The sequence below is a fragment of the Saccoglossus kowalevskii genome, chromosome 7 (genome assembly GCF_978046115.1).
Source record: "Saccoglossus kowalevskii chromosome 7, keSacKowa6.1, whole genome shotgun sequence".
Classification (NCBI taxonomy): Eukaryota; Metazoa; Hemichordata; class Enteropneusta; family Harrimaniidae; genus Saccoglossus; species Saccoglossus kowalevskii.
The window spans coordinates 13,341,362-13,413,450 of NC_140647.1; the positions used below are offsets into that span (position 1 = coordinate 13,341,362).

The 72,089-nt window shown below is 36.7% G+C and overlaps 1 protein-coding gene across 5 annotated transcripts; it reads right to left on the reverse strand.

Moving 5' to 3' along the window:
* Window positions 1-16,213: 16,213 nt before the first annotated feature.
* Window positions 16,214-54,805, reverse strand: LOC102809077 (transient receptor potential cation channel subfamily M member 3-like). 5 transcript variants are annotated; one of them, XM_085501122.1, is made up of 22 exons: window positions 54,702-54,805; window positions 36,718-36,897; window positions 34,816-34,856; window positions 34,345-34,431; window positions 33,449-33,532; window positions 31,979-32,089; window positions 31,106-31,207; window positions 30,701-30,814; window positions 30,077-30,193; window positions 29,173-29,232; window positions 28,666-28,885; window positions 28,169-28,262; window positions 27,259-27,490; window positions 26,397-26,570; window positions 26,153-26,296; window positions 23,384-23,635; window positions 22,392-22,566; window positions 22,074-22,227; window positions 20,367-20,521; window positions 20,094-20,159; window positions 19,732-19,861; window positions 16,214-16,987 (listed from the first exon to the last, which is right to left on the reverse strand). In XM_085501122.1, exons 2-22 carry the CDS (start codon window positions 36,746-36,748, stop codon window positions 16,933-16,935), a joined length of 2,598 nt encoding a protein of 865 aa, XP_085357248.1. In that variant the 5' UTR covers window positions 36,749-36,897; window positions 54,702-54,805; the 3' UTR covers window positions 16,214-16,932. The 5 variants fall into 5 exon arrangements, with proteins under 5 accessions (XP_085357248.1, XP_085357251.1, XP_085357247.1 ...); XM_085501125.1 differs by having other exon boundaries at window positions 23,384-23,404; window positions 28,169-28,268; XM_085501121.1 differs by having other exon boundaries at window positions 28,169-28,268.
* Window positions 54,806-72,089: the final 17,284 nt, after the last annotated feature.

Consider the following 72,089-nt stretch of genomic DNA (forward strand, 5'->3'; position numbering starts at 1 on the left):
AAGCCTCATCAGGTACAGGCAATCAACGCAGTTTTGTATGGGGAGGACAGAGGATGTCTTCATAGCGACTAAAACAGGAAGTGAAATTTTGTTTTATTATTTGGTACATCCAAGCTTATTGGGCACCTTGTTTCGAGGCGCGCCCAATCAGATCTCACTGCTTAAGATACACAATTAGTCTATGCGATCCCGCACGGTATTGTGTAGAGGCCTATAGGTCGAAGACACGGGATTGTGCGATTCGGACGATGTATGCTTCCAAAACACGTGTCATCATCAAAAGTCATCATATCAAGATAGTTGCTGTCTTACCCTTGTTTAATTTCACCGAAGCGATTAAGGTTAAATATATATAGGAAAGTTATGATAGTTTTAGCAGAAAGTAGCGACAGTTAAAAAGCTCTCACTGGTTAACTGGAATGGTCAAAGAGCCATAACCAAATTTTGCTTTTACTATGATACACTGGCCCTAAGTCTATAATCTACCAGAGAGAGTGACCGTAAGATCGACTACTTGGCCATTATGAAACAATCAGTTCGAGTTACTGTTTGAACTCGCATCCTAGGTAGCAAAGAGTCTCATAAAATGTACAGTAACGTATCGTATCGTGTGCTAACATCTACGCCTATCATGTATGGTTCCTATCACACAAATTGGTCACCTTATACACTACGAATAAAGGTGTCTACCCAAGCGAGTGATGGGGCCAACCTCGTACTGATCAAAACTGGGACTCATTATGAGCGTGGGCAATACTTACTTGGTCTGGGGGTATTTCTGTCCAATATAATATTAATATTACAATGCAATTCTAACTATGCTAGATCTTTTGTGAATGGGAATTTACTCGTAATTTACACTTGTGTCATCGAACTCAATATAATGTGAAATTCAGTGATCATATTGACATTATGCAAATGAGCCATCTAAAAACAAAAACAACAGTGTTTAGACCATGCTATTATTAAATATATATAGTGGGATTTTTACTCAAATCATAGATTTGACATGACATTACAAAATGACAGAGGCATGGACTCAAGGGCTAATGCAATGCCTACGTCAAATGTGCACTGTTACAGAATCAGTGATAGTCTGCAAAAATATTTTGACGAACTGTAATTTCTTTCAGTACTAAGTAACATACCGAAGACTGTCCTGAACGGGAACTGTAGAAAACCTGCAAAACATTGCACAATCGATTATTAACACACAGTACCTATATTTGGGAGCAAAGCGGAGAAAACAGACGAAGGCAGCTGGAGTACGCGATCGGCAAAACAATGCATTTTGTTTTATGACCAGTTGTCACATGTTTCGCCAACTCTGATTGGGCGCGTCCTTTACAAGTCCCTCCAATCAGATTGACGCATTTTGCCGACGCCAAATACGCGACTTCTTGGTAGAATCCTACACGGGTGCCGGGGAGTATGTTTACATTGAGCTCGCAAAACCGTGCGGTCTATAATTGATTTTAACCGGTTTTCATAAATCTGTTTCTTTCAATTGTAATTGTCCATGAATTTTAGTAATCGTATAACAGTGAGAATGTTATCTTCTTCATTGCTTCACACTATGAACAAGCTATACGTTTGTTTAACAAACAGTTAACATGGTATTAACAAACAGTTCAACTCATTTGTTGAGCTCACTACCTAAGGCGCGGTATTTGTTCTATTGTGGAATTTTTTGTGATTCTAACTTATAGTTCATGCGCGTTCTTACGTTCCTATGTTCTACCTGTACGTTATCACACTTGCTTCTATGCTATCGATAAAGAGCCATTGCTCGAAACGTCTAGCTATTTTTAATAGTTATTTAGGACTACGATTACCAAATATTATCTTCAATATATCATACTTATCAGTCCGAGCAGCGTTTATTTATTTATAAACTACTATACGTTTGTTTAGGCTGTTATGCATGTTTTCGAAACGCTGGTTTTGCAGCAATTTTTGAAATGTCATGTACGGATTCTGTTTTAGATTGAATTAAAAAAATGACGTATTTGAATAGATTGTTGAGTCTTTAACGTTATCCACTTCACTTGTCCTATTTTTAAAAACAAAAAAACGTACAATTAGCGGTTTAGTCGTCAACATGCCCGTCATTTAAACATGAACTGAGAAGTCGCAACGTAGCTCGAAAACTGAACAGTATCTTTGCATTGTGATCTACATTGAAATAATCAGCGTCATAACCACATTGTAATCTTGGATTAGGGCCGGAGTTATTGCTAATAATAAACGATAACTCATATCCTGTTCTGGAGTTTACCAACAATTATTAATTCACATATCAGGACCTGCAATAGAAGAAACTTCAGCTTTCAACAATTCAGAGTGTTGAGATGGAGTTTAAAGAGTTTTAGTGTTAAACACCGTGCTATTAAACAACAGGAATTCAGAGTTGTACAGTTTTGAAGTAAAACAATGGCTTTATTGGGAAGTCATTCAATCGTGTGTTTGTAGCCCCGCCACACTCATCAGTAACCATTCGTGAACACTTTTTCATATGATTTTGGAACATAACTAGTGATTAATGTTACTGTACTCACGTGATTAGTGATGATGCGATTAACTTTTGATCCTAATTATTTTATTAGTTATTGAAGTTGACAATTGAGTTAAATCAACAAAAAAATATATGGAAATTATCGTTTGAATTTGGTGTTCTGAAGAAATGAATTTCTTTAAGCATTAACAAATTTATTTCACCTGCGTCTTCTTCTGTTTTCCTGTTATAAGATTAAAGAATACCTAATGCACGATATTGTATGGAGTTAAGGAATCATGTCATGTAATGTCTCGTCACTTTACACTGAAGCTCGCAGAACGCGTAATTCTGCAGCCGAGTTACAAATATGCGAATGAAATATTTATCAGTAAACTGTGCAGAATTTATCTCTTTCGGTGTTATTTGTCTCATAAATCACATAACTTAATGATTATACCGACTGTTCCATGGGTCATGGTGTCGTAAACACTTTACTGTCAAACAAACGATACACTCAGTTCACGTCTCTCAGATATTCCGTGGTTATTTCTTTAGTTGGAAAGGATAACTAATATTGTAGTGCTAAATAAATATTTTTCGTTTATAATTTTTCGTATATTATTTTGAGTAGAAGTGGGAATACCACATTACAGAAAGTAGATTATATTAATCGGCATCGAGGTGGTTGACATGTTCCACAGTCTGAAGTAGTGTATAGTTGTATGTTATTCCATTTAACGCTAGACGCATCGTTGTAATTTTGATACAATATTATTTGGTCGTTTATTGTTTTTTTTAATCACTGACTGTAGAAAATCAATAATGGTATGTTACCAATATATTTTATAACTCCATATACGGGTTCATTTAACGCTCATTTGTTTATTTGTAATGGGGTAATGCTCAGCGATGATTAATTGCTAACCAGTTCTTTAGGTTATAAATAGTTCTGTATTTTTCTTACCCTTTGTGCTGTTTTGAAAAGAGTACTGCGGCGATATTTTGTCAGGTTTTATTTGTATGTATGTATTACGTAAACATGATTAAGAAATTAGAATGAACGGCAGCACTAATAACATGTACATTGTTCACAATACAAGTGTCATATCGTGCTTCAAAAAACATAAAATTTAAGGGAGTGCAATTAATGTCACGTCACACTGGACAGGTATCTCAGATGCACGACATGGTCATTTCAAGTTTGTATAAGGTTGTGAAGGAATTATGATTGTTAACAAGCAGATTGTTGAAAACTATTTTAAAACAGGGTGCACTCAAGTGAGCAAAGTAAGCTAAGACGACAAATAACAATGTATATTTGATTCAGTTCCGTTATTTCAATTAGAAAGTTTACAACAAAACAACAAAAAAACATAAAATTTAAGGGAGTGCAATTAATGTCACGTCACACTGGACAGGTATCTCAGATGCACGACATGGTCATTTTAAGTTTGTATAAGGTTGTGAAGGAATTAGGATTGTTAACAAGCAGATAGTTGAAAACTATTTTAAAACAGGGTGCACTCAAGTGAGCAAAGTAAGCTAAGACGACAAATAACAATGTATATTTGATTCAGTTCCGTTATTTCATTTAGAAAGTTTACAAATCAAGTTATCATACCATATATTTAATGATTGTTCAATCTATATTTTTGGGTCGGTAAGTACATTTTAACACATTTAATATGCACAACATACACTGCAAAATAAATCCACATTCTAGTACAATGCTAATAATGTGTGGATCGATTCATTTTCAATGGATTATTTCACAAAGGTGAACGACATACTAACTCTAGTAGTCATTGTTTTGTGGTTCCGTCTGTTGTTGGTGGTGCTATTTCACTCACTACTGTATAATAACTTACAATAGATGGGAGTAACACAACAAACAACATTAATGTCATTAATGCCATAGCATAATTATACCACTGTGCATTATAGGCGTAACGCTTACTGCAGCAACATGGACATATACCAATGCGTCCGTCAAGATCCTCGGAACCGTGTGTCATATCCATGTAGAATACGACAGAGCTGAGATAAATGAATCCGATGTCGATAACGATGCCCACAGAGAGAAGTACTGCCGATATGATGCGAAGTGCATCGTTATCCTTGGAGTTGACAATGTTGAGCAGTAACACTGTACGGATTAATAACAGCGAAAGTGCGAGGATAATGATCGTGCTCGTCTTCACTAAAGGATAAGTTTTCAAAGAAGATTGCTATAAATAAATAAACAAACAAATAAACCAACAAACAAACAAATATAACAAATAAATAAATAAATAAATAAATAAATAAATAATTTATTTACTCATAAATCACGAGATTAACACAAGATACATCTGAAATTTTCCGAATTTGCGTTCATTTTCAGAAACAACAAAAACAAACATACCGCTTTATTTGGTTCACCTTCGCATGTCCATTCCTTACTCGGATTAAGTCGTCTGAGTGGGAATATTCCACCACTCACTGGTCCTATCATAGTGTTGTCAGCATAGCATTTGATGTAAACCGTCTTCGGCTCCAAACCAAATAATTTACCAAGGGTTTTACGATTCAATTGACTTTCGTGCAGTCTAACCCTTCCCTCCATACGATACGGTCCACCAGCGCTCCACACTCCGTGTATTTCACGATATTGATTGTCATGATTCTGTTCAGTTGATCTGATTGTGTTATGGACCTCATCGGGAGCAGGACGGACAGTTACTCTAGTCATGTGCTGTACTGTTGGTTCGGCCACCGTGTCCGCGCTCATCGTGACTGGTTTAAAGTGAAGGAAAGAAAAAAACAGAGTCCAACTGCACAATAGCGAACGACAATACAGTACAATGAGTCGTCATATAGACGTAAAGTGAAATTATAAAGATTAATATATCCATAAATCACTGAGACTGGTACATACGCACAATACAATAGTGCTATATATCAAGCTTAATATGGAAGACCAATCGCAATTATTATATTTGTTGTTACATATAACAAATGATCGGTAGATCAGAGTTCAAATCCCAGGTTGGTTAAATACCACAAAGTGTGTGCGTTTCTTAATATCAATGGAAAGGCCAGCTCACTGATATAGACTCAAAATTAGATTTCAATAGATGGCGCACTCTGTAGATCTGCTCGCAACACTGTGGAGTGACAACGTCGATTAATGCCATGTATGCTTTGTTTTTAGTGTCCACATTTTGCCGACGGCTCTTACAAATTGATACTAATGACTCAGAAAATGTGCTACATTGATAATAAAAATCGGAGAATAATATTTAAACTCACAGATGCGTGTGGTCAACCGGACCCGGTTGACGCCATAAAAACGCATTAAATTACCATTATGTCATTATGAATGGTAATTTAGTCTTGTCGTGTAATCCTGAAAAGGAAATGAGCATTTTCTGAGCAAATGCACCATATGCCAGCATTCGCAGGAGAGACAACAGTGGCATTCAAAGAATTCTAAATTAACTGTATATACATACACCACATTGTCGCATTATCAAGGCACACTAAACACAATCGTCATAAATTAGCTTTGCAGAGTGGGCTCTCACATATAACATTGCGCACAATACCGAATATTGATGAATAAATATTCGTAAATGTACTGTATTATAATGTTGGGTTGACTTATTGTTATGACAATTATTACAATCCCAACAAACAAAATATCAACTTCAGATACACAACAATCACCGTGAAACTGTGTAGTTAGTAGGTTCACATTTTGAAAGAAAGAATCGAATGCAACACCACAAGCCACAAAGCGTGCCTGCTCGTGCAACCTGACAAAAATATTCCGGGATGTATTATAATTTGGGATTGATTACACTCTACGAATATGGTATTCACACCTTAAACACGTGTATACAGGTTATTCACGGCTAATACTGGATATAACTTGTGGTTTCAAAAAAAACAGTATTGATTGATTTCAGAGCGCGTAGCGGGAAAAAATCATTACTGCTTCCAGTTATGTAAAGTATCATATGTGCAACAATTTTCACAGCACCATCAAGATAGTCTTCAAACTGACCAGGAGCAAGTGGATGAGAGTAAACATATATGACACATCGTTATGTTTACCAGTGTTCACGTGACGATGTAGTGAAATATATACACATGACGCCATGTTGTGTTGTGTTGCGTTGTGTTGTGTTGTCGGGCACTCGAAAACAAAGAATGAGGCCCTGGGGCCAAGGTCTGCGGTATTGACATAGCAATTTACATGCGGTGGTAGCGTGAGCAAGGGTAAAATCGACAATATGGTATATTTCTCGCAAGCGCTTGCATTTCATGTTTGACTCACGGAGTGTTTGTTGTTTAAACGATTCGTAAATATGCGGAGAAACATATTTGTTATGACTGAGTCAGTTGTTGCAGATACTGTCTGATAAAAGGGGTGTACGTGATACCGTTCATGTAATGAGAACGCCGCGTTCGGTATTATATTATTAGGTAATGCCATTCCAAAATAAATGATTTGTCATATACAATTATTAGTATGAATTTTTTATTGTTAAAACATTTTTAGTAATTGACATTTTATTTAGTCATTTTCGAGTGTGATCTGGGAATTTCTATTAGTTAGTAATAGGTTAATTTAAACTCATTTGATCATTGGATGGCTATTCTATAATGGTGATGCAGCGGCCGCATAAATGAACTCATGACATTGAACTCAGTATTGTAATCTGCCACAGAAATTGTAAGCGATTGCAACAAATACACATTCATAAATCACGCCCCCCAGTGACGAAAATCTACTTTGACGAAAACGGGTTACAGAAAACCGACCGTACAAACCGTTTCAAATGTAGTCTTTCATCAATTAAGATTATGGTTTGCCCAACTACACAACCAATCACAGTAGTCGATTTGAACGACATATCGTGCACTCATCCATGACGTCATTTTGACATCACAGAAGCGTCCCATCATTAGAGGACTCAATTTATAGAATTTGCATATCGTCCAGACTAAATGTGTTAGTGTGTTATCATGTGAAACAGCTTTGACCATGTCAAAGGCCTAAGGGGGAACATCATGTTAATGCGCGAGCAAGATTATATTATGGTTTACTCGTGATGTCAATATTTGTCCATTTGTTAGGCCATTTGAAACACGGGATCGAGAACCTTTGAGTAAGGGATGGACCACTAGAAACTCTGGGTCGATAGCTGAATTGGAAAAGAAATGCACAGGGAAGAATCATGAAAAATGTCAATAACAGAAAAATAAATCTGCAAGCCAATTTATTAGGGTAGAAATGGTAATCACAGAGAAAATACGGCGAATTCATCATTGAATAAAATAGCACAAACATATTTTGTACAGTTTTTGTGCCATCGCCCCAAAGTTTCTAATGGTTCACCCCTAACTGTACGTAACGCCATGTTTGATTTCTGCAATAATTACCTACCTTCAAATTTAAGGTGTCGACCGTAACACCACATACTGTCATTGTGTTTGTAAATAATGAACGATATGATGCATATGGTACATACCTTATGGATATCATTACAATGCGTAGCCGTCTTTGACATATTGTCATTTACACGGAAATCGAATGGCCAGATTTCATTTACATAGATGTACATTCTTAGATGTGTTTTTTTGAAGCCAGATTCAACTTGAATAGCGTTGAATAGCCAAGATTGATTAACAGTTGAACAAAAGAAGTACATATGAACATGTGCTGGATGGTCCCATGCATGTCTTTGAACAGAGGCTTGTGAAACTAAAAAGCATGTCCAGATTGTACGACTAACAATTAAAATCTTGCTTTGTTACACGATGTGTTATTGTTTCAGAGAACGCTTTCTAGAATAAAGCAAAACACTATGTAGCAGCCTGCTGTCTGCAAGAGACAATGAAGTAGACATAGGATGATATTCTTCTATCTGTACCTACCTGTAAACAGAAGGGGAAATAAAAAAAATGACCGACAAATCGTTGTCCCTAAATACCTAAATCTCACAATGTTATCATGAAAATAACCTTTTCTCAATCTACTATTAATAAATTATATTAAAACACGGTAAGAATATCATCCGTAAGTTCTTTCATGTAGAGATTGGACAATATAATATCTGTAGTTACTGTGAGTTCTTCCATGCACATATTGGACAGAGAAGATATGACAATATAACATCTGTACTTAATGTGAGTTCATCCATAGTAGTATTGCATTTTTCCAAATTAAGACAAACTATAGCAGATATTTAGTGGTTGTCTGAGGTTCGAATGCATTTTTATTCCATACAAGTTCAATTATTACTTGTTGAATATCATTGGCAATGCAACAAGGCTTAGATGACTCATTGGGAGAAATCTTCCCTTGTATTATTCTGAACTAGACCTGATGATGTTGACAAGCCTGTTTTGATAATACCACCGACCTCATCTCCCCAATCATCTTTCATCTCGAATTATGGCAATATATTTCGGGAATAATAACCAGTAACTCGAAATTTCTCAGGCATGTGCACTTTGAACGATGAACGATGAACCCCCTAGTCAGCTTTGTTTGCGTTTATCGATTATCGCCATTTCCGGTAGCCAATTTCATTGTTATCGGTATTTCATAAATACATCAAATCGGTAAGTATCTATAGATTATATTATTAAGTATCATATATAATCTCCGTCCATTAACCAATCAACTCGAAATTATGCATGTAGTATCCATGCCCAAATCATCTTACGAGAACATAAGGGATTGGTCAGTTACTTCGGCCTAGGGGGGGTCGGTGGATCAGTAGGGGGGTTACCCTGTTTTTGATTGTGCGAATAGGGGGGTCACCCTGTTTTTGATATCATGTTTTCCAGAATTCACAAACGTGCTCATGCATATATTTTTACAAATTTTATTTCAGAACAAACGATAAAAAAGTTAATCGTACAAATGTGTTCTTAATAATAAATATTACCTATATTGCCTATAAATTTGTTGATGCAAAAAATGTTATAGGCTCAATATCTTGAGGTTAAAGTTGCCAAATAACTAACAGATTATGCAATGCGGCTAGAACCCCAATTATACAGTTAAGTTTTAAACACATCCCAAGTCCATGTGCTGCTGATATCAGATTATTTTATTTAAAGTCTGAAGTCACCATTGTATAAGATATTTACTGGATTTATCCAATTATAACAGGAGAGGGAAAGACAAAACAGCAATTAGTACAACGAGCAGTGACAGTTTTTGTTCAGCAAATCAAAAAAGTTAAATTTGTGAAAATGCTGATATATAAATTAAAATAAATGATGAAAAAATAAATAAATAGTTTTTTTTGTTTTTTTAACTTTTAAATATGCATATTTTGCTCTGTAAAATACCAAAATCCAACACAAATTTATGCAAAAATCAAAGTTCCCATTGTTTTCATAAGCACATAATAATATAATGATGGGGGGGGGGGGGGGTCACCCACTTTTTTTATTTGATAGGGGGTGGGTCAACTGAGATTTACAGCTGGCAAAATGGAATCTGCCGACCCCCCCTAGGCCGAAGTAATTGACCAATCCCTAAACTAATTTTGATCAGTCCCGTGATTTGGTCGCCATCTGTTTGTGTGAAAGCATGTTGCTCATTGCGAGCTATTTGTGATCACCTCTAGCATGTATTTGAGCTGATGCACCTAACTCTGAGACTTTTGATTGGTTAACTGGTTCGGCAGACATATTTGATTGAAGTTGACTGAGTAGTTGCATTTTGAACCTCTTCTGAGGGTCTCATTTATTTTTGTCAAATTTATTGATCTTATTAAATCTTTATTAAATCTTATTTCACTAATAAAACCGTCAGCGACCGCGTGCTTTTTGCCGCCATATTGGACATTAAAAATGAAATAGGGAAATATTTTGTTTAATAATTACATATGTATACACAGTAGTTTGACTAATCCAGAACGTTGTGGTCACAATAAACGTTTTCATTGAAGGATAACGAAAAACGAACACAGGAATCAACAACTGGAATCAAACTTAAGATGATCTTTGGATAAATCCGAATGCAGTACGTTTTGTTGATGTAAGAGGCGAGAGCACATGTGACAAGATCTAAATCGGACACTTTACTATCTGTTGATAAATATTACTTGTACCAAGTCATATTGCTCGTACGGACTCCCATCATGGGCGTTGTCAGAATTCCCACGGATAACGCTGGTATTAAAACAATATCAAGCGTGCCTTCACATTGCTACCAATAAGCATGGTTTATAAACCAATATCCGTGTCGCTTTTAGCAAGTTTGTGGTATATGGGCAGCTGACAGTTTATGGAACCACGTGTACTAATACAATTCGTAAAACATTATCACCTGCGAAAAATCAGCCTGTAAAGCATTTGTCCACGATCACTTTTGTATTTTTATTGTGGCAGCATCAACTAATACCAAACACAGGCGATCACATTTCTTGACTGATGTGGCATAGCTCTTTAATTTCATTTACAACTTACATATACCAACACCGTACAATCTAGCAATTAACAAAAACACAACAAATCACTAAATCACTAATATAAGTAAGGTATAAAATATATAGTATACTAAACATTTCTCTAAATGCAACAGTTCAGTGTTTCTCTATTTCACCACAGATGGCGCCATCATCCAAGGCTATAATTCTAAATTTACGCCAAATTACAATGTACTTTGATTCAGTTGAGTAATTCTGTGCATTCGCATACAATAGATACAAATAGTCTACTAGAAAACTGATATATAGCAACCAGAATATATATATATATATATATATATATATATATATATATATATATATATATATATATATATATATATATATATATATATATATATATATTGTTCGTGCTACAATTTACAATAACAGTTACATTATTGGTGTTCATTAAATGGATAAATTTGTCTATTGTGGAGAAAATAATAAGAACATTCTCTGGGATATAGTTTATTCTCAAGGCATTATAGAATGGGCAAATCAAACAAAAGTGAAACTTGGTTAATGTTACAATAAACACAAATTCTTTCATTATGTAATGGTCTATCAGCTTCAAAGCGCAAATTGTGTGCAGTTATACGAAGTTTATAGTGATATATTGTCAAAACTATTTTTAGACCAAATACAGTTTTAAATTTGTTATATGTTGAAAGTTTAGGCGATTGATGTAATTTAGTATGCCACTCTTGAATGTCAATATCCCAAGATCTGTATTTAAATATTGCAATAAAATTGCAATCAATATTGTTAACATCTTGGTTATGCCAAACATCACTAAAGCCATACAAAATATGCAGTTGTTTCACGTTCCATGCCCAACATAAACGGACATTATTATAGCACTGATAAGGTAGACGAAATGTGGGCATGTCTAAAAGATGAAGCCAATATTTGCAATTCGTACTAGCCTACAATAACGCAGGGTTTGGGGAGTTTGGATACACTTTAAAAACGGAACGACATAACTTATTTTCGACTGCTTCTATGCCATCGCCATTGGTACAATTTTACAATCGTGAATAGTGAACGCATTTCTCACGTCAAGATTGCCAAAACGTGCTTTGATTTGATTGTCTGCCAAACACTTCTGAGCCAGGTACTATTTGCCTGTACTTGAAAAAAGAATACCAAGGTAATTGTAGCTGGAAACAACTTCTAAGTTCTGGCCCTGGAAAAAACAGCAGTTGTACAATTAAACCATTAACCCACTGTTTCAGAAAAACTCCAGATGACATTATTTTGTTGAATAGTAAAAGAATTAGCTGTTTGAGTGATAATGATGCATTTTTAAATATTTCTGGGGAAATACCATTAAGACCTGCAGCGTTATTCGGTTTCAGTCGGACTAGACTATTATCAAGCTAAGATATGGTTATGTCACAATCTAATATAGATTCAATATTAATATCGTTGCTAGCCTCCTCATTTGCCATTCTTATATTTTCACCAAAAATGCTCTACCTGTACAATGAAAACAATGAATGTACCAGCAAGACACATCCGTGAAAAATAATTGTACCAATCACCTAGATCAATATCACGTGACACACTAACATTACTCGATTTTAAAAGTAACCAGTAAGTTTTAAATATTTATTTTTGGCCGCCTGAATTAATTTGTGTTTTGTTTTGCATTTTTTTCTTTTTTAGAAGTGAGTGACACGCATTCCTGTGAATGTGGTACAAGTTCCAATGTTCACGTGTATTACAATTCCTGTATATCCTCAATGACTTCTTTGCTACTTTTTTCATATATCTACATTCATTATCCTGCCAGCATTTAAGTTTAACATTCGGAGAACATTGATTAATTTTCATATTTTTAATCAACGTGTAAACCATGTCAGTCAAAATAGTCGATGACTCGCCATCATTCAACATAGCAATGAAGTCATTATAAGCTGGATTCAAAGCAATATTCGACCAAAACTGTGTCAAAGATTCTTTAAAATTGTTGTCCTATTTATAATTAACTACACGATTACCAAAAACCAATTGTTTCAGATTCTAATCGATCAGCTATATCAAAATCACTGATTAAGTGAAAATTATAATCTGTCAATTATATATTGACTTGAGTAGTTGTTGTAAACTACGCTAATGATAGAACGTCTCCTTGGACTTATCGTTGTTTAGAATATAATGATACGAAAATCTGATTGAGTAAAGTTAAGAAAATGAACAAAAATATACCAAATCTAAATAAAAAAGTAACAATTACATTTTATAATAATATAGAAATAACAACCAAAAGGATGTTTTAATGGAAATTGCTTGTAATTAAACGTGATGTTTGTAATGAATCTGAACACTTATTCACATATATTGCTTAATAACAATACATCTTTAAACAGTAATAACCATCGATAAGCGAGCACAAAAAATCAAAAATAGCATTAAAGAATTTGAAAAACAAACAACCATTATGCAGATCTCAGCAACACAACAGCATTTCTTGTACCACGCTGATGATTCATCCACTTGTAAATTATTCACTTCACGGTCTTTAACATTCTCAGTCTTGAATTCTTTCAGCAATGAGTCGTCATATAGACGTAAAGTGAAATTATAAAGATTAATATATCCATAAATCACTGAGACTGGTACATACGCACAATACAATAGTGCTATATATCAAGCTTAATATGGAAGACCAATCGCAATTAATATATTTGTTGTTACATATAACAAATGATCGGTAGATCAGAGTTCTAATCCCAGGTTGGTTAAGTACCACAAAGTGTGTGCGTTTCTTAATATCAATGGAAAGGCTAGCTCACTGATATAGACTCAAAATTAGATTTCAATAGATGGCGCACACTATAGATCTGCTCGCAACACTGTGGAGTGACAACGTCGATTAATGCCATGTATGCTTTGTTTTTAGTGTCCACATTTTGACGACGGCTGTTACAAATTGATACTAATGACTCAGAAAATGTGCTACATTGATAATAAAAATCGGAGAAAAATATTTAAACTCACAGATGCGTGTGGTCAACCGGACCCGGTTGACGCCATAAAAACGCATTAAATTACCATTATGTCATTATGAATGGTAATTTAGTCTTGTCGTGTAATCCTGAAAAGGAAATGAGCATTTTCTGAGCAAATGCACCATATGCCAGCATTCGCAGGAGAGACAACAGTGGCATTCAAATAATTCTAAATTAACTGTATATACATACACCACGTTGTCGCATTATCAAGGCACACTAAACACAATCGTCATAAATTAGCTTTGCAGAGTGGGCTCTCACATATAACATTGCACACAATACCGAATATTGATGAATAAATATTCGTAAATGTACTGTATTATAATGTTGGGTTGACTTATTGTTATGACAATTATTACAATCCCAACAAACAAAATATCAACTTCAGATACACAGCAATCACCGTGAAACTGTGTAGTTAGTAGGTTCACATTTTGAAAGAAAGAATCGAATGCAACACCGCAAGCCACAAAGCGTGCCTGCTCGTGCAACCTGACAAAAATATTCCGGGATGTATTATAATTTGGGATTGATTACACTCTACGAATATGGTATTCACACCTTAAACACGTGTATACAGGTTATTCACGGCTAATACTGGATATAACTTGTGGTTTCAAAAAAACAGTATTTATTGATTTCAGAGCGCGTAGCGGGAAAAAATCATTACTGCTTCCAGTTATGTAAAGTATCATATGTGCAACAATTTTCACAGCACCATCAAGATAGTCTTCAAACTGACCAGGAGCAAGTGGATGAGAGTAAACATATATGACACATCGTTATGTTTACCAGTGTTCCCGTGACGATGTAGTGAAATATATACACATGACGCCATGTTGTGTTGTGTTGCGTTGTGTTGTGTTGTCGGGCACTCGAAAACAAAGAATGATAGCAATTTACCTGCGGTGGTAGCGTGAGCAAGGTTAAAATCGACAATATGGCATATTTCTCGCAAGCGCTTGCATTTCATGCTTGACTCACGGAGTGTTTGTTGTTTAAACGATTCGTAAATATGCGGAGAAACATATTTGTTATGACTGAGTCAGTTGTTGCAGATACTGTCTGATAAAAGGGGTGTACGTGATACCGTTCATGTAATGAGAACGCCGCGTTCGGTATTATATTATTAGGTAATGCCATTCCAAAATAAATGATTTGTCATATACAATTATTAGTATGAATTTTTTATTGTTAAAACATTTTTAGTAATTGACATTTTATTTAGTCATTTTCGAGTGTGATCTGGGAATTTCTATTAGTTAGTAATAGGTTAATTTAAACTCATTTGATCATTGGATGGCTATTCTATAATGGTGATGCAGCGGCCGCATAAATGAACTCATGACATTGAACTCAGAATTGTAATCTGCCATAGAAATTGTAAGCGATTGCAACAAATACACATTCATAAATCGCGCACTGCAGTGAATAGTGAACGCATTTCTCACGTCAAGATTGACAAAACGTGCTTTGATTTGATTGTCTGCCAAACACTTCTGAGCCAGGTACTATTTGCCTGTACTTGAAAAAAGAATACCAAGGTAATTGTAGCTGGAAACAACTTCTAAATTCTGGCCCTGGAAAAAACAGCAGTTGTACAATTAAACCATTAACCCACCGTTTCAGAAAAACTCCAGATGACATTATTTTGTTGAATAGTAAAAGAATTAGCTGTTTGAGTGATAATGATGCATTTTTAAATATTTCCGGGGAAATACCATTAAGACCTGCAGCGTTATTCGGTTTCAGTCGGACTAGACTATTATCAAGCTAAGATATGGTTATGTCACAATCTAATATAGATTCAATATTATTATCGTTGCTAGCCTCCTCATTTGCCATTCTTATATTTTCACCAAAAATGCTCTACCTGTACAATGTAAACAATGAATGTACCAGCAAGATACATCCGTGAAAAATAATTGTACCAATCACCTAGATCAATATCACGTGACACACTAACATTACTCGATTTTAAAAGTAACCAGTAAGTTTTAAATATTTATTTTTGGCCGCCTGAATTAATTTGTGTTTTGTTTTGCATTTTTTTCTTTTTTAGAAGTGAGTGACACGCATTCCTGTGAATGTGGTACAAGTTCAAATGTTCACGTGTATTACAATTCCTGTATATCTTCAATGACTTCTTTGCTACTTTTTTCATATATCTACATTCATTATCCTGCCAGCATTTAAGTTTAACATTCGGAGAATATTGATTAATTTTCATATTTTTAATCAACGTGTAAACCATGTCAGTCAAAATAGTCGATGACTCGCCATCATTCAACATAGCAATGTAGTCATTATAAGCTGGATTCAAAGCAATATTCGACCAAAACTGTGTCAAAGATTCTTTAAAATTGTTGTCCTATTTATAATTAACTATACGATTACCAAAAACCAATTGTTTCAGATTCTAATCGATCAGCTATATCAAAAGCACTGATTAAGTGAAAATTATAATCTGTCAATTATATATTGACTTGAGTAGTTGTTGTAAACTAAGCTAATGATAGAACGTCTCCTTGACTTATCGTTGTCATAACACGGTTTAGAATATAATGATACGAAAATCTGATTGAGTAAAGTTAAGAAAATGAACAAAAATATACTAAATCTAAATAAAAAAGTAACACTTACATTTTATAATAATATAGAAATAACAACCAAAGAGATGTTTTAATGGAAATTGCTTGTAATTAAACGTGATGTTTGTAATGAATCTGAACACTTATTCACATATATTGCTTAATAACAATAAATCTTTGAACAGTAATAACCATCGATAAGCGAGCACAAAAAAATCAAAAATAGCATTAAATAATTTGAAAAACAAACAACCATTATGCAGATCTCAGTAAAACAACAGCATTTCTTGTACCACGCTGATGATTCATCCACTTGTAAATTATTCACTTCACGGTCTTTAACATTCTCAGTCTTGAATTCTTTCAGCAATATTACGCAACATCTTCTCAATATTGTTCAATCTGAATAAAGAGTAATACGAATTAGGGAGGAACCCATTAACTACAACATAATGCATTTAGTAAGATTGTAACATTGTTCCAGACCATACTGATGACCCATGAAATAAAAGCAATAATAAGAATACATTATTTGTTCCAGTACTCATTCATTTGTTCAAACAGTAACTGAAACCAACAAGTTCAACCATGGTTCAGTGACAAAAACTAAATAATTAGTGTTTACTTCCTTGACTATATAATATATTACACTCTCTCTGCATTCAATAACACTTAGATAAAAAAACTCAATTAATCATTAAAATAACTTATTTGAGACTCCCTGCTCACACTCCGTTGCCCAAGGCGCTGGAGGTTGTAATGTTCGCTCGCCAGATAGGATAATGCTTCATAACATTCTTGTCTGCTATCCGAACTGAGTCCCGCCCACTTACTAATTAAGTGCATGCGACTTTTGCACTTTGAACGATAGCCAATCACACGCGACTCTTGACGTAGCTGTTAATAAACAACTGAATATATTAACTAACCATATATGGGAGATTGCGGGTAAAATCAACGTTGATCATGTTGGTGTTTTTATCCCAGTTTCTCCAGCGCTGTCGTCGATAGTAAGTGGTTGAGTTCATTTGAGAGTTATTTTTGTCGGAGTTCGTGTCCTACGGTTTTCTAACACGATCTGGATCTAGTTCATCGACAAACTTGTTCGAAATTTCTTGTGTCAGACTGGAGTTATTTTTTGGACCAGCGTAATTAATCGCGTGCATTGGATATTATTTTGCTTTTATCATTATTAATTTGCTCTTGTGATAAACTTGAATAAACAAGAAATCACGGTTTCGGCAGATCGTCGGCTATTTTGTCAAAGGAAATTGATAAGATGTTGCAGAACAGAATAAACATGATTACGTCAAATCGCGCTAACAAGTCGGCAAAAACGCAACAGTGTCACGGCGGTTTACAATCCTTCAATTGCCGTAAACTTTTCATCTTTGAGAGATGGCACGCCAGGAATGTCTTCTAAAATAGTCTTTGAGGTTAATTTTTGAGGCCAAATGTTCACGTTAATTGAACAGTTACAAACAACAGTCTAAACCGAGACGCACGCTGACACCGAGAACTGAAAATGGCGCCAGTCAAGTGATTTTGTTTACGACATTTGCTATAAATAGAGTGGGCGTTTCATTGACACTCGCGTCACCCAATCAGCACTACATCTATTTTATAACGGCGCACTCAGTTCCAATAGCAGTCAGACTGGAGTGTTGTTTGTGTAGTATTATCCTACCGAGCGGGCGGAACGTTACAACCTCCAACGCCTGGGTAACACCCCGTGATCACAATATGCACAATTATATTATAGCATTATCAATACCACAGGATTTATGACGTAATTGCTGTAGATTATTCAAGATAATTTATTCCATTGTGGAGCATCAAGGCCCCATACTATGGATATGAGTACACGTTTTTTTCGGAAAGGAATAAACTATGTAATAAGAAGAGCAATTGTGGGCTATAAATGATTTAATACTAAAATCAGCACCAAATAAAATGGTCCATTGCCAATAACGGATTTCAAGACTATTTTGTGAGGATATCTATGCCTACTCTATAAGCTAAATCACGTTCATTCCCGGCGTCCCATCAAGTATGCGCGCTACTTGGTAACACTGCCGATGCCGCTGTCCTGGTGACCACCCGACTCGTGTGATGAACCACGGTTAGGCGAGGGGGGGGGGGGGTTCAAAGCAAATTCGACAAAGCCTTTAAAAAAACTATTAAACAGGCTGGACAGTTGTCAATAACATCTACCTTGATGGGATGGGGCGGAGTAAAGAAACGTACCCGGACGTGCACCCTTTCTCACTTTTGCAGAGACAGTCGATTACATTGGCGATCAAGGAGCGTAGCATAGTACGTGAGCGAGGTGGGTATCGATAGCATAGTACGTGAGCGAGGTGGGTATCGAGCTGGCGTACCAATACCAGTTTAAAATTATGCAGATTCAGGGGCCAGGGACTAAAACTGTTCCGTTCACTGTGGACTTTCTCTTCATTTAGTGGCACTAAATCCACTGCTATTGACAACGCTAGACAATATTTACAATAATGAACTTTCTGCTAACCCAAAACTCACTATTTACGACCACATTAGATAACAAAATTATCCCTATTGCCATGCAAGGTATGATGTATAGTTGATCTGATAGTGAAAGTTTGCAAATGATTATTGTGCATCCGTTGAAAAAAGAAACAATCATTGTATGTTTTGAGTGAAGCATTGATTTTTCAGTTCCCTCATAACAATTTTTCAATAAATCAGTTCGTAGTGTCGATGTAGTTTTGATTTACAGTCGTATAATAATTAATATTATGTTTCAGCGAAAATTCACCAAACCGAACGACTCCACAACCTAACACATTCCTCTATTAGAACAACATTGTCGTCAATTTTATACGCCATATTACATCACAGACATATTCTGTCACGTGGGGGCGCGATTCACAGGATTTATTCATTATGAGTGACAGGAGTACTCATCAAGTGAATACACATCCTAGCATGTCAATAACCTTATTAAAGGAATGATCGACTAATAACATAATTTCCCATATGCAGTCAAGTTGCAATACGTAAAAACAATATCCAAGGCAATTTATTCTACTCGTACTGTGACCAATAGTTGTTAGTTTCACACATCGAACAACTGCATGCATTATATTTAAGTAAAACAGTAATATTACCTTTCATCAATATTCCTATGATACGCATTAGAAGAATGATCTTTCTGTTTCTTACTTTCCAGATACTTCTTGGTACTTGACATTTCCATTTCATTGAGAGAATCGTGTTCTTCTTGTTTTATTTTAAGTCCTGCAATTGTTGTAAATTTGTAATTGTTGTAAATGTGCATATATAGACGAACAATTAAACATTAATAATTACTTTTACAAAGGAATCTCAAATTTGCAGCAACTTATTGAAGGATGACCCAAGTTTATATAACAATTTTGAAGTTAATGGTCATCATTTCATCCATTTAGATTACTATAGAACGTAACGTATAGTATATGTATATATAGTCGATATTGTTATGCAAACTCACGTAGAGAGGTGCCACAAAACATTTGAATGTCTTTCTCGTTTTTCAGGTCATCATCATCATCTATACCTAGGGTACGAAATAGCAAAAATAGTATTAAAATAACAGTAGAGGGATTAAACATTGTAAGTTACCAAGCTATTTGGTCTAAGTAATCGCCTATCTGCAAATATAAACACCTGTTACCGGTAGCAAGTCTTTAATAACTTGATCTTTGATAAAAAAAATACTGATCGTCTTGTCTTCAGTAGTTTCAACCAGAACTAATGTACTCACATTTACAGCAAAGGTAACCAAGTATTCTCCATATATGATTGATAATTATTAGGGGTGGAGCAAAAGTTGGTCTATCGACATATTCACTAATTATTTCATATCGATAAAATCGCCAAACTGTTGCAGACATTTCCTGAACAGAATCAATAGTGTAACTACAAAATAAAAGCGATAATCATTGTGAAAATATTAATATTGATAATGTAAGTATGGAAAATGACTAAATAACTTTTGTCATTAAATTTAAATTACAATGGTTATTGTATGTAGTTGTACTAAAGATAATAAAGATTACACTACCAATACCTTTGCGGTATATATTTCCCACCAATAACAATCGATATACGTTTATATATTTGTTTTTTAAGTTACATGGTTATACTGTGTGATGCATGTGTATGCTATTGACCGGCGTCCAAACAGAAACTATGTTTTCCATTATAAATTACAAACTAGAACAGCATTTGCATAGTACTGAACTCTGACAAGCTGCCCAAACATCCCGGCCAACATTTAATGAATTAATCATGTCACTCCCAGACTTGTCTGATTTTTATTACACATCAATTTGTTTGTGCTTGTAAGAGCAACTCCATCCAGAAATTAAAAAAAAAATATAAAAATCTACCAATAACCAATAAACATATCATTTTCGAAAATATTGATGCCATGGTAAACAACCATATATGTACCAACATTCAATAGGTTCGTGCTTGTTTTAAGTATGTTTGCCACAACTGGGAAGCCGGTAACAATACGATAAGAAACACATGTCAAAGCGGTTTTGTTATGTGAAATATTTGTACAGTTCAGTGAAAATATATTAATATACGACTAAGAAAATTATACCTAGAAACAAGTGGTCGACCCTTGTCGTAGAACATGCGGACGCAACAAAACACAATAAGCTGTATCATATGGTGCACGGGTATTGAAACCTTGGGATATGAGCCATCTGTCGGAATGAATTCTTAGACTACTTTCATGCGAAAAATGATGTGTAGGGGAATGGAAGACACGACTAGACGACAACAATCTGTCTCTAGTCCGACTATAAAAATACATGCCAGTAGCCATATATTTCAAAAACATAGCATATATCATTTATACGACATATCATGCACAGGTATAATCAAAATAAACAAGCTCCGCAAGAAAAAAGAATTTTGGAATGTACGTTACATACAATTTATAATACATAATCAATAAAATCTTCATAACCATTGAACATCATTTTTTATTCTTTGATATATGGCATGTATTACCAGTGTTTTTTCTGGGATAATTTGTATCAAACAAGTAATGCTGTCGCCATCATTTGTCGAATCGTCCAACATGTTTACCATTTTTATCTTGAGTTTAAAAACTATCAACTTGATGTTTGTTGCTTGTATGATCAAAAAACATCTTGAATTTGTCGCCATCTTGAATTTGTCACATAACAGGCTACAAATTCTGTAATTCTGTAATGCTACATTTATTATCAATGGTCAAATTTTCTTATGAGAAAAACACAGTCATTTATTCGACATCTTGGGATATGGAAAAGCGACTGCAATATCGTAGAACGAGGTGCAACATGTAATAACTTAATTGTTATTTTCAGACAATAATATGATTTAATTAATTTTTTATCAATACTATTTTACTCTTAGATGCACTGTGAACTAAATTTGTTTCATATTACAATGCTAATTGTGATCTTACCTGAAAACCGCAATCAGAAGATTGATTAGCAATATGCTGGAAATCAACATGTAAATAGCTGTAAGTACTGGAGCAACCCATCGATGACCTTCAACACTTGGACATTGGTTTAAATATCTTGGGTCTTCATGGCAAGTATCATTATCTACCAAACCTACAAATCAAAGTATCAGGCAAGAAAAATTGAGAAGGAATATGTTACTTAGGATCAACAATAAATAAATAAATAAATAAATAAATAAATAAATAAATAAATAAATAAATAAATAAATAAATAAATAAATAAATAAATAAATAAATAAATAAATAATCAATCACCTTCTATCTCTTCAAGAAACAACTCGCCATAAAGCTGCCAGTATGGTTTGTATAGTGATTTAAAAATAATACGTATGTCAGGTTCCATGTTAGGGTACAAAATAGCTTCAATTGCCACACCAAAGCTCATGGCAAACACAGCGATTATCATCACAAAGTAAAATAGGTCTTTCATCTTCAACAAACAAATGAAAATAAATAAATATAATGTGGGAAATCACAAAGAGATATTATACGCCATCATTGCAATATATATTGTATAAGACGCTTTAAGGTCATGGGCCCCAAGCAACAACACCTGAAGTACTTTTACTAGAAACGAAAAATAAACCATTATGAATTTGATAGTAAAATATATGGAAACTTAATAAAGGAATACATTTATTTATTTTTTTGATTTTTCAAAAGATTGAATAGCGTTTGTTTTCAGCAATTTATACTAACGTATAACTGTACATATTTTACAAATGTTAAGATTTGAATAACGAAAATAAATGATTATGCTTTAATTTGCATTTGTGTGTTCGACATAAGTATATGTCTATACTATACATTCGACAAACACTATTTGTTATACCTATTAGGAATGACATTCATTTGAACATATACTGCTTGGTATTCAACTCCCAAACATCATAAAACCTATTGTCTTCCGGATTACTATAAACTGGTGAACCGTCACAGAACTGCATGAAGTATATTCATAGCAGAACATCAAACCAGTACAATGAACAGGTAGTTTCAAAATAATGGCCAATACAAACCTGACACTACGAAGGATGTATATTAATACGTACACATTTATTAGCGAGATAATTTGACAGTGAGATATAAACTGCTTTTTATGATAGCGACTAAACAGTCTTTTTTAGAAAATCCAAAAAATAGTATTATGAAAATATACCATACTTTTTGAAATCCCAGTTCATTACGCGACAAGCCACCTATCAACTTACTTAGTATGTTTGTTTGTGAATAGAATATATACTTACCATTTTGAAGATCATAATAATCTTTGGTCCAATTTGTTTATTGATTATAAAGCATTGTAGAGAGCGAATATAAAATGTTAGCAAGGAAATACAATAACACATTCTGGCAGTAGCAAACTGGTCAACAGGAAGCGAATATCTAAGTATGATGACTATTATGAACCACAAGTACATGACAGCGTCGAAACGATTCCAATTATCTGACGCCCACAATTTAATTTTATCCATTCGTCGCAATGATCCCGCAAACATCTGTGAAGGAAATGTACGTCTGATAAAGCAGTAGTTCAGGTAATGGCGGCTTTAACGTAATTATTTTATTATTCAGATTGACCCTCTAAGAAGGAATATGAAGTGAAGTTGGATCAACCATGACTTTGGATTGAATGTGAACCACAGAAAACGTTTTTTTTTAACTGAATGAGGCGCTTGGACTTCTGGGCAAATATCAATTTCTATGTCACACACAATGTTTGTGATTGTATTACCTAATACATATAATGAAGACGGTATTATTGCTATGAAAATAAGCTAAACATGAATATTAATTCAATTATGATTTAAAAGTAACTTCTTATTTGATTTGTTTTGTATTCCTAAAATATTTTTCTTTTAATTTTTCTAGAGCACGTATATGAATAACATTTTAGTATCGCCATCCCAGAGGTAGATGGGGCCACACCTTCGATGAATCCCAATGGGTTTTCGAATACACGTATATACGTATTAAAGCAGCCAACATCCACACTGTGCCTCAAATGCCCAGAAAAAAAACAAAAAAAAAACAGTTCAACTTGTTTTGCACTATATTACTTCAATATAGTCAATTGAGATAACACGCAAAGTCGTGTAAACGGTATCTGTTATTTAAACAGGAACGACAGCTAACAGGTATTTTGACATTCCACTGAGTATGCTAACACATTTGAGGGATTGTGTCATGTTTTATAGTCGGGAAACTAATCTGTTTAGCACATATCATTATAGGCTAGAGTGAATATGCCACAACATAGTACAGTTAGAGCAATTTTACAGAATTAATGTTATTTTGTGTTAATCTTGGTGCAACGCAAAATTACCAGGACTGGTCTATTAACATTTTGCTGTTTCTATGTATCCAGTCTTTCTGATAATGGGCTACCTTGATATGGGCACCCACAGCACGTTATCATGATTTTGCTTGCACTACTCGCCTCTAAGAAGTTACTGGTGTAGTCCGCACTGTATGTAGTTAATATTATTTATTTTATAAAAAAATAGGTAAAATTTAGTAAGTGATATCCTATGTAAATCTTTAGCTAGGCGTTTTGCGTAAAGCCCTTATCCGTACCATACGAAATAGTTAAAAGAATAAGCTAAACATAAGATACAAATTGGATCACTAAGATTCCACTATGTATACGTTCACTGTGGCAAAGGTAATGAGTTGAAGCCTTTGTTAATTCTATATTGTTTTACAGATCCTATGCAGCATTCAATAATTAAGTACTTAAAGTGTATACACCGGAATTGAATGCGGTAAATGCAGTAATAAACAAAATAAAGGGATATGAAAGGTTCCTAAGGTAGATGTACAATCAATGGAATGTAAACAATACCATCAACATGAGTGGAAAAATAAAACTGATCTGAGACTCGAACTAGGAGCTAGCAAATCAACATTGTGGTATATATGCCATAACATTACATTATTAAGAGAAACATCAAATGCACCAGGTTGCCTGGTTGCGTAAATAAAAGTAGCTTTATATGGCCTCATTAACCTAGGTACAGCCGGAAATCAAGACACACGGAGAAGTTCTTTGTTGCCTAATTTGGTGAATGGTGAGGGTGGACGGTGGTGAACCACTGCATGAAGCACAACACTAATGATTTTTAACCCAAAATGCCAGATCATAAATGTTTCAGAAAGTGCTGATTTATAAGACACACTTGTATTCATGATAATAACGAACATAGTAACACTTTTCTTCCCAGCTGTTTTATTTAGAAGCACATCAGAAAGCAGACGCACATGTAATGTATCAACCTAAAACACCGGAATATACATGTTTCATAAATGTTATACGAATATAGCACCTCTAAGTTTTTAATAATATAAACAATATCATTTAGAAATTTTAGAAATACATCGAAAGGTTGTTTAGAACGCAGCCTCTCCGGGCTCATCACATTTTTAAGAATGTCAACAACAAAGAAACAGCAGAAAAAATAATAAATCATTGATTTCAAATTAGCATGCACACCACTCGAACTAAATTTACAAAACTGCAATCCAAATCGCACCCAATCTTCAAATCTACATATATAGACTACACGCATTATATTTCATCCATCTTTGATTTCTCTATCGGTTTGATTGCTTTTTTCACAACTTCGGTGATTGTCTGGTTAGGTCAATGACATATATACTATAATGTTTACATACGAGACCCAGTTTTTTTTTCTTGATTTTGTTAGTACTAATCGCACAAAGATGCATTTCTCCACATATGTCTTATCAATAAACATTTACATATCACATTATTGCCTCGTAAAAAAAGTGTATTTGACTCTCCAACAATTTTCTCTATAAAATAATATAATAAACATTGTATGTATTTTAATACTAATGAATACGAGTCACATATAATTATTAACTAATAATTAGAACTATGATCACATGATAGAGTACCATTATTTTTAAGTTCACTGAATGGGATTAGGGTTAAGAAAAATAAAAAAAAGTGACAAAATGAAACTTCTACTGATACTGAAACTTGTACTCACTTGTCTGAGTTCTTCAACAATTAATGTTCCAACCCAGAAAATAACGACACACTCTTTGGTACTGGGAGAATTAGGATCAGTTGCTGGTCTTAAGTCAGTCAAAACAAACCAAGTAAATAATCCCAGAAGAATAATGTAGGATATCTGAAATTAAATTTAGTTGCTAAATTGGTTATTAGTTTGCGTAAGAGAGAAGTAAGAGAAAGAGGATGACTAGAAGTAGAAATAAGTTATTGGTACTTACACAATTGTATCCAAACTTTGTTACTGGCGACATAAAAAACCCAATCATTTTAAATGGTGAAACACATATTAACCATAATTTTCCTATACTACGAATACATGTCTCCCCTTGTTCCATCTCCATTGAAAACGTCATTCCAGCACACATAAAAGGCATCAATAATGCAATACAAAACTACAATGAAATAAAATAATAACGAACAATTCTTTTGAAAGAAAACGCAATATTTATTTTTGACTCAAGTTGTGGGGGATCATCAGCATTGTGATCATGGAAAACTAATGAGTCTAACCTATTCTAAAAAATATCAAAACAAACTGTAACTAGACTAAACACACCAATCAATTATATAAATACCACATCTTTGTTCCAATGCTAGAAATATCAAACCCATATTGAAACATAAAGGATCTATCTTATCATTACGTTCATTAATCACGTCTTTGATATCAACACTGTGGATTACATTTTTTAATGAAAAATATGTTGTAAAACGTAGTTTAATTATATCATACACACAACAACATTGACCGGCTTTAAATGTGTTGGAACTCGTGAAGTAAATCATAAGTAGGTTATTAAAGAATGATCAACTGTTCATAGTGATATATGCATTGATCATTTGAAACTTGGATGACATATGTGTTATATTTTTCCAGGCCACAACTTATGCACGCTTTATGTGTATGGAATATTCATTTGCATATCTGACTTTTTTAAATGTTTTAACCACTTACGTGGCTCAAACGCTAAATTTATATTTCGCATTAAAAGGATAGTAAATAACACAAATATATTATTTTTAGTTAACTTTTAAACACCGCTTGCATAAAAGACCAATTTTTACGAACAATAAACTTACTTGAATCCACTGCCATGTTGTTTCAATGTGGAGGTGTCCAGTCCACGCTTTCTGTAGTCTAATTTGACAACTTTCGTGCTCCATGAATTTCATGTGCCATCCAGCATTTGCAATAGATAAACAAGTTGCATTATTCCAGTCTGGTAGTTTACGAGCGATGGACAATTCTGCTCCCTCTGGGTCATGTATATAATAAATATCTAAAACACTGCGTGCCATATCTTCAAGCAGTCTGTAATGAATAAATTGTGCCCACCAGCATGACTTATTTTGCACTGCATTTAACTAAATTAAATATCAGTAAAGCTCTCAGGTAATAAGTGAAATCCCATTGTTGGATTATCTTGTGTTATCATGAATACGTTTCTCATCGTCCGCTGATCAAGAAAAACAAACATCAGTGCCAAATATCGACGAACAAAATGTATTTTTACAGAGTAAAATAATAAGTTTATTTTCATTGCACATGTATATAGTGTTGGTGTTTTTTTAGCTATAATCGACCGGAAAACAAGTTGGGATTTTTGTTTTTGTTTTGACAGACAAACAATTGCAGGTCAATTTTAGTTGGATATTATGCATTTAACTCACGTAAACGAGTAGGTACTGCCTGTTTCAAAAAAAATATGTCATTGTACAAAGCAATATTCTTTCGAGTTGTAGAACTTTTGTCACGGTAAAGCGTTTTTTTTACATCACGTCTAAGTAAAATGAGATTGGCACGCATGATGTATCTCAATTAGGAGCATATTGTGCAATATTGCAAGATGATGAGATGCTTGAAAACAAATGAAAACTTTTCATCGTTTCTCTTTATACAATGATCTGATTAGAACAGAAAGATAATTCTTCTACTTGTTTACTCTCTTTTACAGTAAACATATGAATATAATTATTACCCTACTCTTACCCGGCATTATGAGATAAATTCTCTTCCAAATCCAGCATATATTTGTCCCCAGCATATTGTGCCAGTCCTTTCAGGATAGTGCCACCAAATAATGCTGTTGCTAGAAAATAGGATGAATATGTTGAATTACATTATTAGGCGGTTAAAATGAGTCTAAAACATTCTGATTGACGTTTAAATAAGGCTTATGCATAGTAAATTACACTCGTCATCACTGCCTGATATTCAAATTACATATGTACGGTAATAGTAATTAAAGCAATCGATGGTTATTCATAGTTGTTCTCGCGATAAATTTACGCTCCGTTGTAAAGCAGAATTTAAAATACATTGAAACGCAAAATAAATAATGACGCTCAATGTTTTGCAATGTGTCATTCAATTTATTTAAAATATTTCTATAACAATATTTTGACAGAATTGTACTCATTCCAAGATTAAATATCTTGTTTTCCGACATTGTTTCGAATATTGCATAGATAAACATGTCTCCTCACCTATGTTCCCGTTCTTTATTCGTTCCCAAAACAAAGTGGCCATTTCTTGTCTATTCATCAACACAGCCCAGGTAAATAAGTGCGTTTCTATAGTGTTGTTGTCATATTTCTTGTTCTGATACAGAACCTTGTTACCACCCAGCATCATGCTTTTTATAATAAGACGAACGTATTTTAGTTTTACTCGTCTATTAATATCATTAGTATTGAAAACCAGGGCCTGACAAACCAATAAAATATGTTAATAGCTTCTAAATACAAATGAAATACAATTACAGGTTACTGAATATATATTAGTACACATGACTATATGATTGGTTGTCATGCACACGTGCAGTTATATAGTAATGATACATGGTAGTAAATAACAAATATGCATATCTGGACTGGAAGAGTACTACAACATACAACATACACTACAACATACACACCCATACCAACACACACAACATCATTATCTTTACGGAACAAGTCACTAAAACATTTCAACGCTGCTGCAATTCTCACCTTGTACATGGCATGGAATATATTATTAGTGTCAAACCGGTAAAGGGATGATGACGGCATCTAAAGAAAAAAAAGTCGTTTTTAACTGATTTAACTTACGTTAAATGAAACGCGAATCGTGAATTAATAATATTATGGTAAACAAGCCCGAAAACCCGGTTGCAATTTTGACAGTAAAACATTATAATAAACGATTAGTGTGTTGGTAAGTAAAAACGTTGACAAGTTTGCATGTGAATTGCAAATGTAAAACGATTCCAGGTTCTTATTAGTGTAACTCGCAAATATTAATAAAAACAAAAAGGTTCACATCTAGGTATATTTATGATGTACTTTTAATGTACTATCTTCCAACCATATATCCAGTTCTATAACACTCATGACCACAAAGTTATGTGGTGTGTATAATGGGCTGGTCATGTTCCTCTGGTGTGTGCCTCGTGTTAAGCAGAACGTGTTCATTTCTTTTTGAAAAACCTGACATCACTTAATGCATACCAATAGGTTTATATATATATATATATAATATTTAAAATTGAAAGTAAATTTAAACAATACAGCTTTGAGTAATTAAACTAAGACACAAAGTCCCAATGAGTAATAGTTTGGATGGGTTCTGATATCAACAATAATGCTCAAGACAGTTATAACCGAGCTTCTAAAAATATTAGTTGATGACGACAACTCATCAATAAAACGATCTCACTGCTATCAACAACAGTTATATTTCAGTAGTCTCGTCAATTGCATTCACTTGATTGAGCGGCGGAAATGTGTTACCATCAATATTAAATGAGAATAAATCACTAGTTTGAAAGTGACCAGTTCATTCACATTGCTTGCAATTACTAATATAATGAAATATAAGCAATACATACAGACATATTGCATCTTGTGTACTTACTTTCACATATAATGCTACTAATTGTCGCTCTGATAAAAACTTGTTTAAGTCTAACTTCTCATCGTTCATTAGCTGTTTAACAATTGCTACTTGATTTGAGACCAAAGCCGAATGCATCTGTAATTTAAGGAAGTGTATCAAAAATAGTCAGCACAATAGTACAAAATGGATCGGTATATATTCTTTATATTTAATTTTGCTACTGTTGTAATTGTCATGCATTTCTAACTAGTATATGCTATTACATGTAGTATTCTTGACATTAGTTGTTCAATGCATGGGATATCTCTCATAATATTCGGAGAACTGGTAAGATGTGTCAAGAATTTACTATAGCTGTAATTCAGAGACATTAGAAAATGGGGCAAACATAGATTTAAAGAATTGACGTGCTACTACCTCACGTTTGCTTGTTGTCAGATGGCTTAATAGGTTGGTGTGAATTGAACAATCATCAACTTTGGTTGAACTTATTTACACATGTAAGAAGCAGGAATTTAACATTGCTACTTTCTGAAACTATTTGCTCCGCGGATCAAGAATATAGTTTATATGATCTGGTTGAGTGTCCGTGCAAGAAATATCATATGATGTATTGTATGATGCCGAAGTAGATTTACTTACTTTGTAATACAAGCATGACTTTTTGAACTCATTTAAATCAAATTGGTCTTTTAAGCGCAGTTTGATATTTTTCTCATCATTCGTTAGCAGAAACGTCTTCAAAAGTAACAATATCTACAACAAAAGTAGTAATCCAACACAACACATCAGCATAGCTTTTTAAATTGCACCGAAATAACTCTGATAATTTTGGGTGATACCAAATAACACATATATTTCAATATATTACGAAGTGAAATCATTTACTCACAGTATATACATTAACTGAAAAATGCGCAATATTATTTTCTATTGATGTCAATGGTACACAACCATACGTCATTTGAAAATACGATTTTAGAATTATATCTTTTGTGTAAATATCGAAATTCTGTTTTCTTGATTCTTGAAAGTATATGTACTTACGTCATCTGAATCATTGTCTTTCTCTATTATTTGTATACCGAATGCTTTTATTAACAGCTGCTTTAAACAGTTAACGTCATCCGATAAAATAACTGAATATAACTATGATATAGGGCATTGCCGTGATTGATACAATGCAACAAAAAAACAGAAAAGACCAGTTACAGAGTGAACATTAATTTATAAATAAACATTAATTTCTTTGATCAAACACATATTTTGTAAACCTATACCTACACTGGGTGAAACATTGAAAACTTTCAAATGTTACATCTACTCATACAAAAATAGTGTTGGAATTTTAATGAAACTGTGCATAACACTAAGACACATTTCAGATATATTTGTTATTTTGTTTCAGCAGTGAGACAGTTTTCTCCCATTAATATCTTAGCTATCGCAGGCAATTTTTACCTGTCAAAATTTGGAAATCCTACAAAATTATTAATTTGATATCATGGGGTAAGCTTATGTTAGCTAGCTTTCAGACAGTTGAATTATAGATACAAAATTCTACGTGCTATGAAATTACGAGTCAGTTTTGGCGACGTGATGTCTTGTATAATGGGCATGTATTTACATACTTTATTATGTAACACACGAGGTAATATTGTCTCTTGCCCAATCAAATAAACTCTACTTTCCAGCTGAATACACGACTAGATTGTTGTACTACTGCGTTGTGGGAGTTTATCTCCGGACTTCATAATAAAATAACATTTGTAAATTTATTATCAATTTTAGACATCTATGCATCAATTTTCCACTCTTCTGCTCTGTTATATAAAGGGTTTACATCATCCAGTTTATATGCGATGTCTCGCAATGTAAATACTTCATATAACTGTGTTGTACTTTATAGTATTCACTTACTTTATGGAATATTGTTTTTTTGCGCAGCTCCTTGAACTTGTTTAAATCAAACCGGTTTGATAACAGCTTTTTAGCGTCCTCTTTATTATCTGTGATCAAGTATTTATGAAACTGTGAACAAAAAATGTTCATACATCAATAAAACTCTTCAGCAATATGTATATATAATGTGAGCATTAAATATGTTAATATATGTCAATCATTTAAAAATACAAAATAAATATTGTAATGAAACTAAATAAATTCACATACACAACTGACTCACGTTTTATCTATAGCATGGGAAATATGACAGCCTGGGAACTTTATAGCACCAAATGTCCCAACGTCGGCACGGAGAAGCACAATTATCTTTGATTGACATTGTGAAGGGTTTGAAGGAATATGTAGTTACACTATACCGCCACAAAAAGCACCATTACACAGAGAAACTATTTGAAAGACTAATTTTGGAGACCTAACGATCTGTATTCACTGACGGGAAAAAATACACGACATATACACCGATGCACACTATGTTTCAACAATATTGTTTGGTCAAATTGAAAATTGGCAAATCTCCTGTAGTCAATGGCAGCAGGAGATTTCCTAAAATATGATGGCGACAAAAATATAATAGAAGATTATGCCATCACAAAGTATTGCTTGAGATACTTACACCTTATTGAGCCTGAAATTCGTTTGGATTTATTGTAATAAACAAAATAAATACTATATATATAACGGGGCATTTGAAATATTTGACAGCTGTCAAAATGATAAGAACATTCGTAAACATATCGAAGTGATTATGAAAAATACAATAAAACTGATGACCATTCAAGCTATTTGTGTTTTTCTGTACCGTTGTTTAGAGTACAAAAGTGATGTGACTACTATCAGAACATTTTATTCACCAGGAATTCAAATTATGTTTGTTCGGTTTGCAGGCATCAGTTCCTTGCCCGACGAGGCACTGCATTTTTGAAACCACATGTTGTGCATTTGAAGCAAAAGTAAGCATTTGCTGTTTTGGCTGGTCTTTATTTAGCGCGATTTATATAATTCTGCCCATATGACTCTAAACTGAAGAAAAAATGTTAGACCAAACCATTCAATAATATCTTGTGATATAGATTGTACACCCTATAAGGGTTTTAGAATTGACAATTCTGTTGAGAGGTTACGTCATACCACCACTGGCTCTAAAATAACAATACTATTTACAGTGGTAGTAGTTCCCAAACTTTGTTTTGTGAACGATAAGTGCATTTATTTTGTTTGTGCGTACTTATATTGTAAAACATGAACATGTGTCTATATTTGGTCATACACATATTCATTGGCCAGCTGTTGTATTGAAACTAATCTTCTATGGATAAGAACGTAAATCGAACGTTGCTTTTTTGGGGCACAAATGGGATGGGAACAACATTTTATGTTTACTTCAAATATCGGGTTTGTTTGTATAATTAAATAATCTGTACACACCTTTTGGATAAATCCTTTTTCGGACTGCACATTATCATTAGTGTTTTCATCCTGTTTAATTATGGCATCTGAGTCACTATTTGTCTAAGAATATCATGAAAAGTGTTTAATAAACTTAAAACTAATGAATGACTAATAACTAATGACATTTACCCTAACATCACTGTAATAATATCACCCGCATGTACATTATTACACTTGACCCTCGATATGAAAACATTGGATGTGTCAACACGGCAGCGGATACAACCAACAAAATGGTATTTAAAATATGTAGTAAAGTTGTTTTTGTACATGTTAATCAAAATGGAACGTATCCATAATTCCATTAAAAACGGAACACACTTAACCAGTGGTCGCAATTAACACCTGCGTTGCTATGATGACTACGTTTGAAGATTTGAATGTTTTAAAGTATGAAATAAATTAGAAGAAATTTAGATGCTTGCTTGTGAACTACCCTTCCCTGGCCACAAAAACATTGATCACAGTCGATTTCGTGACCATTTGAATAACCAAAGAAGCAAAATGCAAATCAGTGTGTGTCTTTTTCGATTCAGAAATGACCAAAATTACCAAGTAAGTAATATTCATCGGCCACTCATCTCATGTCTTCACTTGTTTTCGGGGATTGTAGTGGGAAGTTCGATTGATCTGACCTTTTTTTCATCATTGTGGGTGAGCATTCATGTTTTTAATCGAATGAAGACATTAAAAAGAGTGATTTCTCGTGCAACGAATTGTTGTATACCGAATCTCAAAAAATTCTAGATCAGATTGGCAGGCGACAGAAAATTTTTTGATTATTAGTCTGTGATTATCAAAGGACAATCAAATATGGTTCGGGAGGGATTTGTAACTGAATAAATGAATATTGTGTGAGCAAAGATACTTACATTGATTATGTCTGAGTCAAACACGCTATTGTACAGTTCTTTGAAAATTTCTACATCTTCGTTGTCTAAATCTGAATACGGCTGCGACTAAAAGCAGTATGATAACATGTACAAACAAATTTAATAAAATAATTACATATTGTTCCCCTATATTTTTCACCAAGGAAAAATAGTCGTAACTTAAGAAGCGTATCACTATTCTTCGAAGACACCACAACTATATTTCTCTGATAAACTAGGTATATTATAAAGGAATAATTATATGTTTACTTATATAATTATCACATACACAGCCAAATTGCTGGCATTTTCAACGATTGTATAATTTGTTAGTTTTCTTCTTCTGAATTTTCTTAGGAGTATTTTCTGTGTGTCTGTTTTGACCAATACGTATCATTAATCTGTATGTACCCATTACAGTGTACATTATCACCTATCTGATAATAATGTTATAGAAACTAAAGTACTTACATCATTGGAATCAGATTCAGCTAGGTTTTGTAGTTCCATATCTGTAATGTAATATAAACAACACGTTTATATCAAATAATGTATGAATTTATACTACTTGGAAATTAATGCCAAATAACTAAATGTTAAAATAAAGAAAATCAACAAACGGCGAGTACATCAAATAATACACCTGGATAAATGTATACTTATATGGACACACGGAGACAAAATAAACCAGTATATGTTATATTAATACCGATATGTGTGCCAAAAACAAGCTTGTAATTTACCCAAGTCAGATGTACAGTGCTATAAATTTCTGGTCGTTAGTGAAATCATCTATAAGTAACAATAAATAAACACCAGAAGGAGTTAACAAACTATTTATTACGTTTTATTACATTTTATTGGTTAGTGAGCTGATGTCGTTGTTACTGTAATAACCAATATTTTCAACCTATGTAACTTCAATCTAACTTTAGAAGATACATTCTTGCAAAGATACCAAGATACACATTTTGCAAAACACAACAAAATAGCAGGAATATTGATTAATTCAGTCATGTGTAAACAGGTGAAAAGCACTGATTTTCCAACACAATACATTGCTGCAATGAATAAATAACAGATTAGTTGAATTTCCAATTTGTCACATGAAATTTTAAATCAGTGACACATTTAACAATTCTTTTTCTAAAAAGACCATTTAATTGGTGTTTCTATTTTATGTATTTGTTGTTTAGTTTGTACTCAACCCAAATATAATGCCAATATGTCACCTCTAATAGTGCTGTTGCTCGGCCAACCGATGATTTGCAAATACCACGAAACTGGACTTTTAAATAACGATTTAAAAATACCACTTCAAATATGCTGACATAAAATAAAACATGACTAGTAGATAACAACGAATGGACTACATGTTAAATACTATGTCAAATCAAAGAAAATATGTAATGAGTGCGTGACTCGAAACGACGTTTACGCACGACGCCTAATATTTTCACGTCATAGCATGTCTTAACCCCCACCACCGAGCTTATTACGTGCGAAAAAAAGTGAAACCCATCAACGCCGAAAGTAACGGTGCAGCATTATAACACTGAATAGGTACTGAGAAATAATTCATAGCAGCTGCCAATTGCAACATGGATTATGTTAGTAAATAACATAAAATAAACGACATGGTAAATGATTTTATAAGATGTATATATGTTAATATTTTACAGAACGCTGCCAAAGTCCATGTAGTAAAGTAAAAAGTTGTTAGATGTACAGGTGTTTACAATATGATATGCTCAAATGTTTAATAAACAAGCGACCTGACATTCAAAATAGCTCTGCTTTTAAGCTAAGGATAATTTGGCAAAAATGAGACTATGCATAGTGGGAAAAAGTAACATTGTCATTGTTTAATACATATTTTATTTTTTAGATCTTATCAGTAGTATAGATACAGTTATTGAAAGATATGTGAATTTGTAGAATGTAAAAGAACTAATCTATTAGAGGTCCAATCAAGATACACATATACGAAGTATCCAAGCAGTTTGAGTAGCGGTTGTCGATAATCACAAATTGCATTTTCACCCCTAAAAATATTACCTAAAATTACAAAATTGAATATACCATCAGGAACATTTAAATCTAATAGGGGTCTACGCCAGGCGCGCATATACACACTATTAAAACCATTGTAGTAGCCATTTTCAAGAAGACGCAGAAAATACAATTTTCACCAAATTTTGTTTGTTAAAATAAAGAATTCGAAACATTTTAGGTAAGGTTTGAATGTCAGAGATTCAGCCAAGATACATTTCCAGGATATATACCAAGTATTACAAAAAAAGTCAAAAATGTTTACGTGGGCGCCGTCGACGATAAAAGCAAATCACTTATACCAACATATATGCATGTTACCTTCGATATCTACTGAGTTACATGACATCATCTAACTCGCCGCTGGCCTCTGTTTGATGATCCCTTTATTAATAATAAAACTGTCTTCTCTTCTTCTAAAACCGTACCCTATAGAATTACTGGACTATTTGTTGAACAGATCTAAATATTCATTGAATAGTGTCTCGCCTAAGAAAGAAACTGATACCACAAATTGATGTGTCCCGTGAAACAACATTAAAACGTATCATAGCATGTAAATAGATGTATAGGTAATGTTAATAAATGAATAGCGTGATTAATAAAGTTGAGTAAATCTAGGAACTACTGTAATTGATCATTTCACCACATATACCTTACTGTACACTTTTAATTTCCAAATGTCAGGTGAGGCACAGCGACATTCTACGAACAACTCCGAATTTACTAGACGGATTACCAGAACAGTATGCTGGCAATGTTTTGATTTTGATCACAGTCTTGTGGTGGACTGTAGTGAAATTCATGCAAACTTCGAAATACCTGCGTAAACGACCTGTCAACGTTGTGGGAGTGTGGTTTGTGTATATACTATTGCTCACGCTAAGGGCAATTATGAATGACAGAGAGACACACGAACGAAGTTTACAGTAGCAAAAGCATAGTATTGGTTTATTGTAATATAGAGTAAACTGACATAGAGTACTGAGGCAACTGGTAATACATGAAAGTTAACTCTAATCATGCATATTTATACCCTCTATGCGAACGTGAATGGAAACACTTTTAGGCGCAAAGTTTCAAATATATGCAGCAAAACAAGGCCGAACTGTAATTGGTCAAAGTTAAATAATTGTGATAGGCTGCTCAATTCACCGACATAATCCGTTTGTTAGTATAAAGGGGAGGGTGACTTGGAATAATTTATCATGGATTTGACTCCGCTAAATACTCCCAGCAGCAGGTAAGCAAGAACAATATAGGATGTATTCAATTATGTTTTGAATGAATGTATTATATCTTTCAATGTTCTATATTTAGAAACTCGAATAAACAATAATATCGGAAATTCGAGATTTCTGCTTAAACTACATAGTCTCATATTGCTTATATAAGGTTCTGAATACGAATTCTCGCAGCTATGGCTGAGTCTCTCAGCGAAAATTTTCTCGTCATTGCGGGTTGCGTTATGTTTGCATCTACTTCGTCACTATTCTGACTATGATCCTCGTGTGAAACGGAGACCACATTTGAAATTTTATCGGAAATAATTTCCAAGGGGTACAATTTATGTACTAGGCGATTAGTAGGGCCCTGGGCTGTATCGAGTTGGCCCGATCGCATAAGGCCATCATTTCTGTAGATTAATTTAGTGTCATCTCCAAGACGACACTTTTGATGAATGTCAATGTCGCTATGGAGGATGACAATGTCGCCAACCTTGATACATTAATGCCAGGTGGGATGGATTGGTACTTTGATAAGGGTTGGTCCCATCCATCCTCTCCTTCCATATCTAAATGCTGAGGTGTAATGACCCATTTTGAACAAGCCATGCCATGCAGTTATCGAATTTAAGATATATAGTTTTGTTTATAGTAATATAGCTGAAACATAAACATGTCAGGAATTTGATTATGATGAATGTTTAACATTGATTGACATTTGTATCTGTATCAAATGAGTATTGAGAGATATTGCTCTGGAACAGCATTAATTAAAACAAAATCAGCTATTTTGAATACATGTGTTACCAATATTTACGAGAGTTTAGATTCCAAATAAATTTATCTCAGGGTAGGGAACGAGGGGATACCGTTGACTTCCGATTTCATACAAATGTGCACATAGTAACGACATACAATAGAACACCATGCGAGACACAGGTCAAATAGGTTTAAATCTATATATATTCGTGGTAACAAGTAAACATTAACAACAACAAAGTTGTACATAAATAAACAAAATAACGTTACTATATCCAAATAGTCAACAATAATAATGCCTTAATCTACACAGCAATACTGTCTGTTATGACCCTTAACCTAACGTATCTATGCCAAAACTTTCGCTACGTCGGTAGTGCTAAACTATGGGTAGTCTGTCACGTCGCGTTTAGTCAGCGGTACTATCACGCTCAACTACAACGCCTATGTTATATTGCAAGAGCCCTGCTCGGCAACTGTAACCCCTAGACTAATCTATTCTCAAAGTATCTCCAAATACTCAAATAAAAACCCAACAACCAATACACTAACACTATGCTTCAGGTATTACTATTAACACCACATAGAACCAATCACTAGCCTAAGTATTAACAACCCGTAATTCTCATTGGTCAATCCCTGACTGAACCAAACACATTACAACAATAGGTATCACAATACAGTTTGCGTCAATATTATCAACACTCTGACAATCATCTGAATAATAATGATAAAATACAGTGCAATCAAACAACTACTTAACTATGCATGTACTTAACACAACAATAATATAACTTGCAACGCAGTTGCACAAGAGTCACGCATTAAACCAAACCAGTTCATATGTCTCAGACTGTCACCACAGTTCTCTGTTGGATACTGGACGGAATGTCTCTATCACTACACAGCAGTATCATACAACAAACTCTGTATACCCGTAGACGGTTTGCAGTTCAATGTTCTCTTCATATACAGCACACACTCAGGAGATAAAGGTTCTTCGACACAGCGTTGAAAATCTCAAAGTGTTTCTGTCAAATGGAAAATCGGCCATAGCTTCCGCTGTACCTTATGGTTTTGCAGTTTCACAAATCAATGCACAATATTCACAGACCTGTAACACGTCTGTGCAATAAATCAAGTTCATCACAATAATTCGAATGTCACGATAATCAGATGACATGGAATAACACAGCAACCATGTTTATATTCGAATCGATGAAAGGAATGAGTCGCCAGTTGACTCACATACATAAATACGGCAGTACAATGATGTATCGTCGATCGTCACACTCTACATGTGCGCAGCCATCTTTGTTATAATGTTGTCATCTCACAAATCGCGTGATCGAGATTTGTATTCACGCGCGTATGCGTACGCGTAGTGTTAACTCACGATTTCTGAAAAGAAGCTGCAGAAACGTCAATTCTGGTCGGATTAACTCGACATTTGCATCGGCAGAGTCTCTGGTCTCTTTTCTCATCAGAATGTAGCTCTGAGATCAAATCCGGACACAATACGTTCAACACCAGCCAAATCTTTCAGCAGCCCATCTCCGGCATGTCCCAGTACGCAGCCATCATGAAGTAAAAGGGAAGACTCCCTAAGATAACACAGAATATTTTCCCGCGCTTACAGTACCCATCAAATTACATTAGCATCTAGCAAAACAGAACAAATCAAGACCGCGCTAGGCAGTCATAGAAAGGGAAAATCCCCAGATATATGCCAATGCACGTATCAATTGGGTATCGCCCTCTAGGCACAATTCCTAACACATGGTATTATGATTTCATAAGATCTATAAATATCCTACACAAAGTGTAATCTCTGGTACATGTTCTGACACGTCCGCTTTCGCTTTCAATCAAGGGCTGAACCAACAGCGTTCTAACGGAGGGTTCTCCAACTAGCTAAATCACACAAAATAAGATCACCAATCCTACAGTAAATTCGACATGGTTACACACTCCCCCAAGTTGGTAAAGGGGTGGAAATCGCACAGCACTCATGCGATGCGATAGGCACACCAACCAACTTCTCTAACTACTAAAAACAACAACTATATACAATATCTACGGCATCATCGATCTCCAACAATTCTTAGGAGACTTTCCTCCCGTGAGGTATATCATACTTACTAACACTTACATTCAGGTAGAGGTGAACACAAAAAAACATCACACTTCTACGGAGATTACTCCAATCCAAAAGATCGTCATTCCATCACAGTGACTGTGCCATCGGGTCTGTCCATAGCTGCATCGGTGTGTCAACGATCTGCTTCGGTCACGTGGCGAATAGGCCAATCCAAAACAAAAATCAACACCAATGACTATAGAATTTATCAGAGTTACCCCATCCCAGTGGTCAGGGCCCTGGCGAGATCGGGACTCCCCCATACCTCTTAAGATCGCTGTGCATTGCACACTAAGGGACAAGGCTAGCCTCCCCCAAATCTACCAGACTACTCTAGCTGCTCCCAGAGTGCCCCCACTATCCGCGCACCGCACCGCACACCCGAGTCTACAGACTTGAACGGCACAAGTCAGCGCTGGTAACCTCATCTCTTCATCAAACCATCAGTCACTGCCACCTCATGTGTGTCTCGGCTGAATAATCACGCACACACCACCTCACACCAATAACTATAGGAACGCTGATCACATCATTTCTGCACCAGTACCATCGAAGTAGGGTTGAAGCGTCAACGCAGTCGTGAGCCTGCTCCTATCGCGAAACACGACAATTAAGCGTGCATTCCCGGAACATATAAGTGGGCGATACTCGGTTACACACAGCAACACCTCCTCCAACAGCACTGAGCACTGCCCAATAATGGGCTCTGCCTCACTTACTTACCGTGCGGCAAACGTATTATCTATCAGGACCATCAGCTTCCTCGATACTACTCTACGCTCACTCATTAACGCAGAACCACTTACCTTCCACAACAACGTGGAGCTGTTCCCTTCTCCAGAACTATAGGACTACACTCACTGACCCCATACCCTACGAGTGGCAACCCTCCCCCGCCGCGTGATCCTATTCCGCGGACGGGGATGGCTCAGCCCGGTGACTGGCGATTTAATGTGGGCAGGGGCGTCACTCGTCTCCCTGTGACATGGATCCTACCCATGTCCGCCTACCCACTGCCTCTGTCGCCCTTACATCTTTCTTTCGTACAACTTCGAAATAACCCCAAGCAGTGTCTTCACTAATGTATCATCATCCCCTGGATGGTGTTTCTGTTTGTGATCTGTTCGCTTGCTACACCCCTGGCTCCAACCATATCTCTGAGGTGCTCTCCTTACTCTCTTTGACTTCCGCACGAACAGTGGGCGTGGTTCTTCTCTAATGTCAAAGAACTCGTCTGCCTCACTCTCTGCAGGTCCTTCAGAATCATCTGTTTCATCTTTTGCAGACTCTTCCGAACTCTCTGCCTCTCGCGGTGATGTCGGCATCACAGTTGCCTCTGCCTCAACATGGGGAACTTCATTCACTTCGGATGCGCTTGTTCTCTCTCTTGTAGACTCAATCTCTACTACTGATGACTCCGGTTGCTCAGATTGCAAAACCACTATGACTTCGTCAGTATTGTCATCCATTACTTCTATCACCTCTGGCTCCGGTTGTCTCTCAACCTTCGGGGAGCATATACGCGGACTAAAGGGGTCGACCTTTGGGTCGAGGGCCCCCATCATATATTCTCCATCACTGTCTGAGCTCCATTCCTCTGGAGTTGCAGCACGTGGCACCTCCCTCTTCACCCTAAGCTTACGGCTGGGTCTCGGCTTTGGTTCTGCCACACTCACAGGAGTCGGTCGAGGGGAATCGTAGCAATGCTTGAGCAGATTCCTGTGCAACGTCCTCTCCTTGCCGCTATGTTCCTGTTTCACTACGTAAACAGGCAAGTCAGGGTTTAGTATACTCAGTACTCTATAGGGTTTTTGCTCCCATCTGTCCGCTATCTTGGTCTTGCCACGCAAGTTCACGTTCTTGACCAGTACTCGGTCACCAATGCTCAACACAGCATCTCGTACTCGCCGGTCATACCGTTGCTTGCTACTTGACGCAGTCTTCCCAATGGCCTTAGACGCCTGGTCATATGCGTAACGCAGACGCTCACGCATGTCTTCCACGTACTTCGTCATGGAGCTCGGGATTTCTTCAGTTGGTCTCAATCCCATGCACACGTCCATTGCCAACCGTGGTTCCTGCCCGAACATCAAATAGTGTGGGGAGAATCCCGTTGCGTCATTCCTCGTAGAATTGTACGCATGAACAAGGGGTGCCACGTACGTCTTCCAATCATGCTACTTCTCGTTATCCAACGTGCCAAGCATGTTCAGCAGAGTGCGGTTGAACCGTTCGCAAGTCCCATTCCCCTGGGGGTGGTAGGGCGTGGTGTGTGACTTCTCAATACTTGCGAGCTGGCACAGCTCCCTAATGACCTTCGACTCAAAGTTGCGCCCTTGGTCGGAGTGCAACCTTTGAGGGAAACCAAACGTCATCAAAAGGCTGTCATGCAAATGTTTAGCCGTTGTCCTCGCTGTCTGATTTCTGGTCGGTATCGCGATCGCGAATCTCGTAAAGTGATCAGTAATCACAAGTACGTTCTTAATCCCGCCTTTGGATTCCTCCAGGGACAAGAAGTCCATACACACCAGTTCCATCGGTTGTTTCGTCACAATGTTCACCATCGCAGCTCTAGTCTTGGCACCAGCCGGGTCCTTCCTTCTGGTACATCGCTCACAAGTGCGTAGTCTCTCCCTCACATCCTGGATCATCAAGGGCCAGTAGAAATGCGCGCGAAGCAAGTCAAGCGTTCGATCCAGGCCCAGATGACCGACATCATCATGTGCTCCCCTCATTGCCATCTCCCGGTAATTACGGGGCAACACCAACTGGCACTGTTTTTTTCCATTAGGACCCACTCGCGTCCAGTGTAAGACTCCGTCTCTGAAACACAGACGTTCCCACTCGCGCAGTCCAAGCTGCACGCCAATGGGTTCACATCTTTTCTCCTGTTTAGTCAGGCGCTTCCCAGCATACTTGAGGCAACGTAGTCTTTTCACCACTGGGTCTTGTTTCTGTAGGCGCTCCCAGTCCTTAAAAGTCAACGTCGGTAGCGTCGACCCCTCAGGACACGCAGGAGGCTCAGTCAGTGTCTCTAGCACTGCTCTCACCGTCACAGCTATCGCTTCGACCAAGGGTGTCTGTTCACCCAAGTGCGGTTGACCTACCGCTCTGTTCTCTTCTAGTCCCATCTTGACGCTCCCGTTGAATCTGTCATCGGTTTCTTTAAGTGCTGAAGTCTGTGGGCGAGGCCTCCTGGATAGCCCGTCAGCATCAGCATTCCTCTTGCCAGGCCGGTACCTAATAGTCATTTCATAGTTAGCCAAGGCAGCTTACCACCTGTGTCCAGCCGCATCTAGTTTCGCGGTCGTGGCCACATACGTGAGTGGGTTGTTATCAGTCAGCACATCTACGTGGTTACCATACAGATACTCGTGGAACTTCTCTGTTACTGCCCATTTCAAGGCCAGGGTAGTTCTTTTCGTGCAGGGTAGTTCTTTTCGCTCTTTGATAGTCCTCTGCTCGCATAGGCAATCGGTCTCAGCACGCTCTTACCATCGACTTCCTGCATCTGATATAGTGCAGCACCAAGTCCAGACGTACTGGCATCAGTGTGCAACTCGAACGACTTACTGTAGTCTGCATATGCCAGCACTGGCAGGCTGGTTAGTTTGGCAATTATCGTCTCGAATGCCTGCTGAGCCTTATGTGTCCACTCGAATGGCGGTGGCTTCTTCGAGGCACCATTCTTGTTACGCTTCATAGGGAACCCTGCCATCAACTCGTTCAATGGCTTTGCTATCGACGAATACCCGGGCACGTACCTTCGGTAGTATCTGGCAAAACCCAGAAATGTCCTTAGCTCGTGAACATTCGATGGCACGGGCCAGGTCCTTAACGTACTCGTCTTGCCTGGATCGGTCTCCACTCCATCTTCTGACACCACGTGACCTAGGTAGCTAACCTTGTCACGGAAAAATTGACACTTGGTGTGCTTGATCTTCAGGTCATACTCATTCAGTCTCTGGAACACTCTTTCCAACCATTCTAGGTGTTCTTCGAACATCTTGGAGAAAACGATAATATCGTCCAAGTACGCCAAACACATGTTCATGTTCAAGTCGCCCATGCATTTCTCTATTGTGCGTTGAAACGTAGCCCCAGCGTTTTTCAAACCAAACGGCATGGCTAAGCTCTCATAGAAGCCAAGCGGCGTAGTGAACGCAGTCTTCGGTATGTCTTCTTCAGCCATGGCAATCTGCCACTAGCCACTCTTCAAGTCAATAGACGAAAACCATTTCGCCCCATGCAGTGCATCCAGAGTCTCTTCTATGCGTGGAATAGCATAGGCTTCTCCAATGGTGGCGCTGTTCAGCTTGCGATAATCGATGCACATCCGCACCGCACCATCTTTCTTCTTAACCAAGACGATAGGCGATGCCCAAGGGCAGTGGGATTCTCGAATAATACCACTGTCCATCATGCCTTGGAGCAGTCGGCATACCTCATCGTACAACATTGGAGGTATGCGTCTATGTCGCTGACGTATCGGAGTCTCGTTGTCCAAGTTGATCTTGTGTCTCTCTACTGTGCACCTACCCAAGTCGTTATCGTCCTTGGAGAACGTTCGCTGATTGCGGTCGAACATCTCCTTCACCAATCGCATCTGACTTCCAGTGGTACGTGACAAAGCCATGTCAAACTCCAATCCTCCACTGACGAACGCTCGCTTCTCTGACTCTGGGGTAGTCTCTGAGTCTGCCACAGCATGGCCTGGGTCAACGTACTGTATCGCGCATGCCGTGCCAATAATATCACCAGACCTCACAGTAATTGGCCTTGGCGTCTCGTTCCAGATGACCACGGGCACTTTAGAACTCTTCCTGCCGCATTCTACGGTCACCACCATAGGTTCTACTTTCCATCCGCGCCGTGCACTCTGGCGTTCATCTGGCTCTATTTCCACAGTGATCCTATCACCAATAGGTCCAGCTCGCAACCTTCCAGTAACGGTAGTCACTTTACACGGTGGTACTACCACGGGTCGTTCAAGGTGCGCCCTCACCAGTCCCACATGCCCTGTCTTACCAAGAAACTTGGCACGCGCGTGCAACATATTTATAATAAAACGTCCCGTTTCGTTCCGAGGGGAATCACCCTGGTAGGATTCCAACCAGTTCATGCCGGCTACCACCAGTGTCTCGGATGTGAAAGAATTGTCCTGCATCACCAGTGCTTCCACCAGTTTCTTACCACAACCCCTGAAGGCCTCTGGCATTGACACTTCAACTTCAACCATTCCAAGGTATGGCAACACAGTGTCAGTCACTCCATATATCTGTAAGAAATCAAGATTCGTCAGAGGGATCTTACCCAACTTGTTCTCCCAGAAACTTTTACCTATCAAGGTAACCTGAGATCCAGTGTCTAACATACATACACAGGGTTCTCCATTCACTAACGTACGTGCCTTCACGAGGATACCCAAGACTCTGTTGCCAACTGGTTGACAGCGTTCATTACCATAGCGAGTCTGGGTATGTCGCACGTATGTTTTCCTACGGGGGCGGGCTTTTATACCATTGGACTTACCTCTGTCTGCGCTGGGAGCGGGTGGTCGGGCACCTGGGCTACGTATCTTGGGATTAGGGCAACCCCTAGCAAAATGACCAACCTCTCCGCAGTTGTAACATTCAAGATCTCTGCGACCACAACCCGCTCTTTCATCTCGCGAGGGATTCAAGTACCTACCAGAATTCTGTCCTCTTCTTCCAGACTGTCCATTGGTCACCTCAAGCTCTCTGACCTTCCTCTCTAATATTCTGATCGCATCCACATGCGGTCCACTGGCCTGAGCACTTGACAGGGGTTGCGCTGTGGCAACAGGGGTCTGACCAAGTGTACTTACCTGATCCTGCAACCCTCTGATCAGCGTCCTATTCTCTTCATTGCTCTTGACCAGCTCCTCATTCTGTCTTGTCATCATATGTATGGCTTCAGTCATCATTGTGATCTGCGTGCCAACCACCATTACTCGTTTCTGCACCTATCGTAGAGGTAGGGTGTGCTCTGGCTTTCCTGGTAGGAGCTTGTGGGCTAGTTTCCATTTAGCCGAGGTCAATCTCTGCAGTCCTGGCTGCAACTAACAGCTCCGCAAAAGATACATTCTCGTTGTATGCGTGCCTCACCTCAGCACGTACACCACCACCTCGCAACCCATTGAAAAATCTGTGCGCCAGCAGGCCATCTATCTCTGACTCGCCGACCGACCTTGCACTACTGGCGGCACGCATCGGTCCCTGCAGCCTCACCCCATACCTAGCGGCACTCTCATCTTCATGCTGATGAGCACTGTAAAAATTTCTCATGGCCACATCCCTTGATTCTATCTTACCGTATACGACTTCTAATGCTGCTAAAATCGCGATCAGCGTGTCAGCCCGAGCATCGTACACCAACTTGGCCGCATGGCTCTTCAGAGATTTCTTCACCTGCTGTACCAAAACCAAATCAGAATACATCTTGGTCTTGGCGAGCCCACTTACCTCTTGTTTCCAAAGTTCATAAGTGATGTCTTCTGTACCGCTGCCTTCACCGGCGAAGGGGGATATACGCGGCAACGCATACGAGTTCAACGGCAAGCAAGTCGGACTGCGGTCTCTAGGACACACCAACGGGGTGCTTGCGCTCACGGGGTCACCGAATCGGGTTTCGCGCTTCGTCGCCGCGTTACCTTTTCTATCCCGGTAACTGGAGTGTTTTCTCTTCCCTCTGCCATGTTCGTTCTGTATTGTCGCTGACACACCACAGCCAGTGAGGAACAATCTTGTAGCAACCACCAGTCACTGCGACTTCACAATGGTCGCCCTGAAAGACACAAAGTTTTCTAAAAAAATGTTTAAAACAATGTCCAATTATAATTCGATATCTCTAAGCTGCCGAAAAAAACTTGAAAATCGATATCACCTATATCACTATGAATTGACATACAACGATGTCTCCAAAAAAAATATATCCGAACGTCTGTGGTCAAGTCTGTGTTCCACAGTCTGTTACGGCACTACTTGCATGAACGTCAACAAACGCGCAGTTTCGAATATTCCCTAGCCCTAACGTTGGGCGCCAATTTGTTACCAATATTTACGAGAGTTTAGATTCCAAATAAATTTATCTCAGGGTAGGGAACGAGGGGATACTGTTGACTTCCGATTTCATACAAATGTGCACATAGTAACGACATACAATAGAACACCAAGCGAGACACAGGTCAAACAGGTTTAAATCTATATATATTCGTGGTAACAAGTAAACATTAACAACAAAGTTGTACATAAATAAACAAAATAACGTTACTATATCCAAATAGTCAACAATAATAATGCCTTAATCTACACAGCAATACTGTCTGTTATGACCCTTAACCTAACGTATCTATGCCAATACTGTCGCTACGTCGGTAGTGCTAAACTATGGGTAGTCTGTCACATCGCGTTTAGTCAGCGGTACTATCACGCTCAACTACAATGCCTATGTTATATTGCAAGAGCCCTGCTCGGCAACTGTAACCCCTAGACTAATCTATTCTCAAAGTATCTCCAAATACTCAAATAAAAACCCAACAACCAATACACTAACACTATGCTTCAGGTATTACTATTAACACCACATAGAACCAATCACTAGCCTAAGTATTAACAACCCGTAATTCTCATTGGTCAATCCCTGACTGAACCAAACACATTACAACAATAGGTATCACAATACAGTTTGCGTCAATATTGTCAACACTCTGACAATCATCTGAATAATAATGATAAAATACAGTGCAATCAAACAACTACTTAACTATGCATGTACTTAACACAACAATAATATAACTTGCAACGCAGTTGAACAAGAGTCGCGCATTAAACCAAACCAGTTCATATGTCTCAGACTGTCACCACAGTTCTCTGTTGGATACTGGACGGAATGTCTCTATCACTACACAGCGGTATCATACAACAAACTCTGTATACCCGTAGACGGTTTGCAGTTCAATGTTCTCTTCATATACAGCACACACTCAGGCGATAAAGGTTCTTCGACACAGCGTTGAAAATCTCAAAGTGTTTCTGTCAAATGGAAAATCGGCCATAGCTTCCGCTGTACCTTATGGTTTTGCAGTTTCACAAATCAATGCACAATATTCACAGACCTGTAACACGTCTGTGCAATAAATCAAGTTCATCACAATAATTCGAATGTCACGATAATCATATGACATGGAATAACACAGCAACCATGTTTATATTCGAATCGATGAAAGGAATGAGTCGCCAGTTGACTCACATACATAAATACGGCAGTACAATGATGTATCGTCGATCGTCACACTCTACATGTGCGCAGCCATCTTTGTTATAATGTTGTCATCTCACAAATCGCGTGATCGAGATTTGTATTCACGCGCGTATGCGTACGCGTAGTGTTAACTCACGATTTCTGAAAAGGAGCTGCAGAAACGTCAATTCTGGTCGGATTAACACGACATTTGCATCGGCAGAGTCTCTGGTCTCTTTTCTCATCAGAATGTAGCTCTGAGATCAAATCCGGACACAATACGTCCAACATCAGCCAAATCTTTCAGCAGCCCATCTCCGGCATGTCCCAGTACGCCGCCATCATGAAGTAAAAGGGACGACTCCCTAAGATAACGCAGAATATTTTCCCGCGCTCACAGTACCCATCAAATTACATTAGCATCTAGCAAAACAGAACAAATCAAGACCGCGCTAGGCAGTCATGGAAAGGGAAAATCCCCAGATATATGCCAATGCACGTATCAATTGGGTATCGCCCTCTAGGCAGAATTCCTAACACATGGTATTATGATTTCATAAGATCTATAAATATCCCACACAAAGTGTAATCTCTGGTACATGTTCTGACACGTCCGCTTTCGCTTTCAATCAAGGGCTGAACCAACAGCGTTCTAACGGAGGGTTCTCCAACTAGCTAAATCACACAAAATAAGATCACCAATCCTACAGTAAATTCGACATGGTTACACATGTATAATGAATATATACAATTTTAACATAATCAGTCAAAGCAAATCAGACATATGGCACTAGAACAATATCCATTAAAACACAAATGGCCGCAAGTCAGCCATTTGGAATTTTATCTGAAAAACAAAATGACGTGCATCAAGGTCCTATAATGTCCAACGTATATACCAAGTTTGAACAAAATCCATCTATCTGTGAACAGCCGAAAAATGCTTGATTTTGATGATTTTGTAGCACAAAAATGGCTTCCATTCGGCCATCTTGAATAATATCATGTGTGATGTGTGTATACCTATAACAAAAAGTACAATATTTGGTTGGTGTGAGTGAGGTGGGTGGTGAGAATGAGGTAAGTATGTGTGAGTAGGATGGGTGGTAAGAGTGGAATGATTGGTGAAAGTGAGATGGGTGGTGAGAATGAGGTAAGTAGGTGTGAGTAGGATGGGTGGTGAGAGTGGAATGGTTGGTGAATGTGAGGTAGGTGGTGAGAATGAGATGGTAGATGAGAGTGCGATGGGTTGTGAGAATGAGATAGTAGGTGTGCGTGAGATGGGTGGTGATTGTGGAATTGTTGGTGAATGTGAGGTAGGTGGTGAGAATGAGATGGTAGCTGTGAGTGAGATGGGTGCTGAGAATGAGTTAGTAGGTGCGAGTGAGGTTGGTGGTGATAGTGGAATGGTTAGTGAAAGTGAGATGGGTGGTAAGAATGAGATGGTAGGTGTCAGTGAGATGGGTGGTGATAGTGGAATGGTTGGTGAAAGTGAGGTAGGTGGTGAGAATGAGATAGTAGGTGTGAGTGAGGTGGGTGGTGATAGTGGAGTGATTGCTGAAAGTGAGGTGGGTGGTAAAAATGAGATGGTAGGTGTGAGTGAGATGGGTGGTGAGAATGAGTTAGTAGGTGTGAGTGAGGTGGGTGGTGATAGTGGAGTGGTTGGTGAAAGTGAGGTGGGTGGTAAAAATGAGATGGTAGGTGTGAGTGAGGTAGGTGGTGAGAGTGGAATGGTTGGTGAAAGTGAGGTGGGTGGTGAGAATGAGATGGTAGGTGAGTTGGGTGCAGAGTGAAATTGTTTTTGAAACTAATATTGAAATGCAGATATTAATTTTCTCTCTGCTATTAATTAATCCACAAACCGGATTCATTAACATACATTTATATATGACCTAGTTTCTTCTCGTACTCTGTGCCCCCTTAGCTTGGCAGGAAGAATTGGCATATTCTTATGACACAGTAATTCAAGTGAATCTACTGTGTTCAGAGATGAAACAGCTGATGGAAAAATCTTTTTTCCTAAGTAATATAGTGACAAATATTTTTTTTACACTGGTGAAGCAACAATTTTTTTTTGAAGAACCCTTTACTTCACAATTTTTTTTTTAGTTCTGACCCCTCTCAAAAATCAAATGGACCAACCGTAATCTGGTGGCACTTGTTACGAAAACCAGTTTTCACATATTCACAATGTGAATGTCTCCCTCTCGAGTTCTATTCTGTAATTCTGTGTATTACCGAATGCAAAGCCATAGAGTTGATGTCACTACAACTGTTGAATATATAACTATGCCTGTTTGCAGATTTGCAAACTCTCCGATATGTAGGCCGTCAGTTAATTTCGGTGGCGAAATTTTCAATTGACTAAACGCCTCACATATGGTGGACAATAGCAAACATCGAACGGCCCGGTACATCTTATTTACTGTATGTACAACGAGGTACGGGGTTACTGGGGTGAGGAAAGTCACATATTATGCAGCTTTGGAAATACTAGTACATACCTGTAATTAGGTCATTCTAAACAGAATGATTTTCCCGTCATCACGCGCGTTTTTTTCACAGTCGCAGTAATAAAATGTGTGATTTCACATCGAAAATGACAGTTTCCCCGCCTGTTCAAATATAAACTGTTAGTAAATATAAGCAAGATTGGGAAAATGGGGCGATGTAGAAGAAAAATCCCCCAAAATGAACTGAATTGATATACAATACATAACCAGCCGTAATGCAGTTGTATGAAACACAGCCTTGTGGTCATAAGGGGTAGACAACTTTAAATCATCGGTATGGGCTGAGGTTTTGTTAAAAACTGCATGCTGGACACCGAGACAAAAAAGGTGCATACAAGCCACTGAAGGGAAAATATACTTGCACGTTTCAGTTCAAGAAGAATGTTCAAACAACGACAAAATTCATAAATCAAGCTCTTCCAGCCACCCCATGATTCCAAGTGTTTGACCTCTGATACAAATCTATGGTTGCTTTGTCTAGTAAAGTTCATAACTCCCAAGATACAATGGAGCTACAGAATGTAATCATGCCACGATTGAATTTCACATTCTTTTGTGCTTGTCTCGTGATTGTTTACTTTCTAATTGGATACGTCATCGATACGCTTCAATTCACAACTTACATTCGAACACGTGACCAGGGGGAAAGTGTCGATTACAAACCAACGCTCAGGTATTTATCTGTCAGTACAAATGAACTGATCAAATGAACAATCTTGATGAAGTCTTGAACATGTAAATAGAATATAGGTTGTGATTAAACATAACTACAGAAATTTGCAAGCACGTTGTATAGTATGCAATCTTTTGAGATAGACCGCACAACACCGTTCTTATTTCGCACCGTTTTAAAATGGGACAGTAATAAAGGCGTATCGAATACCTTAGGTCAGTGTGAAGACTTTACCCGGTATTGGTTTCTTCCCAGACCATTTTTTTCAGTTTCAGTTCTCTTAGGACTGAGGTCGTTTACAGCTTTTCTATTGTGACTCAGTCTCGGTTGCATCCAGCGACCCGTTTTCACATCTGTTTTGTATTTTTTTATGCCGACGAAATTTACGCGGGCATGAGACAAATACAGCCATAAGGGCGATTAAACATTGCAGATGATCGAAACACCGGCGATCTTTCGTAATAGAAGTTGTATGTGCATTTAAATTTATCTTATTTCAAAATAGACAATTTGGTAATGGGCACAATGGCGCCGAATCGCAGATAAGACAACGTTTTGGCAATATTTTCATTCCACGTAAAGTCACCCTTTTCTGGGAAATATGAAATCCCATAATTATATACATGCACATAATTTTGTTGGGACACGGCACTAATCACTTTTAGCTCTCTTCTGGGACGAGTAGGCAAAACTTGAGTTTAAAATTACAATATGGACGAGAAGATGTAATTTTTAGTGTTATTGATTTCTCATGAACGAAGCACAAATCTTCAAACACTCTAATTTGCATGTACACTAGTCGTGTACGTACAATGCACATGTGTATTAGTGATTTAGTTTTTTTTTCACTCACGTATACTGTGATGTGCTCTGCAAACGAAACAAGAATAACAGACTGGAAGGACTTCACAGTTGCGAGAATGTTACAGCAAGTCTCGGAAGTATTGCGGCAGCCAATTTGCTAACTTGCTAGCGAATTGGCTAACTGCTTGGGTTTTGACTAAACGATTGGCTTTCGCATCTCGCGGGCTCCGCCTTGTGACCGCGTCCACTCTGGGCAAGTCTATATTGCAGTAGGGGACATATAATGCTTTTTACGCAGCCTGGTACATGTCTGGATTGCCCTGAGTAATTTGAGCCCCCGGTTCAAGCCTGGAAATAACCACAGTCAGCTGGCGTACAAGTGATAATATGATAAATGCGATTATTTCACCGATATTATATGGGGGTAGCCATCTTGAACACTGCTTGAAACTACAAAATGTAAATAGTCAAGTTGAGAAACATTTTCCTACAAATCAGGGAGAAAATAAGAAGTTCTTTATTACTAAACCTGCTTCTCCAATTTCCTCTTTATGTATATTATCCCAAAGATTAGTACTTTCTAGCAACGTAAAATTATGTTGGTCAACAATAACATGTTTAACAATTTTTAATTAACCAATTAACAATAACTTTAATTACCAATTTGAAATCTATTTTAAAATAACTACATAACTACGTATTACTATCACTTGTATTTGGAACATTCAGGATAGCATTACCCCCTTCATTCTTTAGATGCGATAGACAAAGCATTAGCAGAACACAAGGAAAACAGGCATCCGGTTCAAGTCCAGAAACACATATCACAATTTTACAGGTGTCGGGGAAAACGTCCCTCTACCTGAGCCTGACCGCCTCAACCTTTTGTCATCTTTTATTGTTAGTTGTTTATACCAAACTTAGCCTACGTTTTACGTTTATTCATATTGAAATGTGTAAATCCCATTACTCATGCAGCCAAAAATAACAAGTTTTATCAAAATAAAAAAAGAACTACAGAAGTTAACATGCTGTCAATGCCAACGATGCTGTTGGAATATCGAAAAAATATGTGAAAAGAACTGTGAAAATACAACGAATCACTCACATTGCAACTTTGGGGAAAAAGTGTAGTTTTTGCGTTTGGGGAATGACTTATCTACTGTTGACGCAACTGGTGGACAGAATAGTTGATACATTGTACCATCGAGAGTGCAACAATAAAATTCGAAAACTGTAGTCAGCCTGATTTAGTGGGTTCTTAATATAAATGTTGCCTAACATAGTTTATTGATACTATGTCGCAGCACCGTAGATTTAGACAACATGGCCCGTTTTATTTTCACTTTCGAATAATATACACTATGTATTATTGGTACAAAAATAGAACACAAGTACCGAGACATTCCGATATCTTGGCAACTACTGCCCGCGATGACCTTACACAATACACTGAAATAATTTGCATTTTATTTCCTCGGGGAATTTCCACGGGTAATACAGATCACGCACAAATGCACACACAAACACACTCTACTCAAATGTTGGCATTTGTCCAAACATGTGTGCCATTTGTCTCACCTGCAATGACAATACATTGGCAAAATGAAATAATATGACTTCCAAAGTAAAGAGCGATCCGTGGTGTATGATCACTATAAGAATATGCAATACAAATTATAAGCCTTAATGTGTGCACCTTTTGGGTTATTATGGCATGTATAGTGTCGTTTATGTATTTAAGCTTGTGTTAAACGAATGAAATCATGTACAATGCACTGAGTAACTCAATAATAAGAGTTACGTGAGGCAACAGACTGTGACGATGGAACTTGTTGCCTGAAAAACTTACATAACGTTTTGTCTGTCCCAATTTGCCTTCACAATTATATTGACGTTGTATCAGAGCAAAATAGGATATACCTTACCTTTGACAAATCGATGTTCGACGATATATCAGTCAAAACAATCAGAAATAGTACGGATCTTCGGAGGTAAACCAACTAACCAAAGATGGCGATAACCTGCTAGATGGCGCTCTTTAGATGACATCAACCAGAAGTACTCTTTTGTTCTTTGTTGTTGTTATGTTTGCGTTCATGCCCACTGTAGCATAATGAGATACAATCCGCCTCAGGGACTCACTGTCTAAATAGTTGTATTGCGCAGTTGATAAGTGCATCATTTCTTCATTTTTATGGTAAAGCAAACATTTCACATTGGTCAAATGTGACAGTCGGTCTCAGCTGGAGAGCTTTTAGGTCAATAATACGCTTACTTCATGTATTTTTTCTGATCACAAATATGTTAAATGCGCCATTTCTCAAAAACAGGTTTCTAATTACTCCTGTACATGGTACCTTAATATTAACTTGAGGATGATGTATTCAGTGATTTAATAAAATACTATATACATATCTGTGTAATTCTTTTAAAAGATCTTTTTCATTAGTAAATAGCTCCCCCAATCAACAATAATTCTGATGGGTCAGGTACATCTATTTTCTGAGCGTGTTGTACATAGATGCAAATGAATATATAAACCATTAATGCTGTAGGGTGTACTGGGAGGGGTGGACGATTTCATGTTTGTAATGACTGTCTGTAATGTGCTATCTCGTTGTTTTCATGATGCAGCCTGATATTTGTTGCTTTCTTGGTTTTTCAATTATGGCTAAAATTTGTGTGGTGGGTGGAAAATGTGTTTATTGTGTGCTGAGTCATTGTTTAAACACCCTGCAGCTTGAAATGGTATGATCCCAATCAAAATATATGGCGGTGTTTTATGTCTGATGTCTGTTTATTTATTACTGTTGTAGATACTGCGAACTAGCCATTGAATATGATGTCGGGAATAAATGGTATACTGAACAGGCTTTATTAATTATTGCTGGCAATATTCCAATATGAATTAAGAGCAATTTGAGACACCAAATCTAGTCGTTGTACTTAATATGCTTCTAAAATAATTTGATAACAGATTTAAATATAAGGATATGGATTGTAAAATTAATTTGTATATCGTAACTTAGATTCAGTGAAAATATTATAAAATAAATTAAATTAAATAGCAATATTATGTGTATTTTTGTATGTGGAAACTTAACTGGTTCCCTCCAAAATATAATGCTGTGAGGTCTGCAGTTTTTTTTTAATTTGTGAAAAAATGGTGTTTCAAGGCTAGTTCACCAACATGTCTCTTCTCTTGCGTGAGTGTGAAAGTAGAATTTCTTTTATTTGGGAAGGTTCTTCTATATTAAATAGACCATATATATATATATATATATATATATATATATATATATATATTCTTTTAAAAGATTTCTCTCATTAGTAAATAGCGCCCTCACACAACAATATTTAGAATGAGTGGTTGGTCCAAAGTTTGATGAGTCAGGTGCATCTATTGGCTAAGCTCGTTGTACGTAGATGCTGAGAACTAGCCACTGAGTATGATTTTCGGGAATAAATGGTATTCTGAACAAGCTTTATTAATTATTGCTGGCAATATTCCAATATGAATTGGGAGCAAACTGTGACACCAAATCTAGTCGTTGTATTGTTATGCTTTTAAAATAATGTTTTTAAATGTCTTGAAACAGATTCAAATATAAGGATTGTGAAATATTAAGATTATATAGTGTCCAACACATTAATTTGTAAATGGTAACTTTATTTTAGTGAATTCAGTGACAATATTATAAAATAAAATAACTTAAATTAAATAGAAATATTATGTGTATTTTTGTATGTGGAAACTTGACTGGCCCACTCAAAAATATAAAGAAGTGAGGTCTGCAGTTCTTTTTTTTTAATTTTTTTTATTTGTGAAGAAAACTTGTATTTTACAGACTGCAAACAATAAAACACTCGCAATTCAAGGCTAGTTCACCAACATGTCTATTCTCTTGCTTGAGTGTGAAAGTACGTGGTTTAGTGACAACCTCTTATGTTTATAAATTTCAGAATTTCTTTTATTTGGGAAAGTTCTTCTATAAAACTAGAACAGATATATTGTTGCAACACGGCCGTGTGGTTGGAACTAGGTAATGTCATGACACTCAAAAACACATCATTCAACACTCACAATAACACAATGAAAAGAGAAAGTAGCACACACGGTGAAAAGAAAATCCACCCAATACAAACGCTTAGGGGTAGAATCAAGGTTTCCCTTCTATTCCATTTCCACTTAACTCATTTTCAGTTAACTATCAGTAGTGTGCAAAATAAACCACACAACAGCCATCGAGGTAAAACAAAATTAGTTTGGAATGGCATTGGGTTTGAGGCCTGCTCAGAGCGAAAGACCTAATTCAAAGAAACTACAAATATCAAACCATAAAACAGTACAACACGAATATCCCAAATAACGTTCCCATGCAAAGTAAAATAGGTAAATAAAATAATTAACTAAATTAAACCGATCGAGCGGGTAATTTGTTCAGATTATTTCCAGATTGTCACAAGAAAGTAATAGAAGATCGATTTCGATCATATCACTATCCGAGTGAGTGGTTAGAACACGCAATCAATCACGTAAAGTTTAAAATATATTTTTTATATCAAAACGATCCAAAATATGTTAAGAAGGAAGACATATCGAATTCAGGTTGCTGTCGAGTGACAGAGAACATGTAATCGTTCCCTGAAGGTATTTAGTTTGGCTGAAATCCAAGAATGTTTTCTTTCAGTAAGTTAGACGGGCTGGTCTACAGATATTTTACTGTTTTGTTAATAGGGTTGCACGGATTACGTGCCTGCAATAATTTATATCTTTCCAAAATAAAAAATATAATATAATTCATTGGAAGACAATGTGATACATGGCTTCTTTAATCATGTTTCACAATGGGAAAAGAAATTATAGTGACGGATTTGCTAGTGGCAATACAACCACACGATACACGCATTATAGCTTCCACATCTTACAATCGCCAGCCCGAGCTTGAGGTTATGACATTCTGTTATGATACATATGTATTAAACGTGAATTTATTCTATCATCACTTTTAACTATTGTGTTCTTTCTTTTGTCTTAGAATATGTACACACATCATACAATCTGCAATACTGCACGTCTGCATGGTAGCTATTTGTTCATGAAGTTTTGTTTCAAATCTTAGGGGCACTTGGATCATTCTTGTTCACAGTTCATGGTCAATTCATACACACATCATACCATTCGTCATGCTCACGTACCAACAGTTTTTTTATGACATACACCAGCTGTTTCACGCATAAATCCGATGACAATTGATGAAATATGGTGATAATTCGCTCTCACTGGTAATATTGCGCTTATAAAGTGAACAATAAATTGTAATAAATTTAACTGTTTGTTACATTAGTGTTTTTGTGAAACGTATATCCTATACAAATTGATATATATAGGATGATAGATCAAATTCATTGCTTCCATGTTATTTTCTCTGTGTTTGCGATAAATAATATACACTTAACGGGGTAATAAATACATACATAACAATCGTTCAATAAATTCACCACATAGTGTCCTCCTTTTTCGCTATAAGTAATCGAAAAAAATGGGAAAAAACAACAAACGGCAAACCAGAACGTGAAAACTAATTGCAATGAAAGAGTGGGCAATTGTGCAAGTTAGAAACGTATTCAACGTAATTGCAAATTTCATTGACATAATAATATTCACAGTAACTCTGACAAGCATTTGGAAAATGGACAATGGTTACAATGGTACACACAAAGAAAAGGTAAGTCCAAATAAGTGCAATTCTTTTTGTGTTATTTCATTAACCAAATAAGACAGACGTAGGGCGTGATACCCCAACTTAATGTGCAATTGTCTTGTAAGATATGATTGGCACTAGCATATTTTTTAAGTGAATCGTCGATTTCAATTAAAGTTAGCACATTTAGTGTTGATGCTGAAGCTTGATATTTCCCATCTATATTTCACAAAACATAGAAAATATGTACTAGAAATTGGTTGCAAATACTAGCCTTTAGTTCAACTAAACTTGGTATTGATATATGCGTTGTTACGTTTTCCGACGGCCTTACTTCGGATTTCTGTAAGAATTAGACAAATTACAGCCATTTACATGCATAAAACAGATTAACTAGACAATTTGTATTTCGCTTGTTTTTACATTTTACCTGTGAAGCTTAAATTAAAAACTCCCGACACATATATATGTGCTGTATCATTGAACTGCTATATTCAACAATTTAACAAGGCTTAAATTATGCTTCCCTTCGCATATATTTACTTTTTCTCGCGAAGCTTAAATTTAAGCATTTTTTTCCTATTGGAAGCAACTTTAACCCATGGAATGTTTATTTTGTATATCCTATTGGATATGCTTAAATTTAAGCTTGTATTGATGTATTCCCATGTTCGTGAAATGTCAAATATTATTATTTTTTGACAATAAATAAATCTTTACTTTATAAATACTAACTAGTTTTTTTATTAAAGCCAACTTTTTAATACGAAAATAAGACTACTTGGCAAAATAGAAAATGACAAGTAGAAATATACCTTGTTAAAGATGCATGATTCAATTACACGTCTGGTATATATTCCTAACATGTTTTTTTAATGGTTGACAGATTTACACTCAATTTAAGGCCACGGTTTATCAATATTACACGTTATCACCACTTCGAGACATGATTTTAGTCACACATGTTCAAACGCGTTACACATTGATGCACCTTTGTTTTTGTTTTGTTTCTTTTCAAAATGCAAAATTCTACACACATACATCAAACGTACATGGATTTTGCCGTCATCAAATTCATAATTGTTGACTGGTGGTCATCCTTTTCAAAGGAATGCAATTCGATATATACATGCATGGAACAATTACGTTTAAAATGTGCATACGCCTATAATACAACGGTGAATGCCATTACCATTGAGTTGTTTTTCATAATGTAATCTTTACCTTCTTTTTTGCAGAAAACGATTATTCTGTGTCGTCAACAGAGTGGCACATTGAAATGAACAAATCAGTAGCATTGTTCCTAATAATGATGTTAGTGACAACCATGCTGGTTTCATCTTCCCTGGCATATGGCCGCCTCAAGACCAGTGATGTAAAAAAGGCTTTTGTGATCGGCAAACCATTCATCGCAAGGAATCGTTATTTGAATCACCCAAAACTCGATAGTAACTGTGCATAATTTAATTGGCATATTTAATTGGCATTTTGTATGTAAAATTGGATAAATGTTAGAAATACTGCATTTAGAAGCCGGTTGTTCACAACTTATAAATATTATTGTGGCGAAATCAGATTGTGACCAGCAGTGTTTGTAAACATACTGTTTAAGTACAACCAATCCAACTTGAACTCTGGAGTGTTGACAGTCCTCAGGCATAATGTGTTAGTATACTAAATCGGCAAACGCCCTAGGTTTTTGCAAGAAATATCGCAGTCATTTCAACGATGACCAAAGGCCTGAGGACTGTTCACTTCTGCATATTTTATATTTTTCCTCGATATTAATTATACATGCAAGCGACAAACGTCACACTGTTTTAATAATAGGCGCAGTATGTCTTGGGTCTCTTCCTGTTTAGAGCTCAACAAAATAGGTATTAGGTACTCCATCTGTAAGCGAAAAAAATACTTGATTATTTAAAGTATATTCACTAAAATGTACGTCAAAAATACAATACATGTATCCAGCAAAAGTTACCAATTCTTATTGAGTTTTATAATTAAGTTGTGTTTGCTTTCATACTATAATGTGGCTTTACATTTCCTAACACTCGTTCAAACTGAATTGGCTGTACTCAAGTGTATGTTTACAAATACCTCTTGTGACATTGTTATAACTGTTCAAGACTGTAAGAGAAAACCAGCTTCCAAATGTTATTTCCTAATGAATTATTACTTCATTTTACATTACAACATCGTTCGTCATTAACACGTGAATATTGTATATTTAAGTCTTGGAAACGGAACATTAAGTAGATGACAATAATATCAATAGGCAATTAATACTGTTACCATTGTGTTTTGGCAGATTTCGGAAACAACGACTTGCGTTGGGTGGTTCGCCAAACATGTATACTCTTCTATTGCTCTTGACAGAGCCGCCGTATGATAGGGTTGTCGAAACCAGCATGGTTGAGACTAACATCATTATTATGAATAATGCAACTGATTTATTCATGTCAATTTGTCACTCTGTTGACGAGAAAAATCAAGACAGTCAGTAAAATATGCCCGTTAATATGCTACCACCTAATGGGCCCGTCACACCATGACGTTCTGGCTAGCGTTCTCTGGCGTTTGAGGAAACGTTGGTAGTCGCCCAAAGTCGCTGGGACAGCGCCAGAAAAGCGCCGTGAGAACGCTAGTGAACGTCGGTAATCGTTGCTGATCGTCGGGAATCGGCGGAGAACGCTAATCCAAAAAAAAGTTTTGAACATGCACAAAAATTCTCATTTGAGACCATCATTCTTCAACATTTATTTTTAAACGCTGTTAAACGTTAAATAACGTTCTTCGATCGATTTACTAACATTCGATGCGTTCGATAATCGTTAGCCAGTCGTTGCTCTAGCGTTACTTAGTTGTTACCAATCGCTCGCTTTGCAGTGAACAACTCACTAGCGACCTGTCAAAGACCGCTGAACGTACCCCTAGCGCACATAAAGCGTGCGACTAACGTCAAATTATCGACCTAACGTTAGATACACGCTCAACACGCCCACTTAACGTTTACAAGTCGTTCGTCGCGCGCTAGTGACACGTTAACATACGTAAATGATTTCCAGGGGTATCTTACTTGGTCGCTCATTACACGCTCCTCGTGCGTTAGGAACACGCTAGTCATACGTTTAGGCAATCTCCTTCCCAGAGGCTTTTGCGCTTTACACAATAGTGCCTCTGCCACAGGCAGCCTTCAATTTTGTGGTCAATCACCTCACTACGCACGACCATTTTCCTGTAGTTGTTACATCTGAAAACGTATTACAAAAAGTGGAAAAAAACGTATGTGACATCCGAACTATTTATTAATGTCAGACTTCAGTAGAAACGTAAATACGAACCATTTTATCACGGACTATGTTTTGCAAGGTAATGTTACTGTAGTAAAATGGCGCACGTGATACACTAGAACCGGGGAGAAAAAACGTTTTGTTAACGTATATAGTTGGGAAAGAAACATTAAAGACATTAATTTCATTGAAAGGTGTTTCCAAACATTTCCGTTTATCTTGTACTCAATACTATTTCTGGCTTGAACAGGTTCGATTTTGCGCGTCTAACAGCCATAGAACACACAGGTTATAGTCAGTTTATAAAGTTAATCATTTATAATAGAAACTAATGCCTTGGCATGTAGGAAAGGATTGCACTTTTCTAACGCAAGTCATGTATATTTTAATCTAAGTAGCTGAACATTTTATTCGGAGTCGGGGCGTGAAACGTCTTATTAAAGTGATTATGATATTTTATTGTCTTGCAATATTATTTTTTTCCCTGCGTTTGGTTGAAAGAGAATATCGAGAACAATGCCACCCAAGTCATTTATATAAAAATTATCTAATTCACATCGCTATTAACTTGCATTTCATTTCAAAGATAATTGAACTCATAATTATATGTGAAAATACCATTCGATTTTTGATTTGCTATGTGGTACAGGGTTTGCGTTCGTCATCAACCAACATTCTATCACAACAACAATTTTTTTGAGAAAAATACAAATTATATTTTATGTTTACACCATTTTCCTACATCAGCTTTGATAAGACTCATACTCGGCTAATTTGTTTGAACTAACACTTTGTTTGGTTCTAAAGTCGTCCATCATTTTTCAAAAAAAAAATAATTTTTCATTACTAATATTATTCAGTGACTGATTGTTTGTGACTCAATATAAAAGCGATGACGAGAACTGCTTTCATTTTACTCATTTACGTCACATTGCGGGTGTTAAGTTAGAGGTGTGTATTACGTCACATGTGTATAAATGTTATGCCATCTGGTTCATAAAAATAGTTTGATAAAATGAAAAATATGATACACCATGGAAAATCAGCTTATTGATAACAATAATAGAATTTCAATGATTAGCTAGCGTAATGTATGCGCGGGAGTTGTAACCTTAACGCTAGCACGCCCTCTACAATCTGCCCAGATGTGTTAACACGAAAGGAAACGTGCTTTTAGTATATAAATAGTAACATTATAGCCCGTAAAGATATTTTATAGTGTCGAAATTAATGAATTCAATTCATTCCGACATTCACAAATAAGTCTTGTATATATCAAGGATTTATTGGTCACTCCTTATTCGTATATTTGTTTGTAATTATTTGTACAGTGACTCACTTCAATTTTGGTCACGTGACCCTTTGCTCAATCATTACTCTTATTTCTATGAATCGACATTGTGTTAGCTATTATTTACAAAACACAGTTCTTTATCATATTCACCAAAGGATCTAACTGAGAACAGCAACCACGTGACCACTATCGTCACAGCTACTACGGATTCCGATGAACGTTCTCTTTTTTATGTATATGTAAATTTACCTATGTTCAATGCACGGGCAACGAAACTAATTTCCGAAAGAAAGTAGGTTAGGCTCCGATATAGATTCCAACTAAGAATTGCATCTGCAAGGTCGCGGAAAGTTCGCAATGTAAATCATTATGCAGATACGTTCATTTCCATTTATGATTTATAACATTATACAATAATCAATGAGTTTGCATGGAAGTTACTTTGCCACCTGATTATTACTGATGACGAAAAAAAGCTGCTTCTTACGTTGGATTTGAGCAGTTTGTATTATATTTATTTCAACAACGATCGACTTTTCCAAGGCACAGTATGGCAAATGATTCGTGTGTTATAAGACTTGTTTTAGACGGTTAGAAAGCAGAGAACTTACCTATGAATCCGAGAAATGTTAAAACAACTAATTATATTGAAAGATAGAAGATCATAGAATAGTAAGACAAAATAAGTGTTAGAATGGTTGGCAAATTTCTCCAAAGTCTATGTTGCTTTCGAACCTATCTGTTTCAGCAGCGTTTCATCTAGATCGTATGTTTGGGGCACTGTGTCATCCAGATTATCTATCACAACGTATTAATCTTCATCATCTTCAGAAGGTTTATCGAACATTGATCTGGTATTAATTATAGATTTCTAGTATACTTGTTTCCAGTGGTATAGTAATGATTTTCAGGGTATAATTAGAAATTGGATGATTTGTTTTGCCCAATTGCATGTGGATCTCTGGGTCACTTGTTATGCTGTCACCACTTGTGAATACTTTTGTAGAAGCAATTGCTTTGGTAATGTCACTGTACGAGGACAATATCACCAATGCGTATTGTTCTCAACCCTAACATTGGCAGTGAGATGGCTGTCGGAGATTCATAATATATATTTGTATTCGTTTTATATTGTTATTATTGTTATTATTACATGTCATTTCGCTATAGTTAATTCGTTTACCTTTCGCATGAAGGATTCCTCTGAGTAATTCTCGACCAATTAGAATCATTTAATTTCAGCCAATCATTTTACTCTGTATTGTATCTTTTTCTCCCGCGTACTTACATTTTGTATTTCCCGCTTACGTGTTTTCTCTCACGTTCGATACGCACCTATATAAAGGGCTAGTTTCGGAGTTTCGGGGCTCCTTATTCATGTGTTACATGTTTCTATGCCAGTTTATCCAGCAATAAACCATACCGTGTTTTGCATCCTCAGATCATTGACTGTTTTATTCTGCCATCAAGTTCAACTGAAGCGTATTGTTATACCCCACAATGGCGCGCCCTCACTCAGGTTGACCATCATTACCAAAACGCAGTGTGGAGCATAGAGCATCTATCTATACTCAGCTAGGAGGTGTGAATAGCATAGAAGGTCACTAATGATCGTGCGATATGAATTCCCACAATGAACCGACGTCACTAAATAACATTTCAAGCCTTGTTTTCGATCTTGCATGGTACATATTGTTTCTGTAAGAGGGCAAAATAAGAGAGCGAACAACAAATATGCATGTATTGAACTTTATTTTAAGCTATTCACAATATCGTAATTTACAATTTTCAACACTTTATCATGTCAGAAATGCAATGTATTTCGCACCGTGTACACACGATTAAGTAGCATCTTTTTTTCTGATTAGTACATTCATACTTACAACAACAATAATAATAATAACGATGATAATAATAATAATAATGATGAATTAATATTGATTCGATTTAGACAGTAACAATATATCTCTAACAATATATACATCACCATGTACGTAAGCTAGAAGGAGAAAGTTCCAATGACACCAAAATGATCAGATAGATCGTGTGCAAAGGTACACATTGCGCCAAGCACCTCAGGGGGTTGTGTGATTGGAGGGAATATAAAATCGGTATAGATCACACCGGGATAGCAATACATTATAGGGTCATCATAGTGGGACACTAAACGGAATGCCTCGAGACTTGAAGACGATGGCTGCTGATAATTGTCAAATGTTAGAACGTAGTCGAGCCACTGGGGTATGGCACCATCTAGTCCCTCACCCGGAAGTTGGTTTATATCAGGATTGTATGTTGTATCCAAATCACCAGTAATAGGCGGCATCGTGACACCTAGTATACCATAGAATATTAAATCGCGATGGTCTGGATAGTTCATGCTATCAATGTTTAAGTCACCACCTAAAATTGCCGGCTCGTCTTGAGGAATATTTTGTGATGCGACGAAAGTGACAATCTCTTGCGCTTGTAATACTCTGACTCCATTATACAACGTATGATCCTCTTCGTTAGGTGAAAACTGTAAATGGGTACCAAATATGTGATATATTTTACTTCCGGAGTTGGTCGATTTTTCAATCTTGGCATATACTACACCCTTTGTTAGGTATATATCTTGAGTAGGAACAGGTCCAAAAACAGTAGCATCGTCTTTGAGGATTGGCCATCTTGATGCAATGAAAACACCGCCACTGAAAGGTCGGAGATACGTTTCTGGTGGGTCTCCGACAATTGACGTAAAGTAAATAAACCCATTTGCAGCCAAAAGATCTTTGAGAGAAACACCAAATTCGTACCCACACCCTCCCTTGAAAACTTCTTGAAAGATTATCACATCAACTCCCGGATGTTCTTCAAGTAGACGATTAGGAATACGGCACAGACGTTCTCTCTGACCAAACTCTCCGGCAACGTATGGTATTTCGTAAGCGTTATAACTAATTACATTAAGTTCATTGTACTCTGTGTCACACAGTGGTACGGGTGGCGGAGGCAAACATCGAGCGTGATCGCCATCTAGAAACAGCTGATCAGGTTCTAATTCAGTGGTAGTGTTACAGATAAACCCGAACACATTGCACGTATATCGAGAACAATGCCACCCAAGTCATTTATATAAAAATTATCTAATTCACATCGCTATTAACTTGCATTTCATTTCAAAGATAATTGAACTCATAATTATATGTGAAAATACCATTCGATTTTTGATTTGCTATGTGGTACAGGGTTTGCGTTCGTCATCAACCAACATTCTATCACAACAACAATTGTTTTGAGGAAAATACAAATTATATTTTATGTTTACACCATTTTCCTACATCAGCTTTGATAAGACTCATACTCGGCTAATTTGTTTGAACTAACACTTTGTTTGGTTCTAAAGTCGTCCATCATTTTTCAAAAAAAAATAATTTTTCATTTTTTACTAATATTATTCAGTGACTGAAAGACTCAATATAAAAGCGATGACGAGAACTGCTTTCATTTTACTCATTTACGTCACATTGCGGGTGTTAAGTTAGAGGTGTGTATTACGTCACATGTGTATAAATGTTATGCCATCTGGTTCATAAAAATAGTTTGATAAAATGAAAAATATGATACACTATGGAAAATCAGCTTATTGATAACAATAATAGAATTTCAATGATTAGCTAGCGTAATGTATGCGCGGGAGTTGTAACCTTAACGCTAGCACGCCCTCTACAATCTGCCCAGATGTGTTAACACGAAAGGAAACGTGCTTTTAGTATATAAATAGTAACATTATAGCCCGTAAAGATATTTTATAGTGTCGAAATTAATGAATTCAATTCATTCCGACATTCACAAATAAGTCTTGTATATATCAAGGATTTATTGGTCACTCCTTATTCGTATATTTGTTTGTAATTATTTGTACAGTGACTCACTTCAATTTTGGTCACGTGACCCTTTGCTCAATCATTACTCTTATTTCTATGAATCGACATTGTGTTAGCTATTATTTACAAAACACAGTTCTTTATCATATTCACCAAAGGATCTAACTGAGAACAGCAACCACGTGACCACTATCGTCACAGCTACTACGGATTCCGATGAACGTTCTCTTTTTTATGTATATGTAAATTTACCTATGTTCAATGCACGGGCAACGAAACTAATTTCCGAAAGAAAGTAGGTTAGGCTCCGATATAGATTCCAACTAAGAATTGCATCTGCAAGGTCGCGGAAAGTTCGCAATGTAAATCATTATGCAGATACGTTCATTTCCATTTATGATTTATAACATTATACAATAATCAATGAGTTTGCATGGAAGTTACTTTGCCACCTGATTATTACTGATGACGAAAAAAAGCTGCTTCTTACGTTGGATTTGAGCAGTTTGTATTATATTTATTTCAACAACGATCGACTTTTCCAAGGCACAGTATGGCAAATGATTCGTGTGTTATAAGACTTGTTTTAGACGGTTAGAAAGCAGAGAACTTACCTATGAATCCGAGAAATGTTAAAACAACTAATTATATTGAAAGATAGAAGATCATAGAATAGTAAGACAAAATAAGTGTTAGAATGGTTGGCAAATTTCTCCAAAGTCTATGTTGCTTTCGAACCTATCTGTTTCAGCAGCGTTTCATCTAGATCGTATGTTTGGGGCGCTGTGTCATCCAGATTATCTATCACAACGTATTAATCTTCATCATCTTCAGAAGGTTTATCGAACATTGATCTGGTATTAATTATAGATTTCTAGTATACTTGTTTCCAGTGGTATAGTAATGATTTTCAGGGTATAATTAGAAATTGGATGATTTGTTTTGCCCAATTGCATGTGGATCTCTGGGTCACTTGTTATGCTGTCACCACTTGTGAATACTTTTGTAGAAGCAATTGCTTTGGTAATGTCACTGTACGAGGACAATATCACCAATGCGTATTGTTCTCAACCCTAACATTGGCAGTGAGATGGCTGTCGGAGATTCATAATATATATTTGTATTCGTTTTATATTGTTATTATTGTTATTATTACATGTCATTTCGCTATAGTTAATTCGTTTACCTTTCGCATGAAGGATTCCTCTGAGTAATTCTCGACCAATTAGAATCATTTAATTTCAGCCAATCATTTTACTCTGTATTGTATCTTTTTCTCCCGCGTACTTACATTTTGTATTTCCCGCTTACGTGTTTTCTCTCACGTTCGATACGCACCTATATAAAGGGCTAGTTTCGGAGTTTCGGGGCTCCTTATTCATGTGTTACATGTTTCTATGCCAGTTTATCCAGCAATAAACCATACCATGTTTTGCATCCTCATTGACTGTTTTATTCTGCCATCAAGTTCAACTGAAGCGTATTATTATACCCCACAATGGCGCGCCCTCACTCAGGTTGACCATCATTACCAAAACGCAGTGTGGAGCATAGAGCATCTATCTATACTCAGCTAGGAGGTGTGAATAGCATAGAAGGTCACTAATGATCGTGCGATATGAATTCCCACAATGAACCGACGTCACTAAATAACATTTCAAGCCTTGTTTTCGATCTTGCATGGTACAGATTGTTTCTGTAAGAGGGCAAAATAAGAGAGCGAACAACAAATATGCATGTATTGAACTTTATTTTAAGCTATTCACAATATCGTAATTTACAATTTTCAACACTTTATCATGTCAGAAATGCAATGTATTTCGCACCGTGTACACACGATTAAGTATCATCTTTTTTTCTGATTAGTACATTCATACTTACAACAACAATAATAATAATAACGATGATAATAATAATAATAATGATGAATTAATATTGATTCGATTTAGACAGTAACAATATATCCCTAACAATATATACATCACCATGTACGTAAGCTAGAAAGAGAAAGTTCCAATGACACCAAAATGATCAGATAGATCGTGTGCAAAGGTACACATTGCGCCAAGCACCTCAGGGGGTTGTGTGATTGGAGGGAATATAAAATCGGTATAGATCACACCGGGATAGCAATACATTATAGGGTCATCATAGTGGGACACTAAACGGAATGCCTCGAGACTTGAAGACGATGGCTGCTGATAATTGTCAAATGTTAGAACGTAGTCGAGCCACTGGGGTATGGCACCATCTAGTCCCTCACCCGGAAGTTGGTTTATATCAGGATTGTATGTTGTATCCAAATCACCAGTAATAGGCGGCATCGTGACACCTAGTATACCATAGAATATTAAATCGCGATGGTCTGGATAGTTCATGCTATCAATGTTTAAGTCACCACCTAAAATTGCCGGCTCGTCTTGAGGAATATTTTGGGATGCGACGAAAGTGACAATCTCTTGCGCTTGTAATACTCTGACTCCATTATACAACGTATGATCCTCTTCGTTAGGTGAAAACTGTAAATGGGTACCAAATATGTGATATATTTTACTTCCGGAGTTGGTCGATTTTTCAATCTTGGCATATACTACACCCTTTGTTAGGTATATATCTTGAGTAGGAACAGGTCCAAAAACAGTAGCATCTTCTTTGAGGATTGGCCATCTTGATGCAATGAAAACACCGCCACTGAAAGGTCGGAGATACGTTTCTGGTGGGTCTCCGACAATTGACGTAAAGTAAATAAACCCATTTGCAGCCAAAAGATCTTTGAGAGAAACACCAAATTCGTACCCACACCCTCCCTTGAAAACTTCTTGAAAGATTATCACATCAACTCCCGGATGTTCTTCAAGTAGACGATTAGGAATACGGCACAGACGTTCTCTCTGACCAAACTGTCCGGCAACGTATGGTATTTCGTAAGCGTTATAACTAATTACATTAAGTTCATTGTACTCTGTGTCACACAGTGGTACGGGTGGCGGAGGCAAACATCGAGCGTGATCGCCATCTAGAAACAGCTGAACAGGTTCTAATTCAGTGGTAGTGTTACAGATAAACCCGAACACATTGCACGTATATCGAGAACAATGCCACCCAAGTCATTTATATAAAAATTATCTAATTCACATCGCTATTAACTTGCATTTCATTTCAAAGATAATTGAACTCATAATTATATGTGACAAGTCATTGTCAATGACACGTCCCCGTTCCGTTCATATTTGAGTGACATATACATTCAAAGCAGATCATGACCGAAATGCACCTGCATATGTACAACACATTGTGCTAAATCTGAACAAAATCCATCCATGCATGACTGAGATCCGGTTCTGGAATTGTGAAAATACGTGATTTTGATGCATTTTCGGCCTTAAAATGGCCATCATTTCGCTATTGTTAAGCAGATCATGAAACAAAGGCACATATCTATTTGTGACATGATGTACCATGTGTGTGTGAAGTTTGAACTTGATCAATCCAGACATGTCTTGGATACGGATCCAGAACTGAATTCTTTAACAAAATGGCCGCCAGTCGGCCATTTCGAACTTGATCCGAAAAAAAAAGACGTGCATCAAGGTCCTATTATGTTTAATGTATGTACCAAATTTGAACAAAATCCATCCATGCATAACTGAGATACGGGTCCGGAATGGTGAAAATGTGCGATTTCAATGCATTTTCGGCCTTAAAGCGGCCGCCATTTGGCTATCGTTAATGAGATCATGATACAAATGCACATACATATTTGTGACATGATGTACCTTGTGTGTGTGAAGTTTGAACTCGATCAATCCAAGCATGTCTCGGATACGGATCCAGAACTGAATTCTTTAAAACAAAATGGCCGCCAGTCGGCTATTTCGAACTTGATCCGAAAAAAAAAATGACGTGCATCAAGGTCCTATTATGTTTAATGTATGTACCAAGTTTGAATGAAATCCGTCCATGCATAACTGAGATACGGGTCCGGAATGGTGAAAATGTGCGATTTCAATGCAGTTTCGGCCTTAAAGCGGCCGCCATTTGGCTATCGTTAATGAGATCATGAAACAAATACACATACATATTTGTGACATGATGTACCTTGTGTGTGTGAAGTTTGAACTTGATCAATCCAGACATGTCTCGGATACGGATCCAGAACTGAATTCTTTAAAACAAAATGGCCGCCAGTCGGCTATTTCGAACTTGATCCGAAAAAAAAAATGACGTGCATCAAGGTCCTATTATGTTTAATGTATGTACCAAATTTGAATGAAATCCGTCAATGCATAACTGAGATCCGGGTCCGGAATGGTGAAAATGTGCGATTTCAATGCATTTTCGGCCTTAAAGCGACCGCCATTTGGCTATCGTTAATGAGATCATGAAACAAATGCACATACATATTTGTGACATGATGTACCTTGTGTGTGTGAAGTTTGAACTCGATCAATCCAAGCATGTCTCAGATACGGATCCAGAACTGAATTCTTTAAAACAAAATGGCCGCCAGTCGGCCATTTCGAACCCGATCCAAAAAAAAAAATGACGTGCATCAAGGTCCTATTATGTTTAATGTATGTACCAAATTTGAAGAAAATCCGTCCATGCATAACTGAGATCCGGGTCCGGAATGGTGAAAATGTGCGATTTTGATGCATTTTCGGCCTTAAAATGGCCGCTATTCGGCTATCGTTAATCGGATCATGAAAAAAATGCATGTGCATATGTCCCATATAATGTGTGATGTATGAGTGAAGTTTGAACTCAATCGGTCCATGCATGTTCGAGATACAGGTGATCACGGACGCACGGACGCACGGAAGCACGGAAGCACGGACGCACGGACGGACGGACGCACACAGGGCAAAACATAAGTCCCCGTTTTCGGACTGCGTCCGAACGGCGACTAAAAATACCATTCGATTTTTGATTTGCTATGTGGTACAGGGTTTGCGTTCGTCATCAACCAACATTCTATCACAACAACAACTGTTTTGAGAAAAATACAAATTATATTTTATGTTTACACCATTTTCCTACATCAGCTTTGATAAGACTCATACTCGGCTAATTTGTTTGAACTAACACTTTGTTTGGTTCTAAAGTCGTCCATCATTTTTCAAAAAAAAATAATTTTTCATTACTAATATTA

Excerpts from the sequence above, each read along its gene's own strand:
- LOC102809077 (XM_085501121.1), bottom strand. The coding sequence starts at position 36,748 with ATGATGTCATGTAACTCAGTAGATATCGAAG. Across the intron at positions 33,533-34,344 it reads TTGACTCAGACATAATCAAT|ACAAATAGTGACTCAGATGC; the intron begins GTAAGTATCTTT and ends TGATATTCTTAG. Across the intron at positions 19,862-20,093 it reads GTTTTGTGGCACCTCTCTAC|GACTTAAAATAAAACAAGAA; the intron begins GTGAGTTTGCAT and ends CAACAATTGCAG.